This window comes from Scleropages formosus, chromosome 6 (assembly GCF_900964775.1).
Source record: "Scleropages formosus chromosome 6, fSclFor1.1, whole genome shotgun sequence".
Classification (NCBI taxonomy): domain Eukaryota; kingdom Metazoa; phylum Chordata; class Actinopteri; order Osteoglossiformes; family Osteoglossidae; genus Scleropages; species Scleropages formosus.
The window spans coordinates 4,798,118-4,853,508 of NC_041811.1; the positions used below are offsets into that span (position 1 = coordinate 4,798,118).

Sequence of the window (55,391 nt, forward strand, 5' to 3'; positions counted from 1 at the left end):
CTTTTCCCGTAGTAGAACAAAACTAGCTTTCATAAGCTGATGATCACAGTCAGTAAACACAAACCACAAACTGCAGTCTGCCTAACAACACTAAAAGAGTATGTTTAGTGGTTGAACCACACAGTTTAACATTGACACAGATGAATGCGCTTGAGCAGACATACATTAAACAGTAGGCTGTTGAATTGGTATAGTTTTCAAAGAAAGTAGACTTGTGACCAAAAGGTTGCATGCTGAGATCATGGAAATTGAACTGTTGCAGCTACCAGGCTTCAGAACCATAATAATTTCAGCAAAATATTTTCCTGTATAAAACAAACCATAAAATTTTCATAAAAAGTTCCTTTGCGTAAACATACTTGCTAAACAGATCCACAGTGTCATCATAGTGTAATTACCCAGGGTACACTGTAGGCAAAGGTTTAGGTTGGTCCTCAAAAGGATAGAATGTGCCTGTGCAGGAGCCACATTACCAAAGGTTTCATCTTGTGGCAGTGAAAGTAGGATAGGAAAAGGCAGGGTAATGATGCAAAATTCATGTGTAAGTGCTAATGAGGAGAAAGGAGGAGACTTTGCTTCATTCTCAGTCTCCTTGGAATCTGCCTGTCCATTGTCAGGCACAGGTTGTTATGGTGATGTTCTGGGAGTAACAGAGAAGCGAGGAACACTGCTGAAGGGAAAACATGAGGCGAGGATCTGCTGTTGGAATGGTCTGACTAACAGACCTCTTTACCTGCTGCTGCTGGAAGAGGAAATAAAAGGAGTTGGCTTTTCAAGACTAAGACATTGACCCTTCCATAGCTCAAGCTGAACAGTTCCTGGCACATCTCTCAGTCCCATTTCCACTGCAATTTCAATCTTCATTTGGAAATTTCCAGTTCTGTTTTAGAAGAGAGCTCACCTAGATGGAGACAGGAATTCCTTTCCTAGGTTTACTAGTATCTATACATACTGCATACCACACTGAGCCATTTACATTTTTTTATTTAGCAGAAACATTTCTCTGATACAACACACAACTCAGAGTAAACAAAACTGCATTTCATAAAAGACAAAAAGTTTTATAGGTATAGACATCTGACTGCTGAAGCACAGTTTGTCAAAGTCTATTGTTTTTACCAATGCACATTACACAAGTTGCTACTTATAGAACTGAAAGGAAATGCAAAGGTAATCATGACAGATGATGTGATGCAAGTTTGGAGATCAGATACAGTATGAGATTAGGAGAGAAGTTCGTTTGAAAGAGATACATTCTGAGACAAAAGGGGTTCAGCGGTTCTGTCGGAGAAAGGGAGCTCATTCTAAGTTCAGGTTCAAGTTTATTGTCATAGATACAAGTACCATGTACAATAACATGAAAATCTTCCTGAATGCTTCTCCACAGACTATGGGTAAGGACAGTAAAAATACTGCACAAACAAAACAATGACAAACAAAACAGTGTCAATGACAATAAATAACAATAGCAGCAATGACAGCAATAACAATAAATAATGGTAACAGTAGTAACAATAATGCCAGTTGACCATCAGAGAACTCAGAACAAGAGAATGAGAATGAGAATGCTTAAAGTGACAATGTAATTTACCAATGTGCTTGGGTGGAGCAGTCCAACTCTAGTTACTAAAGGTGGCACATTGGTTAGTGTTATATAGTCTTACTTACTTACTTACTTATGCCTACTACCCCTCCTGGGGCATAGGCCACCAACAAGGGCTCTCCAGGCATCTGTCTGAGATGTCTTGAGTACTTGTTGGCGTTTCTGTAGCGGTGTGGGTTTTTTACGGGATGGGGTCGCTAGCCCCATGCCCAACCCTCCTCCTTTATCCGGGCTTGGGATCGGCAGGGGACCCCGAAGGAATCCCTAGGCGGAGTTATAGTCTTACAGCAGTGGGGTAAAAGCTGTTCCTGTACCTAGTCGTGTGGGTTCGAATAGACCTTAGCCGTTTTGCAGATGGCAGGGAAGAGAAAAGTGCCCGTGCGGGGTGACTATGATCTCTCATGATGTGCATCGTCTTTCTGAGGCAGCGTGTGGTGTAGGTGTCCTCGACTGCTGGTAGCTGTGTGCCGATGATTTCTTGAGCTGTTTTGACTACCCTCTGTAGGGATTTATTGTCCTGTATGGAGCAGCTGCCACCCCAGGAAGTAATACACCCTGTGAGGACGGACTTCACAGCACACCTGTAGAAAGTGGTGAGGACTGTAGTGGACATCCTGGCTTTATTCAGACGCCTGAGGAAGTGGAGGCGTTGATGAGCCTTTTTGATGGTTGATGCTGTGTGCTCAGTCCACATGAGTTTGGCAGTGAGGGTGACCCCGAGGAATTTGAAGCTGTTGACCCTCTCTACCATGTCCCCTCCTATGTAGATGGGTGCCTGAACCGTATCCTGTTTCCTGAAGTCAATCACCAGCTCCTTAGTTTTACTGACATTTAGAGACAGGTTGTTGTCCTGGCACCACTCTGCCAGGAGCCTCACCTCCTCTCTGTAGGCCATCTCATCATTGTTGGTGATCAGACCCACAATGGTGGTATCGTCAGCAAACTTTATGATGGTGTTGGAGCTGTGACTGGCCACACAGTCATGTGTGAACAGGGATTATAGCACTGGGCTCAGGACACTTCCCTGTGGAGTGCCAGTGTTGAGGATCAGTGGGGAAGAGGTATTACTGCCAATCCGCACACGCTGGGGTCTGTTGGTGAGGAAATCCAGGATCCAGTTGCACAATGTGGCACTCAGTCCCAGTCCTAGTAGTTTGTGGATCAGCTTGGTTGGGATGACAGTGTTAAATGCTGAGCTATAGTCTACAAATAATAGCCTTGCATAGCAGTTTTTGTTATCCAGGTGAGACAGAATGGTGTGAAGTGTGTGTGATGTTGCATCTTCAGTGGATCTGTTGTGGCAGTAGGCAAACTGCAGTGGGTCCAGAGTGTCTGAGATGGTGTCCTTAATGTGTCCCAGTACCAGCCTCTCAAAGCATTTCATTGCAATGGGGGTCAGTGCCACTGGGCGATAGTCATTAAGGCAGCTCACTTTGTTCTTCTTAGGAATGGGGATTCCACCACTGTAGCTAAATTAAGCACCTACTGACTTTTGATTTTGGACCCCTTGGAGTTTCATTGCCAAGCGGCCAGAGGTGAAGGAGCACAGCACTCCTGCTAGGGTGTAGGGAGTGATCAGTGATCAAACCCTGTAGGTAACAGGGTGCAAGACATACTCAGTAACTACTGTAAAGTGCTGACCACTGGCAGCCACTTGGGATATCCTGGTTCACCCCAGATAGTAGTTCATATTATTATGTGCCACTAGACCTAAGACTTGATCTTGTGCTGCAGTCTTGATCATTTTTTCTTCATGCCAGAAAGCAACACTGATGATGGATACCAGTGTCTCCAATCCCAGGAGTTCCTGTCAAGTAATGCTAAAGCCAATTCAGGCCAATGAAGATCAACTACCCAGTCTGAACAGGTACCACCAGTGACTCTTCCAGATTTACAGGCTTCAGGTGTAATACATGGACATGCCACCCATTGTGAGGGGGAGCCAGGGAATTTTGCAAGGGTATGCTAAAATATATTAATGAAGCTGATTCTTGACTACTTACTGTTTCGTTCAGCTGGGCTGCAGGACAAGGGATTTTTCTTCGTCTCGTCAACAAGGTTGTTTACACTGGGTAAAATCCTGATTTTGATTAAATATGTTCCAGTTAATTCTACTGGGCAATCATTAATGGCTGGCAAATGCTTCTGAAAGGCCTTCTGAAGTTGTAGCTTTATGTGTCACACAGCAACCAATCTGAACTGGCTGATATTGCTTCTACTTAATCTATGATTTTAATGTTCCTGATTTTCTGAAAAGCTGAAGCCCAGTGTCACGTCCACGCCCACAACACAAGCAACAACACCTGACTCCGCACTAGCTCATGAGTAATCACTCACCCTATAAAGACCCTCTTCAGCTCCTGTACCATTGCGGAATCTCGTTTGGGACAACTGCCCTTCCTCGTGTTACTACACTCTTGCTCTGTCCACAATCTCCGGTTTTTTTGACTCCTTGCTTCGTTCCCCGACCACGTCCATGGATCCTCGTTCCTGTCCTGTTCGCCGATAGACCCTTCGCCTGTCCCTAGTTTTGAGACCTTGCCTCTTCCCTCAACGTCTAACAAACAACGCTGCACTTGGGTTCAGCCGTCTCAGCTCCCTGTGTTCCGCGTGACACCCAGGGGAGGGATGAGACTGAAAAAGTATGCATGCCTGTAAAAGTATGTTATGTTTTCTGGATCAATGCCAATCTGGCCAGAAGCAATCTTGAGTCCCTGTAGATTATTTCTTGGTGCTTTTCCAGTTCTCTAGTCCCCAATAAACAAGTTCTGGAAGCAGGGAAAGAGGAACCCATCTTTATGGTCCTTATCAGTTTCAATCCTTATGCCCCATGTTCAGACTCACTCAACAACTTCTTAAAGCTTATTTTTCTACTGTTTGGTCAGGTTATGAAATGTATCCAAGAGTAATAAGGAACCATAGAATAAGTGAGGTTCTCCCTTCACGGATAACTGGTAAGTCAACATGTCAATAATTCATCTCATGCGGCGTTTAATATATCAAACTTTGAATAATTCATCTTCCATGGCACAGTGAGAGTCATCCTTCTTCTTTAGTGTGGCTGTTCATACTTATTTCATTTATGCAGGGTAAGTATTAAATAATACAAAGCAATGCTTGCCATATTCCACATGGAAAGAATTTGAGTTCAAGGACGAATAACAATCACATTTAAATTTTAGAGCTCCCTGCCAGCGATCTCAATGGAACATTTTCACATCCAAGAAACTCAGAGACAATATCATGTGAGATGCCTTCTGTGTAAAAAGTGCAACAGGCTTCCTCTGAGTCCAGTACTAATGTAGATCTGTACAGATAAAGGAAAAAGACAATAATCACCAGGAAGTTTGGGTTTGTTTCAGAGGTGATAGATGACTCAAATGTTGATGCAGGAAATTACTTGGTTCTTGTCATGGAAGAACATGACAAGTTCCATTTGTCCATCCATCATCAATAACTGCTTAGCCAGTGCTAAGTCATGATGGCCCAGAGCCTGTCCTGGAAGCATAGGGCATAAGGAAGGGTACATCATGAATAATACAGCAGTACATCACTGGGCAACCATAAAAGTGTTGTTTTCCATAGTTGCCATTTTCCATGTGCATATATGAGAAAGTGGAATAGAAAAACTGTGACACAGGAGCCCTCATTTCTACCTGAATGGTAAATCTCTGTGAGGGGTGTGGTGGCGCAGTGGGTTGGCCCGGGTCCTACTCTTCAGTTGGTCTGGGGTTCGATTCCCGCTTGGGGTGCCTTGCGACGGACTGGCGTCCCGTCCTGGGTGTGTCCCCTCCCCCTCTGGCCTTACGCCCTGTGTTGCCGGGTTAGGCTCCGGTTCCCTGCAACCCCGTATGGGACAAGCGGTTCGGAAAGTGTGTGTGTGTGTGGTAAATCTCTCAAGTGTGATCTACTGGAAACAAGTTCAAATGTTCCTCTTAACTGAACATAGGTAACTAGATATGACCTGGCTACTTCCTTTATCAAAGCAATGATTTAGATAGCAAATAACCTCACATGGTTTTTCAACTGCAAAATGAACACTAAAATGTCTTCTAGAACCTGCAGAGATCTGACACTCAAGGAACAAAGCTGTGGGTACGTTTTCTGTCTGAACTCCTGTAGCTTTGACCTGCACCTCCCATTAGAGTACAACCTCGGTGAAAAATCAGACGGTTAAAATGCAGAAGTAGAACCCATAGAACATGGAGCTCAGCTTGTACAAGAGCAACCCCAACTTCCTGTCAGAGCAACAAACAACAGGGACAGCAGAGATCAGACACTTTTTCTGGTGAGAATTTGGGAAGAATGATGACTCAAGTCAAGTGGCTTTATTGTCATTTCAACCATATACAGCTGGTAGAGTATACACTGAAACGAAACAACGTTCCTCCAGGACCATGGTGCTACATTAAACAACACAAAGCTACCTACACAGGACTAATAAAGTGCACATGTGCAAACAACACAAGACAGTACAGCAATTAACAAAACAATAAACACAGTAAAAACAAAAAATATTATAATAATAAATACTACAGATTTAAATATACTAATTAGCAGCAAAAACTAGAGTTGGTTAGTATAGTATCGTGGAATGGTCTTCAGTATAGTATAGTGGAATGTGTTCAGTTGAGTATGGGTGTCTGTGTGTGTGTGTGTAGTGTATGATTCCATATTAAAGAGGAGATAAATATGTAGGGAGCAGCTGAGGGCCAGGAGTCTGAAAAAGGGAGGATTCGATTCATAGAATGGGAACCTGGAGGGGTTAGGGGGGTGGCATTGCTCCTCTTTGTCTCTTGACATAACTTCAGGAAGCCAACATCACCCTTCGCTCACAGGTGAGGTCACCCTTTGCTCTGGGGCTCAGTGGCTTCTTTCTGTGGGCCTCAGAAAAAAGTGTGGGGGACACCATCAGTCCCCTCAGTGCATCCATAGAGAAACAACTGTAAACAACAGGGCCTGTCTTGCAGTGCATTTCTGTCCTGTTGATAACCAGTGTGGCAGTGTGTAATTGTGGCTGCTGTGACCCATCATCACCACATGCCAATTGTCATATTGGAGAACTAAAGGGTGTATGTTTGTGTGTGTTGTGTGGAGGCACCTATATGTACCATGCAAAACACGGAGCGGGTGGGTGACCCCCCCTGGGTGACCCCCCCACCCCAAAGTACTGCCACAGACCACCTGAAAAGCATGAGGGAGCAAGGGGGGTGGGGCTATACTGACAAATGTAAGATGTGAACAGGCTTACAATGGTCTTAACTGTGAGAGCAGAGGTTTAACTGTCACCATCTAAACCTCGTGGTCTGTCTGGCTCAACCATGCACATTTACTTAGCGAGCATGCAGTAAATCCCAGCCAGGGTTGCTGCATATTGGAACAGGACCAGGAGCCACATGCATCAGCAGAGCCACTCTGCGGGAGGTCACAAGGTCAGGGGAGTGAGGTCAGATGGGGAAAGTCACATCCTTATTTTGGCAGATCAGTCAGAAGCTTTAACCCTAGTGTGTGAGCACATGAGATCATTTTACCATTAATGTTGCCGGGTAGGCTCCGGTTCCCCGCAACCCCGTATGGGACAAGCGGTTCAGAAAATGTGTGTGTGTGTTTGACTGTATGAGTGAAAGTCCTATGGATGACTGCTGTCCAGTCCAGAATATCTAGTGCCTTATTCTCACTGCTTCATAGTGGATTACTGTCATAAAATTGCAAAAGCAATTAATGAAAATGAAGTTATTGTATTAGAAAAAATAAACATGTACCTTTATTTTTTCTATTAAGTTCAATCCCCACCTTCGGATGTAGTACCCCTGAGCAAGGTACTTACATTAAAATTGCTCCAGTAACATATCCACTTGCATAATAACTGGGTAAATAATTAGAAGTACTTTAACACTGTAAGTTGCTTTGGAGAAAAGTGCCAGCTAAATGAATAAATGTAAATGTAAGTTATGTTTTTAAAAAAGAGCTAATGTTCTATCTAGCATGTACCTAGCTTTACACCCTGTCTTTCCCGGGATTGACTTCAGACCACTGCGCCTTTTAACTGAAGAAGTGCTTTCTGAAAATTGTTGGGTGAATGAATGAAAAGGCTCAGGGGCAGCAAGTGGTGTAGTGTTAAAAACCATCAATCTGCAAATGACAGGCTGTATTAATATTAGCATTTATTTGACACATTTATCCAAGATGACAAGTATGCATTTTGTTTACGTCTATTTAAAGAGCAAACTTTCCTTTACTCACACGCTAGAACTATGTCTCTTTCTCCTAATGCAATGCACAAATTGTATTCTCTGAGATGTACGTCACTTTGGAGAAAAGCATCTGCTAAATGAATAAATGTAAATGTAAAGAAGAACAAGTTAATACACAGAGATAAACCTTTGACCCTTTCTTCACTGCAAATTCTGGTGTTAGGATTGAACACTGAGCTACTAACACTGATTTACTCATTTATACAGCAGGGTTATTTTCTCCATATCAATTCTGGATCAAGGATCTGACCCTTTTCAAGAAATTATGCCTTCCAAATATATGTAGTTAGACAGACAGATAGTTATTGAAAGAAACTGCTCCACAAAGTAGCTCTGTTGTTGATATGTAAGGGGACTGTGTTGCGCTCTGCCCAACGATCATGATCCAGCGGTTGTTTCGGAGGAGCGGTTCCTTTAAGGACGCCACCCTCCAGTGCTTCGCGCAACACAGTGTCAGCTTTCCAGCCAAACTCCTCCTCTATATTCTAATAGAGCTGCATGCCCGCCTTCGGCTTCCACTCCATTCCACTTCATTTCCTGGCCACAGCGGCGTGCCACATTCCTCCCTCTGGGCGCACTCCCTTCTCCTTGTGTTTTCTTTTTCTGTACAACAGTCTTTTGAAACGCATCACCGGACATGTTCTGTTAATCGCGCAGTCCGAAACTTTCGGGAAATGCGACGTTCACCTTTTTTTGTCACACTTAATTCATGGAGAAACTAAGTGGCGGTAGTTGTTGTTCTTTTCTTTGACTTTTGGCATCCAGTTTTTTTTTTTTCTTCGTTTTGTTGTTTTTCTCTCATGTGGACAACTTTCATCGTGCGGCCTGTCTCGAGGGAGTCATGGCTTTGCTGGGGTGACTCCGGGCTTCCCTGGGTTTTTCGACCCCCATCCCCGGGGGCGCGCACAGTTTGGTTGGGGGTCTCGAGCAAGTGGCGCAACCCTTGAGGACTCGGGGACACGCGTTACGGTGGATCCTTGGAAAACTTAACATTTTTCTGCTCCTAATCAGTCCGAGCGGTTCGGGGGCGGCGGGCATCTCGCTCACAGACATGGCCCTCAGCGCTGTTGTTGGCGCGCGCATGGATATTTGAATGAAAGTGGGAAAAGTTGTGTTATTAAACTAAAACAGTAAAAGTGCTGGTTTTTGAAAACGTAACCGTGACAAGTATTTCATAATAAAGACGGAATCGAGAAGCCTGGGAGCGGAGATGCCGCAGCTAAACGGTGGTGGTGGTGGTGCCGGGGACGAGCTCGGGGCTAAAGACGAGCTCATCTCGTTCAAAGACGAGGGCGAGCAGGAGGAGAAGAGCGTGGGCAGCACGGCGGCGCGCACAGACCTGGACGAGGTCAAGTCGTCGCTCGTGAACGAGTCCGAGAACCATGGCTGCAGCAGCTCCTCCGACTCGGAGGTACCGGCGTGGCCGTGCGGAGGGACCGTGAGCGCCGCGTCTGTCACACCGGGCTCAGAGGGCACATTTATTTATTCACTTACAGATATTTAAATTCTGTTTTTGTCTTTACGGAGTAACGTGGCCCAAGCGATACAAACATATACTGGGAACACCGCTTCTTTGTCGAATCTGTGTGTTTCTCGTTACATGTGATTTCATCTGCTGTGTGTGTAGACAGACAGGCAGCCCCAGAACAGACCGGATTTGGAGAGCAGCGACAAGCACAGAGATCACTTCGCTGAAGGTAAAACGGGTTATTTGCAGTATTTCTGAGCACACTTCTGTTTTGTGTCTCTGGTGGTGTATTCTGTATTAAACACACACTTCTCCTGTACGCTGGCAGTGCGCGCGTCAGCCTACCAAACACACCTCACACTCTCTTCTTCTCCGCCTCTCTCTCCAGCGCTGAGGAGACAGCAGCCGGACGGTGGTCTTTTCAGAGCGCCCTCGTACCCGGCTGGGTACCCGTTCCTTGTACTCCCCGAGCTCGCGGGACCCTACCTGTCCAGCGGAGCGCTTTCCCCCACGGCTCGCACGGTAAGTGGCGCCGGTGGAGCGAGCGCGCCCGAGGTGGGTTAGTGAGACTGACTCCGTGTGGCGGCCGCGCTGTTTGGTGGTGGCAACGTGGGGGGGGGGCAAAAAGCACTTTTATCCGCTTGGCCGGCGTTTAAAACTTTGTGACAGTCTGCAGATGGTATTAAAGCACCTCTTTGTTCTTGCTACTGTAATTTAAGAGGTTTGAATGACAAATTTTCAAGCGAACTTGATCAACAGGCCCTGAGCTGTAGGAGACCTGCAAGAAATTACTGTTTCGCCATGTTTCCCTTTCTCAGCTGCCCTGTGTTTTCTCCCGTTTCTGTCCACCAGGCTATGACTTTTTTTTTTATTCAGGAAAATTGGATTACTCAAGAGTTTGAGAGCATGCATAGCACTTGATCTCACCACCTCCTAGCAAGTGCAAGTCCTCTTGAATGGTTAATGGGAAGGCAGGAGCGATACAAGCTTATCAGCCATCAATTAATAACACAACACGCCTGCTTCTATTGATTACGGACAGCCAGTATCGTAGTGGTTAGAGCTACTGGCTTTGGCTCCAGAGGTCGCAGGTTTGATCCCCACCTCCAGCTGTAGTGCCCTTGAGCAAGGTACTTATCCTGAGTTGCTCCAGTAATATTACCCAGCTGTATAAATGGGTATGTCATTGTAACCTTAACATTGTAAGCTGCTTTGAATAAAAGCATCAGCTAAATGAATAAATGTAAGTGGCTCAGGGATGTCACTGTTGGCTAATGAAAGTTATCCATATCTGTCAGGGTGCTGTGTTTTCTATCTAATGCCCTGACAGGCACTCAAGTCAGGTACAGTGACACACACTGGGTTAGTGGGCTTATCAGAGTGAGACCCCACAGCCTGGGTTCTGGTTGGGGTCTCTATGTCTGGACCCATTTCAGGGCCTGCAGTGGACAATTGACACTGCCTCTGCCATCCAGGCTAACAGGCTTTAATATGATAAATCAGATTAATTACCTCATCTGGATTTAATCTTATTTCTTAGTCATCTAGGTTATTTTGCAGTTTCATCAAATCCAAATTTTGAATTTTTTTGTTTTTCCAAATTACCTTTAAACTTGTATGAGTTTTCTATTATTACATTTTAGGCGACACTTATCGCCAAAGTGACTTAAAATGGATGGACTTAGTGCTACTCGGAATTGCTTACACATTTATACAGCTAGGCAGTTTCTTGGCTAAGTACCTGCTGAAGGGTATGGCAACAGGAGGTGTAATTTAAACCTTAGGCTGCAGTTCTAAGCACCTGCTGCCCCTGCCCCGTGTTATCAGTGACATATCATGGTCTTCTACTGAAGTGTTCTCTTCAACTTGAGGACAGATGTCAAACTGCTTTGAAAATTTGCATAAATATTTGTATTTCATTTAGCTGATGCTTCTCAAGTAATTTACAATGCAAGGTATGATTTACTAATTTTTATCCATTTTCCCACTGGAGTAAATTTTTAACTGATGAAATTTAGACTAAGTATCTTACTCTAGGAAACTACAACAGGAGGTGGGATTTGAACCTGCAACCTTCTGGTCCAATAGCAGCAGCTCTGACCACTGTACTATCAGCTACTTCTATCTTCCTTTCTGTTATTCATAGAAAGTTAAGTGAAATAGGTCACCGTTTCAGCCACTGTGGAGGACAGGAGAGGCCTCTGTTGGCTGTGTGTTTGTCCAAGAGATCAAGCTCCGTTTTATGTTGGAGTCCAGACCCTTTGAATGGGATTTGTGAACAGACGGGCCAGGGGGTCACTGGTCAGGCACACATGGGTGGAGTTGCAGGGTAATTCCTGAAAAGTATACCTTAATCAAGCAGGTGATATGCTTGAGTTCAGTTCCACAGCTTCCTCGTGCTAATCTGAACAGGTAAACATAACCTGTCCTGGTGTTTTCTTGCTTTGGGTGCCAAACTTGTGCCCTGGCATTTGTTTTATCCCTTCCTGAAGTTTTTTTGATTTGGCTCCCCAGAAGTTGGAATCCAATGAAACTGCTCTGCCCAGTGTGTTTTTGAGATGGCTGTGATTTCATGGCACTGGCCTCCAGCTCACTATCAGGACTGCATTACACAAACTGAATTAACCACTTTGGAAAGCGCAGATATTTTGAGACTTTTTTCCCCTCCCCAGTGCTGGTTGGTTTATTTTAAAATGCTAGTACTGTATTACTAAGTTGGTAACTGTCTGCGTGACTCTAATGTGCAGTACCTGCTCTACTCTGATACAAGTCACCTGTCACTTGTACTACTCAGTTCCCTATGGTAGAGCAACATGGGAACAGTTGTTAATCATTAATTGGCTGACACTTTTCTCATGGTGACTTGTTTTAAGTTTGTGTGTAATGCTGCTTAGAATGATTTACTAATTTATTCAGTATGCTACTTTTGTTAATTCTGGATTGAGTACCATATTCTAGGGTAGCAGCAGACGGCGGTGGGATTGGGTCTTTTCGGTGCAAGATGACCGCTCTAACCGCTATGCCACCTGCTGCTTCTGTGATGAATCTGTAATGAATCCAGGTGGACTGAGCATCAGTTAAAAAGGATAGTTGCTGGTATAGTGTGTGTGTATGCGTGCACAGGAGCATGTTTTTCCTCTATTATTTAAATTGGTAAAACTGTAAGCCAATTTGTATAATGGCATCTTCCAGGCAAATTAGTGGCATATTTATGCAAATAACCCAGGATGCTGGGTTTTATCAAAAAGGGAGTGGTGGAGTCACAAGAGGCCCCGTTTAGGAACATCGCTCCCACTGTCCCTTCCTAGGATCCTGTGAGCCTGCAGCAAACTCTGATGGCTCCCACACTGAGCTTGGCACAGTGGAGAGGCACAGGAGCAATACTATTACAAAAAGGAATATTTTTTGCCTCTTATCAGTAAGGGAAAAGAGTAACATTGTATTGGCTGTGGTCCCTTACATAATATTGTGGCTGGGTCGGTACAAGAACTTGTACACTGCTGTAAGTTTGGCTGAAAGAAAGAGATGTATCACAGAAAAATAAATGTTGAAACAAAATGCAAATAAGCAGTGAAGCAAATCGAGGAATATGCACCAAACAGTTAATAAACAACCATTTTGTTGCGCAGATCTTTCGTCACATATGCTCAGCGAGGAAGATTGCCAATGGATTTCTGCAGCGGAAAGGCTCGGAACACTTTCAGTTTAGACTCTGATATGGGGGGGTTGGGGACCTGAAATGTGTAAAGAATCCTTACAGTCCCTGGGGCAGATGTAAGCTCCATCTTCCCTGCCATTCAATAGTTCACATCAGTTTGCTTTTTTAATTTGGTTCAGTGTCCACAGTACCTGTCCACACAGTAAGCAGTGTAAATGTAACTTGGTGTTTACACACCTTGTGTTTTTTCTCTCCTCAGTTTCCAGCTGCTGAATGGGGCGAGGGCATTTTTTTTAATTTTTTTTAATTTTTAAACACATCTGTGGTTATGGTTGTCCTATGTTAGGAAAAGAACACCCACAAGGTTAATTGAAGTTGACATGTGAAAGTGATACTGTTGAAGGATTCAGCATTGCTGGGAATGCTGACCCTTAGTTGCTTGGAACAACGGCTTGGTTGCGTGTCTTGTTGTTGCTGTAAGATCGCTGGAGCCATAGTAACCAGGTTAATGGATGTGAACTTTAAAATTGCACAAACCAGCATGTCTGCACGGTTTTAGTTTAGTCTCCAATGTGGTGTAACAAGGGGAGCACGATGGCGCGACAGGTTTGACCGGTCCTGCTCTTGGCAGGTCTGGGGTTCAAGTCCCACTTAGGGTGCCTTGTGATGGACTGGCATCCCATCTTGGGTGTGTCCCCTCTCCCTCCAGCCTTACGCCCTGTGCTGCCGGGTTATGCTCCGGCTCGCCGCGACCCTGCATGGGACAAGCGGTTTCTGTGTGTGTGTGTGTGTGTGTGTGTGTGTGTGTGTGTGTGTGTGTGAGACAAACTTCCTCTGTCCTTCAGCACTGCTGAATTCATCCCAGCATTCAAGAAGGGTCTCAAATCCATTTTTCCCAGCAATCTCTCTCCTGATCTCCAGGCAGTTACATAAATTCCTCTAAAACAATCTGCTATGATTCTCTGTATTTGCTGTTTGAATGTTACTTCTATAGGCAGCTACTTGAGGGATGTAAACCAGCAAGATGCTGGTATCAGACCCAACAAGCTATGCATTGATGATCTTGTGTATAAAGTGCTGTCTTAATCTGTTGTTAAACTTTTGTTGACTCTAAGCTGCAGACTACTTTGGAGAAAAGCCATATGAGTAAGTGTAAGTGGACAGCAGTGGGTTAAAGAGCTTTGAGAGTCTCTATGTGGGCTAAAGGTTCCAGTCTGTGTCAGCAAAACGCCATCAGCATGACGGTAGTTATCTGTCATCATTACTATGTTTTTTTCCCAGGAGCTGAACGCTAACAGATGTTTTCTTGATATGTTTATGTATGTTGCCATTGTAGCCAGTATTGGAAAATGCCTTAAGTTGTTTGCAATTTGTACCTGAGCAGTGTCTGTCTGGCTATGGGTCTAATGACTAAAAAATGTCATGAGGCAGCTGGAGAACAGGACCTCTTGTCACTGAGTTAAGGGTCCGCGCATGGCCTGCATTCTGGCCCAATCTGTTGAGACTTCAGGGGAGCTCTTTGTGTTTCCGTGGCTCCTCCCAGCCAGCCCAAAGGTGTCAGTTCGAGTGCCTGTAAGCAGACACCCCCCCCCTCGCAGGCAGCTCTCCCCCTCATTCTTGGTCTAGGTAAGTCAAATAGCTGCACAAACCACATTTTACATGAGTGCCTAAAGACTGCATCTCCCTCAGTGCTGATGAGCTGCTTGGCAGCACTGTGGCAGTGGGGATTGGGGTGCAGGGGGATGGGCAGTTCGGTCCCAGTGCTGTTCCAACATGCTTAACTGCACCATACCTGGCTTCCTCTGTTATTTTGTTTTTTGTCTCCCCCCCCCCACCTTTCTTTCTTCCCCTGCTTGGTTTGGGTGTTTTATGAGTGCAAAAATGGTGTAAACAGCAGGACTGTTGCAGAAAATGAAGAGGAGTGCTAGGAGGGGGAGAGTCTGCCAGTCAGGCAGAGGCAAGACAAGGGCGGGGCCTGAATGCAGATGGGGCGGGGACAGTGACTGGCTAGACCCGGCCCACTGCCACAGAAGAGACATTGTCCAGGTTTTTGCTCTGCCAGCATTCCTCTAGCCCGTTCTCCAGGCTGTGAAAGAAACCCAGGGACCGCTCAGCAAGTGTTTTTAAGTGACTGTGTCAACACTGCTTTGGGCGTCTTCTCCAGGTTTAGGGTGTTAAGGGGTAACATTTGTATTTAAAGGCAAACCAAACAGCTGCTAATTAATTTGAAGGCTCCATCTTTTTCTTAAAATGTTTTTTCTGAGAACATTTGTGGAGTTAGCAGGCCAGAGATTGGTGAGCTATTGGGAAAATAAGACTTTGATAAGTTGTGATAACTCATTCCTTTGCCGTTGTGCAATGTCGTGTTGAGAAACTGGCAAGAAGGAGCAGAAATAACCGCTTGTGACGTGGGAAAGTGCCTGCAGAGCTGTGGACCTCGTCCTGCACTGAGACTCTGGTTTTAATGCTTGGATATTAAGGAAACTGCTCCTTGTTCCATTTTGTTCAGCTTGTTTACAAAAAGGGATGCCGGTTAACCAAGGTGCAGGGGGAAATTCTGTCTCATTCTGTTCCTTTGAAGTGAATGCTGGAAGAGCTTCTAGAGATTTCCCTGACTTGCTGAGGACACTGGTGACCTTGCCAACATTATCAATGCATGTCCCTTTATCAGCACTTGGGAGATGTGGTCATCTTTAACTGTTTACCTTCAGCGTTATGGAAGTTGGATGGTCTCGCTGAACCCGTTAGCCACCCGCTGAAAGGTCAGACCTTCTTTAAAACAAATAAATGAATAAGTCTGGTGTGTGAGTTTGGCATTGGAGGTGGTTTTGCGATGGCTGCAGGAAGCTGCCTGGAGGATGTGGAGGCACAAATCTCTTGCAGCCCTCTTTCCTGTTGATCTGTAGGGGAAGAGCAGAAGTGCTCCTTTGGTATGACCTGTGCTGACATGCTCTGGCAGCCCACCCCTTGCTTGATGTTGTGAACCTGTCACATTTTGCACACTCCGCAGTCTGGTCCTGTTCTGTCTAAAGCCTCCTGGGGCTGGCTTTTAAAGCTTCAATTGGGGGTGGTTAAAGTGTATGTAATCACCATGACGACAGAGCATGCCTCAATCCAGTGCATCACTTTCCACATGAAGGTAGTGCAGTCTTAACCCGAGTACCTGCCAGTGTGGCCACTTCTTGACTGTTGCGCTTTGGGTTAAGCACTTCACTCAAGAGTAACACTCCCTGGAAATCTATCCTTAAGCCCAGAGCACTCAGTACTATTCTTTCTCAGTTTTTGGTATGGAAAACAATACAAACACAAGGCAGGAGGCAGCGTAGTGGTCAGAGCTGCCGCCTTCACACTCTGAGGTTGCAGATTTTATTCACCTCCCCTGTTTTGGCACCCTTGATCAAGGTTCTCACTATAATTTGATCTAGTAAAAATGACCCTGCTATATAAATTGGTACATAGCAATACACTGAAAGTTGCTTTGGGGAAATGTCAGATGAATGGAAAAGATCTCTCTAGTGTTGCAGCATGTTTGCCAATGTCTGTTTATGCACACTTTGGGGCCGAGAGCCAAAGTCAGCGATGACATGTCAGGAGTCAGTGCTTGAACCTGTTTGCCGTTGCTTTGAAAGATGCCAGATGAGCTCCTGTAGTGTGTGGTTGGCTGTGTACATTGAAACAAAAGCAAAGCCTGGTGCATGTGTGCACGCGTGTTTGCGGCTCAACACCTTTAAGACCTTTAAGTTTCCCACCGGCTGATAGCAGTAATCTGCTTCTAGATAACCCTCACCTTCACAGTCTTGGAACCCTTATCTTTTCCCACTGATAAGGTCCTGTGTGGCTGGGGTGACCGGACCTCGAGGTTGAGTCGAATTGCCCCCAGGTCAGTTTGGACCCCTACAACCGGACACAGCCTCTGTGGCTGTCTCCGAGGTTGCAGTCATTGTGCCTGTGAGAGCTGGTTAATGAGCTCAGGTTTCATCATTCTGCTGCCCCACATCTGCTGTTCCCACTTCCTGTGGCTGGAGTGAATTCCTGGCTGTGATACCATCCAGCTTGTACCTGTTGCCTGTTGTGGCTCTGCACCAAAGGCGATGCCTGTTGCATGTCCACTGACCCCCCCCCCCCCCCCCCTTTCTGGTTTTTCCTCTGCAAGTTGGGGAGAAAGCTGCGAGTTGCTATTAGATCACAGAAATCAAGACTTTCTAGTACACTGAGGCTGAAGTGCTGCTCCCACCTGCACCCTCACCTGGGGAACAGGTGGCAGTGCCACTGGAACCTACTGGAGAAAGTTGGTTAAGTGATTGTGTTATTGTACGCCCAATGCAGAGACCTATAGGAAACGTAAGCTTGAGAGACCCAATGCAGCATAAATGTGTAAATTTTTTTTTTTTTTGTTCTTTTCCTTCCTGATGGAGTTGCTGCAATTCATTTAGCATTACTGAGCAGACTCAAATTTCTGCACGTGATACGTTTGCACACCTGTGGTGTATGAGGCCCATCACTGAGCTTAAGACAGTGTCCTCTCAACAAGCATCACAGTGGTTAGAGCAGTCTTTTTAGGCACTTTTAGGATTCATATTTGACTATAACTTCCAGCTGCAGTTCCCTTGATTGAGGTACTTACCCTGAATTGACACAGTAAAAATTACCTAGCTGTAATAAATGTGCAAATCATTTTAAGGAGCCCAGACTTGCCATTCTAGGGAGTTCATTTCAAGTCTCACATTTTTAAGTCACTTTAGAGAAAAGTGACAGACATGTGAATGAATATTTGCTGTAAATAAATCTTTTGAAGCACTGTGCTACATGCAGCTCTGCAGTTCCCAGAATTCAGTGCTGGTTTCTGACCATATGGGAAGCGGAGTGCGAGTGCTGCTGGGCAGAATGTCAGCTGTCTGTCAGTCTGCTAGCTCTGGCCCTGAAAACTCCACTGCTGATGGACTGATAACTGCACTTCTTTGTCTCTCTCTCTCAGCTTCAGGCTTTTCTCCACAGGTGCTTGGCCTGATCAGATAGCAATGTGTCCTGGTATCTGATGTTGTACACAACACAGCACGGGATGCAGGTGTGTCTGCTGGGTTCACTGCCATTGGCTTTTTGGGTCAGACTCACCAGTTTCTAGCTGCCCAGCATTGTCCATAGGAGCACAGCTGGACATTGCACCTAGAGTTGAGCTGCAATGAAATGAGTTTCCATTGCAGATGGAAACCGCAGATGCTGCACAGTCTCTTCTGTTCTGGATGTTTGGCAGCTTGATGTAAAAAAAAAAAAAAAAAAAAAAGGGTGCCACTTTAACATGGCAAGTGTGTTGAGTCATGGCATTGCAGGTGACGTGTTGTTTGCTCATTTGCACGTATGGATTTTATCAGCACTGCTTCATCCGTGTATCATGTTTTGTGTAATGGGTCATGCAAGAGCTGCTTATGAAGGACTCTTGTAGAGACTGAGGAACCCTGTCTTCAATTTCGTGGTCACATTGTTTTGGTTTGACAGTTGGACATGTTTGCTGTTAGGTGAACAGTTGGACCCTTTTCACAAGTACCAGTGTTATGCTTTTGATGACTGTACCATCTGCAAGAACAATTTTCAATATGACTGTTATACAGTAGATGGCAGAATGACATGTTTTTGAAGATGTGAGCATTTTTCCGCCTGATTACATTTTAATTCGTATTTTTTTTAAATTTGTGTGTACAGGAGTGAACATAACCTGTATTTAGCTGCTGAGCTTATAGGTGGCAGTAAATAGCACCCAAGCAGAACTGGGGTGTGAGACTGCCTTGATTTAGCTCTTTGAGTGTTTATAGCTTCTTTACAGTCTTTGAGTATTAGCTCACACCTTGCTGCAGATAATGGAAGCAAATGCTGTCATCAGAATAGCAGTCATTTGCCATAACTCAACTCAACTCCCCCCCTGTGGTGGAAGAGTGCGTTGTAGTGCTTTTCTTCTTTTGTCTCTTGTCTTGCAAGAGAGGACCATGCAGACACCTGGTTTGGACCCAGCCCTCAGGTCAGGGGTTGGGATCTGTTGGCGTGACTTGAGTCACAACACGCTAAGGGCTGAATTCCTGAATGTCTTTTCCTATGCCTCCATGCTAGGCCTGTTAGATGGGTGAGGAAACGGTGTCACACCCCAGTGCGATTGCCTGTTGGTGTGGCCTGAGGTTGTCATGGTGATGTGATTTGTCTGTCAAAGCAGATGTCCCCTTTCTGAGTGCTGTCTGGCCAAGCAACTCCCTTTAACTCTCCTTCTGTTGTTGTTATGGTTGCTACCTTGGACTTGAAGGAAGTGGGTTTGAATTCCACCTCCTGCTGCAATACCCTTGGTCAAGTATACATACCATGAACTGATAGTAAAAAAAAAATTACCTGGCTATATAAGTGGGTAAATCATTGTAAGGCACCTTGGATAAAAGCATCAGCTAAAAGAATAAATGGTAAGTAATATAATAATATCCAGGCCTGCTAACGACCCAACCCCCCCAGTCAGCAGTGGAATTTAAACACGGCGAGGAGCCGCAGCACTCCATGTGCAGCTGCTAGGTTTAATCTGGATCCCATTAGCTCATGCACTGCGATTTAGAAATTGTTTCTCAGGCCGTAAATCCCTACTGCAATTGCGCAGCCCCCTCCATCTACCCCCGCAGACAGACACGCGCAAATGGCAGCACACATACATAGACATTCACAGAACCTGTGTAATTGTTTGCAGAAATGTTTGTTTGGAATCGGGGCTGTGTGTTTGCTGATGGGATGGTATGGGGACACCAAGCAGCCTATGGCAGACACCCTCTCCACTCCACTTCACATCCTAATCCAAGCATGCTGTTTTAGTGGACACCTGGGCCAGTGAGGTGCTTATTAGCTTCCATTGTCAAGTGCTCAAGGCATCTAGGTTTATTGCTTGGAACTGAGCGATCCCACATGGGGTTCTGCTGTTGGATCCTGTGTCTATGTGTGAGTTGTGTGTGATTCAACTGCTGTGAATGGGTACATGCCAGGGGGCATCATGTTCCTTGTCTCTCTGTTAAGAGGTTGTCTGCAGCACATGTTCATCACACCCTTCCTTTAACACCCTGGGGCCCCCCATAGAATGACAGTCCAGCTTGTCCAAACTACTCCCTACACCCCCCCACCCTGTTCTACACAGTAGAGCTTGTTGCAGTGCAGTAAGTGGTGTGCTTTGGTCCTCAGTTTCTTAGTTTCTTCTGAGGTTTATTCTCTCAGACTTGCTTCTATTGTGCTCTTTCTCCGAGATTCTTTCGAAGCCAAGGATTGAAACCTACAACCTTCTGCCTGTCTCCAGGTGGCACAGTGCCTTCTATTGTCTTGTCTGTTTGGCTCCTTAGACATTAGGCTTCTGGTACAGCTTGGAGTCTGAACCAGATCTGTACAGTGTGTTCTGAACCATGTGTGGATGGTAGGCAGAGTCAACTTAAAGTTGGGTGAGTGCTGTGGAAGGTGGCGCTTGGGGAGGTGTCTTATTCATGGTTCCGCCTCACACACGAGTATGCAAGAGATGTCTGTGCAGATATGGCTTGGCTGGTGGAGCCTTAAGAAGGGTGTGTTTGTGGGTGTGTGGACAGACGGAGTGTGAGTGTGAGCACAGTGCTTGGGGCTGCAGGATGAACACAATCGCCACTCTGTTCTCGTTGTACCACTGGTGGGGTGTGTCTGTGAACAGTGCCCATTTGTACATTTCTGTGAAGTTATCTTGTACACCCATACACACCTGCTTACAATCTTCTCTGCATCACACATACATAAACACCTTTTTATTGTAAACATACCACGTCTTAATGTCACCCTTCTTAACTGAGGTACCGCAATTTGGAGAACATGCCTCTCTACCACCCTCAGCCTCACCTTATTCCTTTTAAAACACACCTTACATTACATACATTTATTTAGCAGATGCTTTTCTCCAAAGCAACTTCCAGTGAACTCTATGTCGTTTTATCAGCCCACACACCTCATTCAACAAGGTGACTTACACTGCTAGATTCACTACTTACAATTGGTCACTTATCCATACAGCAGTGAACACACTCTCTCTGTTGCTCACACACTATAGGTGAACCATGGCTTTGGACTGAGGAAACCCACACAGACACAGGAAAAACATGCAAACTCCATGCAGACTGAGTGGGGATCGAACCCATGTTCTCTTGCACCACCCAGGCTCTGTGAGACAGCAGTGCTGTTTGCTGTGCCACCATGCTGCCCGGTGGTGCGCACACACACAGATATAAGACCTGTATCAGCAAACTGCTCTTCTGGTGACAATAGTCATGCAATTTGGAATTTGAGAGCCATAGGGAACAAACTGTGGCTGGAATGGTGCAACTATGATTGGTGTTGACTTTTACAGGCCCTTCCCTCAATAATGTAGCCACACCCCCCAGGCACTGAAACACACAAGTTGTGGTAATGGACTGGAGGAGGGAGAGATCCACCGATTCTTTCCAGATGTCTCCTGTGCTTCTCATTACGTGTCTGATTTTATTTGATCCGCTTCATCGTGGTAAAACAATAGCTCATTTATCCTCCAATTTGTTACCCTCCAGAGAGAGAGAGAGAGAGAACCACAGACCCCTAAAAGTAAAGCTCAAATGTGTTATTTCAGAATTTTTCCTCCTGCATATTTGCTGTGTTTATTCCTGTGATTTAATAACTTCAGGAACAGGTGGTCAAACTTAATGTTGTTACTGTTATTCATTTATTGACTCTCTCAGGTCAGGATTGTGCTGGTGCAGAGCTTATGCAGGAAGCACAGGGCACCAGGCTAAGCACAGTACACCCTGGATGGGACACTTGCCCATTAGATTAATGTGTTTTATCATCAAACATTATCTGAAACTTTTCCGTAAAGCAATTTAGTGTGAGGTTTGTACAGTAGTGACTTAAACTGATTTACCCATTTATACACTAGGTTTTTTACTCTATCAGTTCAGGGTAAGTACCTTGAACAAGGGCACTGCAGTGGCAGTGGAAGGGTGAGCTCTAGGGTGAAGGGTTCGTTGTGTGGAAGGCAGCAGCTCTAACCCCTGCACCACTGGCTGGTCCTCACCGCTTCCTGCCAGGTGAGGAGCCGTAGGGGTCCAGATGGAGAGTGTGTCATTGTGGGCGAGGTTAGAGGCCGTGGTCCCGTGTCCTCAAAACCCATCTCTCCGTCTTGGAGCTCTTTGCCACTGATGGGCCCTTTTTACTGGAGAGACTGAGAAGGAGCCCTTATGGCCCCTGCTGGGCTTCTAAGTTACTGTGAAAACCCTTGCGACCTTTAACCCAGTTCTTTCGAAACAGTTTTTAGGGGTTTCAGCAGGAGGACATTGTGGCTGGGCAGGTCACGATAGAAGGCTGTAGCGCTGAGGGAGGTTTTGTGTATGTGCGTGTGTGCGTGCGCGCGCGCGCCTGCCTGCCTTCGGGAGAAGGTTAACCCTGTTGCAGTCACTTAGCCTTTCTACAGTGTGTGCCATCAGGCTCTCAGACCCTAACAGAGGGGGCCTGCTGTTTCTGCCAGGCTTCTCCCAGCACAGCAGTCTCCGCCTAGCAGGACTCCAGTTGAACTCCGTTGTTCTTTTGACATGTCACTCCCTCCTCTGCTCCACCCAGAGCACAGGAACCAAAGCATGTATTTTATTCTTAATGATTGATTGATCTAATTGATGTTTGTCAATCCATAAAAGTATGAAGTGCAGGATGTGGCATGCTGGTTAGCGCTGATACTTTGCACGCAAAGGAGCTGGATTTGCAGTAGTTTATATTGCAGTAATCTAAAGATGTCTGGATTGAATCCCACTCCTGCAGTAGTATCCTTTTGCAGCAAAAGTCCATGTTACTACTGGCAGTCCTCGGATTACAAACAAGTTCTGTTCCTAAATCTAAGTTAAATTTGTAAGTAAGTCGGAGAAGTTTGGTACGGTTTGTATCTAACGTCAGTTAGTCAAATGTTTGTTTGAAGTATATAGAGTACCTTTCTACGCATAAAAACGTGAAAGAAATGCTTCCAGATACAGTAATAAAAATAGATATTTTAGTGTATTATTGTTAAAGATGAATGTTACTACAGTATGTATAGAGGGAGAGAGGAGAGAGAGTGTGGGTGTGGGTATAAAAAACATTAAAGAAACACTACTAAACAGTTTAGACCGACTGTAACCTAACGCTTAAACGCTTGTTGACGTTTCGCATTTTGCCGATCGATTTATTATTTCCCCTTTAGTTTAAATCGTGATCATTTTCCTTTTTCTTGCATCACCATCACTTGTTCATGCTTTGGTGCCATGGTTACAAGGGTAAAAAAAAAAAAAAAAAGCCACATACAGTAACACATGAGACACTTAACAGCAATGTAGTTTGACTGAGAACAACAGTCTTTGTTCTACTTCGGGCTCACAAGCCAATGAACCACTGTAGATGCGCAACATTTTGATGCGTGTCGCAAAGTAGCGCCCGTTTGTTATTACGAACCATCGTATGTAACTTGAACTTTTAATATAATAGGCTTTACCGGGGTTGGTTCATGACTACGGGTGTACGTAAGTCAGACATTTGTAACCTGGGGACTTCCTGTAGTTTATTATCATGCGAGTCCTTTGTCAAAGGTGATTTGTTCATTAAACTGCACTGGTTTCTCCATTTATACAGTAGGGTAACTTATACTGCATTAATCCAGTATGTGTATGTTGATCAAGGCTTCTGCAGCCAGAAGTGGGATTAGACCCGGGGACCTTTAAATTGCAAGGCTCCAACCGCTGTGCCACCTGCAGTCCTCATCTTTGTAATTTAAAAAAGAGCTTGAAGTGAACTTCTTTGCAAATGGACGTGTTATGAAAATATTGAAAGTAATGCCATAGTGTTGTCATATCTGCACTGTGGGGAGACAATATGTGATGAACATGTCAGCCTTTAACAGTGCAGATGTCCAAGAAGGCTCCTTATCAGTCACACATTCCAGTGTGTCTAGCCATTCAGTGGAGTCATTTATTCTTGTGTTGTTTACACACATGTGACTTGCTGGCACCCTCCAGCCTCAGGGAGGCAGTTTATCATATTGTTGGCTCTAGAGCATCTCTGCTGGATCTGCACTCCAAGGGTCTCTGTCTAGCTCTGGGGATCTGTTCTGGAAATGTTGGGTGTGAGAGAGGTCCCATCTTGGATGGGACACCACTCCATCACAGGGCAATCAGATACACAAAATACACAGTTTTGAGTAACCAGTGCGCTTGAAACACGTGTGTTGAGCTTGTGAGAGAAAACCAGAGCATTCGGGAAACTCACATGGACATGGAGAGAATGTACAAATTCCACACAGACTGAGCTGGATTCAAATCCTGAGCCAAAGAGCCCTGTGGCACTAGTGCTGCCCACTGTGCCACCCTAATGACTACAGTTCTTTTTACACTGTATAATCTTCCTGAATAAATTTCCCATATGTTACTCAGTATTTCACAGGTGTGATCATGTAGCACTAATAAGTAATAAAAGGGTGACCAAACATTGCAGAATTGGTCAATCATCATTCAGCTCATTTAAGTTTTGTAGTGGAAGAAACACACTTGAGTTGACTGCTGTTTATGAAGATGTAGACCATAGTTATAACACACATGTTCCTGCAGAGTATGTGCCAGTAATGAGAATTTGGGCTGCTGTTTAAAAGCCATATAGTCTGACCTTCCTAAAAACCTGGTTAATTACAGTCTACGTTTGGTTTTTGTGGGTTGCATGTTACTCTTGAAGAGTATGGATTCAAATCCCTGTTCCTGCTCTAGTGTCCTTGTGACAGATATTCACCCTTGATTGATACAGTAAAAAATTATGCTGCTATGTAAATACTATGTAAATCAGTATAAGCAGGTCAGAGTCCAGTGCTCACCCAGGATACCATGTGCCTCCATCCACAGCATTTGGTGCTGTTGTCATGCAATGGCCCAGTCTGCCCCCTGGGGGTGCTGTGGTCAGAGGAGCTACTGCTGATATTTGTCTTAAAGTGGCCTTTAAAAGATCTGGGAGAGTAAAGCTCAGATAATAATGACAGGAATGAGGCTCCAATCCCACTGTCTGTGACTGCGCCTGTGGAGCAAGGGCCCCTGGGGTAATAAGGGTCTTCATTAGGGGCAAATTCTGTGTCTATGGTGGATGTGTGGCCCAAAGGTTGCTTTGGGAGAACAGTTCCTCCTGAAATCCCTCCAAGTAGCACAGTGCTGGAGGAAAACAAACACATTCTTTAAGAATTTATTTTGTGTGTGTTTGCTCTGAAGAGACTCAGAAAAGCAAAGTCTGATTTAGGGGGAAGTGCAACATAAAAAAAAAAAAAAGCAAAAACTCGTGAAAGAATGTATTCGTTTTCTCGGAAGTAGTATTTTTTTAATGTGTTGGTTTTATGAGCTCAGTCGTTGGGTTTGGCTCCCTATCCTGCTGCTTGCTTGCTGTTCTCCATGCTCGTTCAGTTCTTGTGGATGTTTGCTGTTATTGTCATTGCTCTATCTGCTTACTATGTGGATTATTTATTAATGGTGTGGTTTGGTCCAGGTGAGGTATCATTGTGGGGGTTTTTGTGTAGTTGTTTTGTAAATATTAGCAGGTTTTTTTGCCTCTGCTTTTGTGCAGCTGGTCAGTTATAGGCCTCTCAAGTATCCAACAACATGATGCCCCCAGTGGTTGGAGGAGCAGATGATGTGCTGTTGAAGGACATGAACCTGAGACGGAAAGGGTGTCCATGTTCTTTTGTCTCACAACCACGTAAATCAGTATGTGTGTGAACACAGAGTATGATTAGGGACTGTGGTGTGAGGACTGGGCCCTGTGGAGAACTGACCAGCGTCTGGCCCTGAGGCTACTGTGGGGGGGCTAGGGAGCTCGCAGTCTCTGACTATCCAGGACCATGTGGCCTGCTGATGGTAGGACTTTATATTTGGGAGGCAGGGTCTTTTGTTTTGCATGTGGCCTGCTTATCTGACCTCCAGAGCAACTTAGCATTGAGCTATTTACACTGATTTATACAGATGGGTAATTTTTACTGCACCAGTTCAGAGTAAATACCCCTTGATCAAGGGGATTATTACAGGAGATAGTCTGGGATCTTCTGCAAGGCCACTGCCACACTGATACCAACATTGTGTTCACATATTGTGTTCTTAACCTCATATCCAATGTGGGGCATGTTCAGCTGTTGCAGCACTATTGATATCAGTGCTTTTGTGTAAATATGTCTGTTTGCCTGGTTGCTCCTCATGGCAGAAATGATTCCTGCTGCCACTGGAATTAACCTCTTCTGTCTAGTCTGCGGGATATCAGCTTAATAGGACCAATCCTGTTGCTCCCCTCTGCCTACAGTATGGATTTGAGTTCTCGCAGCACAAGGTCAGGCTTCTCTGTATGTCTTTAATGAGTTGGGGAGGGCAGGAAACTTCTAGACAGAGAACAGTTTTGCTTTATTCATATTGGAAGATAAAGCTGTGATGCCCAGCTTTGTGTTTTCATTGACCCATCATGTTGCTGATGGTGCTGTGGGCTGTAGTCCTACAAGAAAATGAAGCGAAGCACAGCACTCCTCAGCACCCCTCTGCCACACGTGCGCACGCAGTCTTTCTAAGCTTCTCTGCTCTGTAATGTTTTTTTCATTTTTAACAGTCAGCCTTATTCAGCAAACAGTGATGAAGTTTTAAGAAAAAGTCTTCACTTAACCCTTTTGTAAACCATTGATTAGCATAAACTTGGTTTTTATTCAGTTTATCTAAGGAGACTTAGACATTGACTTAGTTTTACATCATTGTAGCTTTTTCCTCTATTAGTTCAAGGTAAGTACAGCTGCAGAGATCTGAGCCTATGTCATTTGATTAGAAGAGGACAGTGTAAAGGTGATGCAGTGAGAGTGCCTGCTTGCAAATGAGGTCCAGGCTTTAACTTCAGTTCCACTAAAGAGGTGTGTGTAGGAATGTTGCAAAACTGCTGTCGCCTGTGGCTGTGGGCTCTAAGTTGATGTCCAAACCAGATGGCCAATAGTGGTTGAGGACCTTGTTGTGCTGACAGGAGGAATGCAGTCACTCAGAAAAGCTGCAGTGGGACTAATGTCAACTGTCATGAGCTAGCACTGAAACACGCATACATACTCTCTCACTCACTCTGTTGTGACTGCTGTTGATAACGTCTCCTGTGAACTTGGGGTGGAGAAAAGGCCTTATTTGTTTGGCCCCATTCAGAAGACTAATATAATTCACCAGGGGGCCATTAACCGGACCTTGTCTCACTATGCCCTCTGCCTTTGCCTTGTCCCACCATGGCCTGTGACTTCCTTCCAGCTGCAACCCTGCCCCCAGGGTTCTGCATGTTCACCCAGCTGTTTTTAGCTGCCCTGCTTTCCCAGGCACAAGCAGACAGTGCTTCTGCCAACAGGGTGCTGTACTGGGTGTGTAGCTAGAGGGTGCAGAAGCTCTTCCATCTTGCTACAAGACCATTCCTCCTAATGAGCTGTTTCTGGCCCCTGATGCTTTGGAGCCAGATGGGGATCTGTTTACAGAAAAGCTGTAATGAATTTATTAATAGTATTTTTTTAAAGATATTTACAGATGTAAGTGCAGTTAATAACCTCTCAGTGGTCCAGTGGTAACCCCCCCCCCCCCCCACCACCTTTAGTTTTTCCTTGCTCTCCATGTGAGTTTTTCCTCTCCCCGCAGTACCTCCAGATGAAGTGGCCCCTCCTGGATGTCCCGAGTACAGCGGCCCTCAAAGATGCCAGACTACCTTCTCCGGGGCCCCTGGTGAGAAGTGTGTGTGTGTGTGTGTGTGTGTGTGTGTGTGTGTGTGTGTGTGTGTGTGTGTGTGTGTGTGTGTGTGTGTCTTGGCATCTGTTAATACTTTGCCAAACTGCCAGAGACATGTTAGCTGTATACCTTTAGACTTCAGCCAGAATGCCTTTATCATCTAGGAAGTGAAAGTGGCCCCACCTACTTGACCCCATCACTTAGTAGGGTACCTTGCTCTTCAGTCAGGGTAAGATTTAAATTCCACCTAGGGCTTCTTACTGCTCTTAGAGCTGTCACTGGTACTGAGGGCAGCCCAGGGACCCTGTGTTTCACAGCCCTCTTGTCCTGTGACCTGGCTCTTGACTTATGACATTGTGGCAGTAACCTCTAGGATGCTCGTTCTGGAATGGGTACTAATCCACCGTGCAGATTGTGAGGGGGGAGGGGCTGTTTGTTGCACTCCAAGGAAAGTGACAGAATTGGAGTCATGAGGCCTTGAAGTGATCACCTGTGAGTCATGTCAGTGTAATGGCAGCAGGAGGGGCCACTGTGGGGCATTGAGAGTCAGGGAGACTCCAAGTGAATTACAGCACCATGAATGGCTTATTGAGTACCATGTATGAACATGGTTTGTGACCTGGCTCCACATGCTTCCTCAGTGGTGGGGTCAATGCCCAGCGCATGGGCACCTCTATTTCCAAGCAGGAGGGTTCTTTAACAGACCTGTGGTCAGGTGTTCACAGGAGAGCTAGTTAAGGAGTTGGTGGCAGCGGCATCTTAACAGGACCATATCATAGAAGGTCTCTGTGCAGCTTTGAATCAAAAACCTTGAGGTTGAGTTTAGTGTAGCCATATTACTGAGGCTGTTGTTGTTGTTGTTGTTGTTGTTGTTGTTTGCTCACTGTGTTTCCTCTGTAGTGTGGCACTATCATCAGGCAGGATTCCTGTGCACAGAGCCCTTAATCACCTCAATGTGACTATAAATGCACAGAGGTCATAAAATTGCAGACTAAGCGGATTAGCATTGTGGTATGTTAAATACGCATTGGGTCATTTCCCATGATGGCGGAGTGAAGCTTAATGAGGCCCAAGATAGATGTCTGTCAAGCGCCCCCTCGTGCAGTATCATTGGTTTTCATGGTGTCAGTCACTGGTGGGGCGGGATGCCATATGGGAGTCTCCACTTGGCCCTCTGAAACAGCGCAAGGGTCACCTTTTGTGTCTTGTGTAAAATTGCTTTCGTTCTGTTCCTTCTGCTGGTGTATTGTTTGCCTGCACAGAGCGCCCTCTGGTGGGCCTTTGCAAGCCTGTGAGGATGTGTTGAAGGTCCCTTCCCCTCAGTTTAAGACCACTAGTTGGATCCCAGCTGTTTAATCTGTACATCATCTGGCTTTTAAACAGTGATAACACGCAAGGAACACTGGACCCTTCCACTCAAAGCACTTGGGTTCCAATCCCACTTCCTACTGTAGTGCCCTTGATCAAGGTATTTACTTTGTACTGATGCAGTAAAAAAATTACCCAGCTGTAAAAAAGGGTATGTTACTGTAAGTAGCTCCATATACAAACCTCACATTGTAAATCCATTTGAACAAAGGTGCCAGATAAATGAAGATAATGGTATTAACAATAATGATGATGGTTCCAGTGCAGCTGCTTCTGTATGAATAATTGCACAGTGTGGGGAAGGAGGACAGGAAACGAGTTGTTTTATCGGTGTCCCTCCTGTTGGGTTCCATTACACAGGAAATGACATCAGCTTAGCTCATGTCAGATTCTCAATGTAAACACATGGGCCCTGGTCCACTGGTCCCCAGTTGTACGTCTTGCACAAGTGCGTACATGTGGTATCTTCCAAGTGCAGCAAAATGGCATGCACAGCGGAGTGGGCGGATTTCACTGGCTAACTGTGTCCTGGCTGCACTGACTTTTTTTCTTTTTACTTTCCTGTCTTCCTGAGGGTGCTCATGCTTAATATTCACCCTCCTGGGAATCCTGGGACATGCAGGCATGCGAATGGTACAGCCCATTTCCTGCTTGGCACGCGGTCCGGCAAACATGACGAAAGAATGCACCCTCCCTCAATGTGCCCATTGTCTGAGTCTGGCATTGCACAATAAGGCCCAGTCAGCACTTGTCGGGCCTCCGGAAGTGCCTCTGGGGGGGCTTGTCCCTTTCGATTACCCAGCATTCCTTTCTGTTCTCTGTATGGCACCAGCCAAAGTGTGGGGCTCCCAACTGCCCAGCTGTGCTTTGGGACACATGCCAAATTGTAGGTCTGGGCATTGGAGTCTCATAATTTAATATTTTTTGTTTGTTCATAATTCAAATTATTTACTGATTGACACTTTTTCCGAAAGGAATTAAAATGTCAGCTTTGTGCAGTACATGACTTGTGCTGATTCAACTGAGTACGACTGAGTAATTTTTACTGTACCAGCTCAGGGGCACTACAGTAGGAGATGGAATTTCAACCTGGGTTTTCTGATTGAAAGGTGATGAATAAAGGTGTATGTATTTGCACAGGAGCTGCCCTCCTGTGACAGACAAATGACTGGATAAAGATTAAAAACTATGGATCCTCAAGGAAACTGCATGAGACCGCAGCAGCGTGGATGCACAGGGGCGCGTGCGCACACACACACAAACAAACAAACAAACAATGCACTGGAATGAATAAATACTGTCAGACTGGTACTTTTGGGACAGGTGGAGCTCAGTCACTCCTTGATAGTGAGGGAAACTCATTAAATACAACTGGAGCAGTTGATCACTGAGCACTCAGATTCCACCTCTTAATATATGGGACAGCTGATAGTCTAGTGGTTAAAGCTGCTATCTTTGGACCCAAGGGTCATAGGTTTGATTCCCACCTCTGACTGTAGTACCCTTGAGCAAGGTACATACTCTAAATTGCTCCAATAAAAAAAAATTACTCAGGTGTATAATTGTAAGCATGTACCTTAACAGTGTAAGTTGCTTTGGAGAAAAGTGTCAGCCAAATGAATAAATTTAAATGTAATATTCACAAATACCTGGTATGTTCTCAGTCATGTGGCACTGGGGATTTCTTGGTGTGTTTTTCGCTTTGAGGTGACACAGCCGAGTGTCTCACCGGTTTGGCATCGGAACCCTTGTTCATGGGTTCAGTAAATGAACTAGCTATTTCAAGTGCCCCTGTGTCTGTTTTGATTTAGCGTTCATCCACAACCACGATGGGACTTCCTGCACTAGACGTCACTATGGCTCCGAGCACCTCCCATTTCCCTGTCTATATAGTGCCTCTCAGAAGATGTTTCTTTCAGTGCAGGAACATCCCCCGCTGCGGTCACTATCAGCAGTGCAGTTTGGGGGGAATTAAACTGTGTGAAAGCAGTTGAAGCAGTATAGCCATTTTCCTTTCCCCCCAACCCCATTTCACAGTCCAACAAGATTCCAGTCGTGCAGCATCCCCACCACATGCACCCGCTGACTCCGCTCATCACCTACAGCAACGAACATTTTTCCCCAGGGACGTCACCTGCTCACCTCTCCCCGGAGATCCTTGACTCCAAGACAGGTCGGTTGATGCCCCATCCCTGAATCCCACACACACCAAGTGTCATGCCTCATATTTCTTACCTTCCTGCCTTCTCTGAATAGGCATTCCACGGACAGCCCACCCCTCAGAGTTGTCACCATACTACCCCCTCTCACCTGGAGCAGTGGGGCAGATCCCTCATCCCTTGAGCTGGCTGGTACCACAGTAAGTCCCCCTTCTTGCATGATGCACATGTGTCTTGGTATTGTTTTATGTGCCTACTCGAACGATGAACCTCGATGCAGCAAGTGGTAGGTAACAAACTAGGTTTGCTTGAGACTTCCATGTCTGCAGCTGTCTCCTTCTCTTAAGGTAATGTATAAATTGTACTTTTGGTGAGATGTACGTCGCTTTGAACAGAAGCGTCTGCTAAATGAATAAATGTAAATATTTGCTGCTACGATATAGCTCCTTAACACGACGTTGTCCTGAGTTATCAGGGTTCAATGGATCTTGGCACCTGAGTCTTGTGACTTGCTTCACTCTTTCATCCAGACCCGAAAAGATGGGCCGGTGGAAAAAAAAAGCACAGAGTTTGGGCTTAATGTTTTGCAGAAATGGTACAAACATTCAGCTCTCTGAAAATGTTTACAGTGGATGCATTTACAGTGAGATTGCTCAGTGCTGGGGCTGCTAGCAGCTTTGTAAGGCCTCAGGGCATCTGCTTGGCAAACATACTCAGCAGTGTCATATTTGTGCCCAGTCTTATGGTCCACCTCGCTGGTTCTCCGTGTACAGAGTAAGCTGAAATGAAGACATCTCCGACATCAGTGTTTCTCCAGGCTGCCGCTTTTGGCAATGCTCCACTTACCACATGTGAGAACAGTTAAAACAGGCCACCAGAGGAATCATGTTCAATGCTCTTCTTCTGCCAGACTCTTGTTGACTCCATTGCTATGGCACAACTAAGCCATTGCTGATGCAGTGTGAGCGCCTCTGCAGTAGTCATCCAAAGTAGGTTGACAGCTGCTTTTTTTTTTTTTTAATAATTTAATATGTTAATTTATTGATTTAGTACATCCTTTTCATCCAAGCTGACACATAGTTCAGAGTAAACAAAAGTGTATCAACAAAAGAAAAAAGCTTCAGACCCAGGTACAGCATTATTGACGCACAGCTCATCTGTCTCATACCGCCATGTTGGTGGTTCACATCCCTTAAGTAGCTGCCTATGGCGGTGACATTGCAATAGCAAATACTCATTTTGTAGCCATCAGGAGAGAAATGGCTCTGAAAGAGATAGGTGAGACCCTTCTTTAATGCTGGGAAGTGTTCAGCAGCTCTGCAGAACAGAGGTAGCTGGTTCTTCCACATTTGGCTAAAACCTACAGTAAGCAGGCTGTTGTTTGTTTGACCTCTTGCAAGTGGGACCACCAAGCAGCCTGGGGTGGAAGGGCACAATGCACTCGGAAGTCTATAGAAGAATGATCAAGGGCTGTAGGTACAGTATTAGGGTACAGATCCTTCAACTATCTTGTAGGCTGTAACCAGCTATATTTAACTTAAATACCTCATTCTCAGGAGGTTACCAAAAGCTACCCATGCTGATGTTTGACTTAATTCCTTGATGGCCACAGGTCCAGGTCTTTCAAGGCTTCTTCCCTTCTGCCCTGATGTTGTTGGTGATATGGTTCTGAACCTCTCCTTATGGTGTTTCCACAGACAAGGCCAGCCCATGTACTCCATCCCTGCTGGTGGATTCAGGCACCCCTACCAGACACTTGCCATGAACGCATCCATGTCCAGGTGGGGTACTCCCTCAAAACCTTGTCTGCTCACTGTAGTCTCTCAGGGTAGATTTTGTTTTCTAACATGTATTTACAAACACAATAGGGACCTAAATTTACTTTGAATGTAACTCCAAAGTTGACTTTAACCACAGAGTTAGTTAATAAAAGCTTAACACAGATGTAAATTTTTTAACTAGATATGTTCTGAAAAATGTTGCATATAGCTATAATAAACAAAAATCATTTGTAAGGCTTTTACTGCTTTTATCTGAGCTTTATTAACAGCATGGCTAACATTAAATGTCAGTGAAAATATGGTCTCTTCACAAATTCCTAATTGAAGCTGATTGTTGACAGATTCTTTTTCTATAAACATGTCCAGTGGTCCTCATCTTGTTACTGATCAACAGTACTTTGAACAACAGACACGTAACACTGGAAGTGATCCGTTGCACACGTATGACAAAATTTCTGCTCAGCCCCTGATGTTACCCAGACACCACAGCATCAGGGCCATCATATTAGCATCCTGCTTCATGCAGCTACTTGTGTGATGTACATTGGTTTATATGGCAGAAAATAACAAACTAACTGTACTTTAGAATCACGCATCTAAGTTTCTCCTGCTAATCTAATGCACATATTGTATTTACGCTAAATGTGTAAATGTGTGAGTTGAATTAAGGCAATGCAGCGCTTCTGTTCTCCTTGCTTGCTCTATACTGCCATCTGTTGCCTGTCAGCCTAAACACAAGTCAGACTTTCTCTGCAATAAACAGAAATTCTATGAAATATGTAAGTGTAGGAAAAAAATCAATAAAACATTTTATCTGAATGAATTTTTGAGTTATTGTTGCAATCATTTACATCAAGGATCCAGTGTATATTAATTGCTACATAATAGAAGAAATACAGTACATTGACCTTTCACTTATGGTTTGGCTCTAAGTGCTGTGCCGAAAGAGGAACTGCAGTTCTGTGCAGCTGAAGCATGTTGTGTTGAAAATGGTCTTTATGTGACTGGCAACATTTTGGTACCTCATCTCCTCAGCCTGGTGTCCAGCCGCTTCTCCCCTCACGTAGTGCCCCACCCTGCCCATGGCCTGCAGCATACAGGCATCCCTCACCCAGCCATCGTATCACCCTCCATAAAGCAGGAGCCAGGCACTGAGAGCGCTGGCACAAGCCCTGTTGTGCAGCCGTGAGTACCGCTTTGGAGTCTGCAGTGTAAAGCAGTCAAGTATTCCATTTGTGCTTTGACCCCATTTTTTTTATGCTCCACTGCTGCAGAAAGTCTCCAGGGCCTTTGAAGAAGGAAGAGGAAAAGAAGCCCCATATCAAGAAGCCTCTAAATGCCTTCATGCTATACATGAAGGAGATGAGAGCCAAAGTAGTGGCTGAGTGCACGCTAAAGGAAAGTGCTGCAATCAACCAGATCCTGGGCAGGAAGGTGTGTGTGCGCGCGCTTGTGTGTGTGTGGCGCGAGAGAGAGACACTTTTCTGACAGTTATCCCTCTCTGTTTCTGTCCTTCAGTGGCATTCCCTGTCACGGGAGGAACAGGCCAAGTACTATGAGCTGGCCAGGAAGGAGAGGCAGTTGCACTCTCAGTTATACCCGGGCTGGTCTGCACGTGACAACTACGTGAGTATCTACTGCAGGGACTCCAGAGTTTGTTAAATGGGTCTATCGATTGTTAATTTTCGTAAGAAAGAAAAAGTGATAAACACTTGGGTCAATCACAAATTTATAGAGGGAGACCTTCAAGTACATCTAGTTGCTGACATTATTGTAAGACAAATTACTCTATATTTTTTGTAGAATTTGGCAAGAAAACTATCAGGCTCTGGAGCTTTTCCTAAAGGCATTCATAGGATAGTTTCCTGGGTCTCCTCGGAAGTGAAAGGAGCATTTGAAGTCTGGTTCTCCATGCCAGGCCTCTGACTGCTGTGTGCTCCATCCCTGCAGGGAAAGCGCAAGAAGAGGAAGCGAGATAACAAGCAGGCCGACTCAACCTTGAGAGGTGAGCTGAGATTTCACCTGATCCTACTCGAGCAACAATGGGCATGGGAGAGTGGTGGTCAGTTTTACCATGATTTACCTATTTAGACAGTTAAGTGTTCTGTCTGTAATAAATCCTCGCTGTGGTGTTCTACAGCTGGAGGAAACTGGGATCTTCAAATTAGTGCTCTTTCGATTTAGAGGCATACCATATTCATGCCTGCACTCTTCAATGGGTCTAAACAGACATTTATATTTACATATGTTCATTTAGCAGATGCTTTTCTCCAAAGGGGTGTACATCTCATAGAAAATACACGTGCATTACGTTAGCAGGAGAGAGTAGTCCAGATGGGATGTCGCCATGGCCCGGACAAGTAGTTGCTCAGTTTGTTGTGATAAAGGACGGATCCTGCAGATGTTATGCAAGATGTATCTGCAGGTCTGGGTTGTGGTTTTGATGTTGCTGGGAGAAAAAAAGACTTGAGTCCATCACTCCCAGACTGTTAACCGAGGAGGTAGGCAAAATGAATGAGTTGTCCAGTTTGAGAGATCATGATAGGAAGATAGGCCAGCTGGAAGGTGTAGGATCTTGGTTTTGGAGAGGCTGAGTTGGAGGTGGTGACCAGACATCCATGCAGAGATGTCTGATAGCCAGGCAGCGATGCTCGTGGAAATGTCTGATGCTCCAGGTGGAAATGAGGGGAAAAGCCGAGTATCATCGGCATAGTAGGGATAGTTTAATCCATGAGAGGCGATGACAGGGTCGAGGGAGGAAGTGTAAATTGAGAAGAGCAGAGGACCCAGTACCATGCTCTGTGGGACACTGGTTGAGAGAGGCAGGAGAGAAGAATGGGAGCCCTGCCAGACCACTCGATAGGATCTGTCAGATGGCTAGGACTCAACATCTTAGTGTTGTTCCTTTGACCCCAACCTGAGTAAGAGAGGAGAGTAGAATCTGGTGGTTGACAGTGTTGAATGCTGCAGGCAGGTTGAGGATGATGAGGACCAAGGGGAGAGACATGGCTCTAGCTGACTGGAGAGCATCAGACACTGCCAGGGGCGCTGCCTCGGTGGAGTGACCAACTTTGAATCCAGATTAATATCCATTGAGGAGATGGTTCCAGGTGAGGAATTCAGATAGTTGATCACAGGCTGCCCATTCTGATGTTTAGGGAGATGGCCCTGTAGTTTTGAACCGAGTTAGGATCCAGATAGGGTTTCTTTATCATAGGTGAAATGAGAGCAGTTTTGAAAGCAGATGAGAAGGAGCCAAAGGCGAGCGAGGAGTTGATAATCTTGTAGATGAAGGTGGAGAGTTGCGGAGAGATGTAGGTGTGTCGATGGAATTGGCTCTAGCAAGCAGATGGTGGCTCTGTGTGATATCAGGAGCCTGGAGATTTCAGTTTCTGACAGTGAATTGAATTCGGAGAGTGTAACTCCAGCACGGACAGGGCAGGCTGATACTGAGAAGTTTGTCTATGATTAAAAAACAAAGCAAAGTCATCAGCAGTGAGACAAGAAGAACGAGGGAGTGGCCGAGGACACAGTAGAGATGAGAAAGTGAAGTCTTTTTTTTTTTTTTCTTTTTTTTTCTTTTTTCAGTTGCAGACTCTCTCTTGTTATGAAAGAAGGTTGTTTTAGCTGAGGAGACAGCAGAGTGAAAAGTAGCTGAGTTGTTTGTAGACATCCAGGTCCAGACGAGGCTTGGATTTTCGTCTCTCTCTGCAGCCCGGAGTTTGCTCCTGTTTGTACTTAATTTATCAGTAAGCCATGGGGTGGCACTGGGGCATGGTGGTCTGGAAATTAGTGGACAGAGGGAGTCAAGAGATGAAGATAGGGCAGAGAGGAAAATGTATCAACAGACAATGCCACTAACATCTGAGAACTGTGCAGCAGAAGGGAGAGCGGACAGAGTGGTAGAGGCAATGCAGGAAGGCAAGAGAGTAATTTATGGCGGAAAGTGACAATGGGTGCAGAAGGAGGAGAGGGGTTAGTGGTGAGGCATGGTTGGAAGGAGATGAAGAAATGATCGGAGATATGCAGCGGAGTAACAGAGGACAGGAGAGCTACAGTTACAGGAGAAGACAAGGTCAAGGCGATTGCTAGCTTTTGTGAGTAGCAAAAAATTAACAGGGATGTAAGTAAATTGCAAGATTGTTGAGAAATTCCAGTAATAAAGATACTGCCTGAAAACAACCCTTCCAGGTTATTTTTGACCCAGGGATGCTAAGAACCTTAACCACTGTGCTAAGAGGGTGTAATTGTTTGCTACACTTAAGACACACCTGCAAGAACAAACTTCACAAGTGCTGAGGCCACATTTGTTCACTGTCAGTTGCTCTGGGTGGCACATCATTGAGATGCCCCTGTATATTGTACCCCATAAACACATGTATGCAGTAAATGCCAGATAACTCTACGATTGCTCTGGTTTTAGGCTTGTAAATCAAGGATACAAATCCCATTTAACAGTAGTGTCTCTTGTGTCCTGCATATCAATGTCATGTTATCCTCTTTCCACAGACAACATCCTGTCCCAGAGCAAGAAGCCCTGCATACCTTACTTGCCCCCTGAGAAGACATGTGACAGCCCTTCATCGTCCCATGGCAGCATGCTGGACTCCCCGGCCACGCCCTCCACTGCCCTGGCCTCTCCAGCTGCACCTGCTGCCACCCATTCTGAGCAGGCCCAGCCCCTGTCACTTACCACAAAGCCCACCCACTGCTCCCTTCCAGTAAAGACTTCTGGCTTCTCTACCTCTGGCCCATCTTCAAGCCCTGCCTCCTCCCAGCCCGGTGTCTCTCTCCCAATTAGTTCCCCAGGCACCCAGACCACACCCCATATTTCCCGGCCAATTTCCTTCACCTCTCTTCCCCCTTCAGTGCTGTCTTTCCCTGCTTCTTTCCAAAAAGCAGCGATTCATTCGCATCATGCAATACTTCAGTCCCAGCCCCTGTCTTTGGTTACAAAATCAGCTGAGTAATTTTTTTCTACAGTTCTGAACAATGCTTTCTACTTTTTTTTAAAAAAAAAAATAGATATTAGATCACATTTTTTAATAAAAAAAAAAAGGAAAAAGATTATTGGTCAATATTTGACCTCTGCTTCCTTTTTTGCTTTTCTCTGAAACAAAATTGTATTTTTTGTAAAATTTGTTGTTTTTCCAGTTTTCTACTTGTACAAAATATATGTATAAAACATTACTTTTTTTAGAAAGAAAACAAAAAAACTTGTCTTTATAGGTAAAACCTCACTGATGTTAGTTTGCAGTTGAACTTTTGTTACCAGCTCTGTTGTCTTTGACATTACTTCATCCCTCAGTTTGTCATGCTGTGACCTTCCTCATATGATAAAATAAACCTTGATTCATTTTTTTTTCCTGAAAGCACTTGGTGCACTTGTTTCTGGATGAGCTCCTGGAGGACCTGGTCAAATCTTTTAATCTGTAAATGAAATGCTTGCAGGTAGAACGTGTATGACAGTATGCCTGGTGAAATGTGGGAGGAGTCAAGGTAGGAGGCAGCCCACAATGTTTGGAGTCATGACATGGCACAAGCCTGATCATAAGAGTAGTAAAAAGGTGTCAGGTCAAGTGACCTTAAGCCAATTAGATGAGAGTGGTGCCAGTTTGAAGATGCTGATAAGATGCTCTAGGCAACAGGAAAGGGTGTTGTGGGCAGGAAGCTCTAAACTGACAGCTGTTGACATTGCATTCTCCTCTGTGCCAAACCTGTTAGGGTATACTTTGTGTGACCATGCACCTAGGACCCAGGGTATAAGGAAATAACTGAACATCACAACGGCAGTATAGGACAGCAAGTGAGGAGGAAAAAGTGGTTCTGGTTAAGGGATTCTTAGGAATAGACATTATGCAGAGTGACACAAGAGAGGATGGAAAGAAGGCAAGAAAGCATTCAGCTTTTCTAGTACATCCATTGGGGTTCGTGAAATGGCTGCTGGGGCAGAAATGCAGTGAGCAAGTGGCTCTGATCCAGAGTGGAAATGATCCACCTCTAAACCCAATGTGGGGGGTGCGGAGGTGCAGCGGGCGTGGCCGGGTCCTGCTCTCTGGCAGGTCTGGGGTTCAACCCCTGCTTGGGGTGCCTTGTGATGGACTGGCGTCTTGTCCCGGGTGTCCCCTCCCCCATCCTTATGCCTTGTGTTCCCAGGTTAGACTCTGGCTTGCTGCAACCCCTTCAGTCAGTATGTGTGTGTATGTGTGAACCCAATGCAGTGATTCTGTCAGAGACAATGAGCTGCAACAGTGCAGGGCTTTGATAGGGTCACAAAATCCACTGGTCTACCTTGAACAAGAAGCAACTGGCGTAGATCGGGGTGCAACAGGTAGTAAAGAAGATAACAGCAAGCTCAGCACCAGGCCTAAGAGTACCCTATAAGGTCTACGTGCTTTTTCTGAAGCTGGTGCACAGGATCTACTAGACCCTGAGGGTCATGTGGAGATGGGGCACAGCTGAAGAGCAGTGGAGGTATGCTGAGGAGGTCTTAGTCATCTTCATCCCAGCTGGGACATAAGGCTGAGGCTATTTGCTTTCATCCGATCCTGTCTTTGGCAACATGTTGTGCCTTGGATCATCTTCTTTAGTGCAGGTGTCATTTTCCTCTGCCATATTGTTTCTGGGCATCCTTGTTTCCTCTTTCCAGGTGGAGTCCATCTGAAAGTTACTTTTGGGATATGATCTTGGTCCATTCTTAACATATGCTTTAGCTATTGAAAGCACCTGCATTTCGCATACCACTCTGGAATTTTGTCTTCATGTAGACCCCATCATTTGAAACCTTTTCAAGCCAGAATATCCCACAGATTGTTTTCAGACATCCATTTTGGAAGACATCAAGTGATCTCATGTCACTTTGTGTTACTTGCCAGCATTCTGCATTGTACAGCAAAACAGATTTCATGTTGCTGTTAGTCATATTTTGGTTTGTAGGCTGTACTACTACTACTGCATATGGGCTGAAGTCTAGCAAAGGCACTGCAAGCTTTTCCTTATCTCATCATTACTGGTGATGCTTCCCAGATAAGCAAATTCCCTTACATTCATAACAGGCACACCATTTACTGTGACTGGTGTTTGAGTCGTTGGATTGATGCACATCACTTTAATTTTGGGAGGGCTGATGTTCAGGCCAGTTTGCTATATTTGTTCAGTCTGTCCATCTTCTACTGTAGATGGACATGTTTAGAGGAGAGTACAGCAAGGTCATCGGCAAAGTCAAGGTCTTCTTATTGGGAAAGTAAGGGCCACTGAATGCCTCTGGATTTCTCTGACATGGTATTTTGCATGATCCAGTCAATAGTAACTAGGAAGAGGATACGGGAGATGACACAGCCTTGTTGCACACTTGACTCAACTAAGAACCACTCTGTTAAGTTGCCATCAAGAATGATACTGCATTCATATGTAGCCATACTGCATATCATGTAGCTTGGTCTAACTGTCAAAAAAAAACTTTTTAACTCTAGATCCGAATACTACACAAAGTTAATTGATGAAAATTGGAACAACCCTCATTTCTTATTTAATACCGTTGCTTATTTAACTGGTAAACACCAAGATAAACAATGTATTTCTGCTTCTATTACTAATGATGAATTTATGTTGTTTTTCAATAATAAATTAAAGAATATCCGGGCATCCATTATGCCTTCTACTTTGATCCAGGTCAGCGTAAGTGGCTCTGGTGATGATAATATTAGATGCTGTCTGCACCGTTTCAGTAGCTTTGACTTAATTACTATAGAGGAAATTACCATTCTAATTTGCTCAATGAAATGAAACCTGTCCTTTAAACCCAATCCCCACTAAATTACTTAAAGCCGCAGTTTCCGTTCTCACAGAACCTATTGTTAATATGTCATTACTTAATGGCTGTGTTCCAAACGCTTTTAAAGTCGCTGTTATTGGACCCCTACAAAAGAAATCGGATCTTGATTGTAATAACCTAAGTAATTATAGACCTATCTCTAATCTACCATCTTAATACAAAATTTTAGAAAAGATTGTAGCTTCCCAAATTGTAAAATATCTTAATCATAATATATTACAAAAATTTCACTCTGGTTTCCACCCTGGTTACAGCACTGAAACGGCACTCACGTGTTGTCAATGATATTTTTATCTCCTCTGAGGCTGGTAATATCTCTGTTTACATTTATTTATTTAGCAGATGCTTTTCTCCAAAGCAACTCCCAACGAAACTCTATGTAGCGTTTTTAGCCCACACACCTTATTCACCAAGGTGACTTACACTGCTAATACACTACTTACAATGGGTCACTCATCCATACATCAATGGAAAACAATTTCTCTCATTAACACACAGTGTTATGTTATTGTACTTGAGTGTTGCATTTGATACTGAGTAGACTTGAAATACTGGTTGGACCAAGGGATACTGTTCTGAAGTAGTTCTATTCATATTTAGTTAAGCTTAAAGAATTTGTACTGAAATCTGATGACTGTGCCCTTTCCTTCTTGTCCATGGTTCAATATAGTGTGCCTCAGGGCTATGTGTTGGGTCCACTGTTGTTCTCACTCTATAGTTACCATTGGGTGATATTATTAGCAAACAATGTATGTAAATTTCCACTCGTAAGCCACTCGTGTCATTTAAGTCTTATGACCCTTCACATGTGATGTCAGCAAATTGTTGTAGCAGTATGAAACCATGGATGAGTAATAATTTTTATCTCTAAATGCCACTAAAACAGAAATACTTATGGTGGATGGTGGTGCCAAAACTCTTGACATAATCACACCAATCTTTACCACAAATGGTATAAGCTTCAAGTGTATAGATTGTGTTAAGGACTTGGGTGTCTTGTTGGATGGAAAACTGTCGTTTGTGTCTCATGTTAATACATTGACTAAGTCATGCTTCCTTCAGTTGAAAAACATAGTAAATTAAGGCAATTCCTATGTAGGCAAGATACTGAAAAACTGGTTTATTGTAGTGGGGGTGCAGTGGCGCAGTGGGTTGGACCGGGTTCTGCTCTCCAGTGGGTTTGGGGTTTGAGTCCTGCTTGGGGTGCCTTGCGATGGACTGGCGTCCCGTCCTGGGTGTGTCCCCCTCCGTGCTTCTGTTTCAAGTAGGCTGGACTAATGTAATGGTTTATTACTGGGCTGTCTGTACCAGACTGTTTCCAGCTGGTACAAAATGCTGCTGCAAGGATTGTTACTAGAACTAGGAAGTACAACCATATAACACCAGTACTGAAATTGCTGCATTGGCTCCCGGTTACACTTAGAGTTGATTATAAAACCCTACTTTTTTCAATTCAATTCAATTTATTTTTGTAGAGCGCTGTTCTCACACAGTGACACAGAGTGCTTTAACACAGGCATAAGGCAAGCAAAACAAATGCATCAGATAAAGAAACAAAGAAGACAGTTGACTATGGAGTATCATAATATAATGCTTTTATAGAGGTATAAGTATGCCTACTGGCCACGGAGAAAATTAACAAAACTCCCAAGCGAAAATTGAGGGGGGGAAAACTTCTGGGGGTACAAGGGCCAGTAGTTGCCCACCCTTCCTGGGCATTCTAGATTAAGTAACACTTCTAAGCCAGTTTACAAGTAATAATGATATTGTTGCTGTATGGTAGCTTGAATTCCCAGCTCAGCATGGTATGTCTCGTCCATCATGGCAGTTGGTCATCGTCTTCAGTCGGCATGGGGGTGCGTCTGTGACCGCCAGCTGGCCTGGAGACAATGCTAAACAAGAAGAAATAGTTAGTAATTTGTAACTTAAGTAAATTTAATTTGCATTGGTATAGAGGTGGGAAAAACAAACACAGCCGAGTGGAATTACATTTCCAGGTGGAATGCCTAAGTAAACATGTAAATCCTTAGTCTGGATTTGAAGACTGAAGCAGACGGGGCATTTCTGACAGTAACTGGTAAGTATTCTACAGTTTAGGTGCTCTATAACTAAAGGCGCAACCTCCTACTGAGGTCTTATTGATCACAGGTACTTTAAGGCAACCTGCATCCAATGAAGATATTGTCCTAAGATATAAGAATCAATAATCTCACAAAGGTAAGATGGAGCAATGCCATGTATTGCCTCATAGGTCAAAAGTAGGATTTTATAATCAACTCTAAACCAATTTTTCAACATCCTGTCTACTTAGGAATCACCTTAATTTCAATATGTTTCTTAACTGAAAGAAGTATGACTTAATCAAAGCATTTACTTGAGATACAAATGACAGCTTTCCACCCAACAGGACACCCAAATCCTTGATACAATCTGTAAACTTGAAGCTAATACCATTTGTGATACAGATTGGTGTGATTGTGTCAAGATCTTTGTCATCACCACCCACCACACATACCTCTGTTTAATTGACATTTAGATAAAAAATATTTACTCATCCATAATTTTATATTTGTAAAACAAATAGCTAAAGAAGCTACGTATGATGGACCATCAGGCTTAAACGAAACATACAGCTGTGTGCCATTACTACTTACTATTTATTTAGCAGCTGCTTTTGTCCAAAGCAACTTCCAATGAACTCTATGTTGTGTTATCAGCCCACACATCCATCATCGCAAAATGAAAAGGTCCAGAGGAGGCATAAGATGATTCACGAGGAGGTGCACATGGCAATGCAGTTAAAAACGGATAGCTAGGATGACTGAGATGCAGCAGAAGGGAATATTAATCTTCTTGGTTCAATTTTGCAATGTGCTGCCCACTCTGGATGCCCATTATGGTCGAGGAGACCATCATTGGGTCTATAGCCCACCCACTCAATTGATTTCTTCTGTTCTTGGATTGTCTTACCGTACCTCGCAAAATCCCATTGCATGGGAGGTGAATTGGTGGTGTCTACGAAAATATAAATTTGGGATGCGTGTACTGTTGCTTTCCAATCTGAGGTGTATAATCTTGCTAGGGTGAGGAGAGGCCCAGTTTGTGTAGTGCAAAGGTATGGTACCGTCTTGTTGGTGCGCTTGTTGAAGCTCATTTGTCCACTATGAGGAAATACTCTGTTGGTACTCACTGTTCCGTGTGATTCAGGAAACAGTCAGTGACCTGTCATCACATTCTCTCTCTACAGCAAGGGCAGGCCGATGGAGAATTCTGTCGGCGCTCTGTCCGCGGTCCTGTCATGCTGGGGCTCTGACAAACCATAGCAAATCCCAGGCACCTCCACTGCCACCACTAGGGTCGCAGCTCGGAAAATGCAGCGCAATGGTGTCTTCAACACACACGCTCAATTGCTCCTCCTCCATTTAAGCTAATCGAAGCTAACTGACCACCGCATGCCCAGTGTCTATTTCGCTCAAGTAGCTTAGTGAAGTATCCGAGCGAGAACGAACCCAAACACGGCTCGCTCTCCTTGAGTTCTTCTCTTTCCCAGAGTTACTTTCTACTCTCCTAGCCCGGTCTTTTAAATTAATAAAACCTCAGTCCTCTTCACATGTTCTCTAGCCTTCTTCCTCTCACTCAGTCTCAATCTTTCCTGAACTCCACTCCCTGGAAGATTGTGAGCATTTTCCCAAATTAGCACTGATGGGGTAATCTTTTAAATGACACTTTCCTGTCAAATAAACACCAAAAAACTTGCAATACAAGAGCAAAAAGACATCAGCTTACAAAACCATAACCATCTCCATATTAATACAGAACTATTTTACACCAATAAGGGGGTGTGGTGATGCAGGGGGTTGGACCAGGTCCTGCTCTCTGGTGGGTCTGGGATTACTGGTATTCTGGGTACTGCTGTTAGCAGGCTAATGTTTGACCTTTTAGAGGTGGACATTGGGTTTGTGGCTAAATCAGCTACATCGCGCCTGGTGGAATTTGGTGTTAGAGGCTACTTGCTAAGGTTGGCAAAAAAGAGCTGTCTGAAGCTGCTAAGAAGGCTAATCAGTAGCTATGAATAGATGAGAGCAGGATAGTTGGGATTACAGGTCGAAGGGTAGTTTGTAATGTTTTAGAAAAGTTGGTGGCAGGTGTGGGGGTGCGGTGGCGCAGTGGGTTGGTCCACAGTCCTGCTCTCTAGTGGGTCTGGGGTTCAAATCCCGCTTGGGGTGCCTTGCGGCGGACTGGCGTCCCGTCCTGGGTGTGTCCCCTTCCCCCTCCGGCCTTACGCCCTGTGTTACCGGGTAGGCTCCGGTTCCTCGTGACCCTGTATGGGACAAGCGGTTCTGAAAATGTGTGTGTGTGTGGTGGCAGGTGGCTTGCAGTCGGGGGCAGCTTTTTGGTAATACATACAGTGGTATGGTGTTCGGGATGGTTTGAGTTTGCCCACTTGATAAGCTCAATGAAATACCCATGTTGGCACCCTGAGACTCAAAGTGGTGGTTGGGAAGGAGATTAAGTCACTTGGTCCTGAGTCATTTACATTCACATTTATTTATTTAGCAGATGCTTTTCTCCAAAGCGACTTCCAATGAACTCTCTGTAGTGTTATCATGGAGATGTATGATGGCATTGCCTGATGTTTTCTCAGGGGCTTCATGTGCAAGGTGTTTGAGGTCAGTTGAATTAGATCTTGTTTACAACCGTTCATATATTATATGTGCACGGGATTTGACATCTTATCCTATGTTGGCTATTGACCAAATGATAAAAAGTCAGATAATGGAGACAATTGCAAATGGGAGAAAAAGCAGAATGATTACAGATTACTATCAATAGAAGGAATTTAGAGGAAACAAATGTTTAAATCCAGCTACAGTCATAAAAATTAAATAAAGCAAACATCTAATTCCTCCTGGAGAGTGGGTTCCCCAAACAGCTTCAGAAATAGATCAGAAATCCCCACCCACTATTTCATTTTTTTAAGATGTAATGATTACACAGATAGATAAGTGATTAAGAGGAAGAGTCATTGTCCTTTATCGACAGGACCTTGTTTAGTGTTCCTTTCTGTGTCATTTCCTCCAGAGCATCTAATCAAGCTCCCAGAACTGGCCCACCCTTCCTCATTAGCTTATTCAGACTACTGGCATCACCTGTAGAAATGCCATTGGCTCAGCATACAACAGAAGAGTGCACCTGCTACAGCAGACTGATAGAACACCAGCAGCAATGACCTGCATACTCCAAAACACCTGAGCATCCTCAGAAAAGTTAAGGTGCCTCTGTCCTTTGTTGTACAGCGCTTCAGTGTTAGGCCACTCCAACCTGCTGTTCAAGTGCACCTCTAAGTACTTCCCCACCACCTCTACTTCCTCTCCACTAGTGGTCACTGAACTCAGTGGACCCTTGGATCTCCTGAAATCCATCACTATGTCTAATCTTTCTGATTTTGAGCATAAGATGATTCCTTTTGCATGACTTAACACTCACTCATGTCCTTTAGCAAACCTCTGTATTCATCCTCCTGACCATCCTCAATACACCCATCACTGTGTCATCTGAGAACTTCTGCAGATGACATGACTGCATATTGTACCTAAAGGCTGAGGTGCAGAGTTTGAACATGAAAGGAGTCAGAACTGTCCTTTTCACAATGACCAAAACTTCCCCTCATCAATAGCCCAGGCTGTATATTGAACACAATTGAGATTTAAAATTCATAATCCTCAAAGTGCTGCTTGCTTTGTCCAAGAGGGAATAGGCTTTGTTCGGCAGTTGGAGGAGAGCATTGTCCACTACAGTGTGGTCCTAGTAGGCAAACTGGAGAGGGTCCAGACCGGTGTTGAAAAGGGATTTAAGTTCTGTCAAGAGCGACCTTTCAAGGGTTTTCTTAGTCAATGCAACAAGTACCATGTACAAGTATCATGAGATTCTTCCTGAATGCTTCTCCATAGACTATGGACAAAGACTGAGACAATAGAAATACTGCACAAACAAAACAATGACAATGACAGTGAGTAGTGCAACAGCAATAGCAATAAATAATGATAACAGTAATAACAATAATACCAGTTGACAGCCAGAGAACTCAAAACGAGAGAATGAGAATGCTTAAAGTGGCAGTGGAATTTACCAATGTGCTTGGGCGGAGCAGTCTAACTCTAGTTACTAATAGTGGCACATTGGTTAGTGTTATATACTCTTAGAGGAGTGGGGTAAAAGCTGTTCCTGTACCTAGCCGTGCGGGTTCAAATAGACCTGAGCCGCTTTGCAGATGGCAGAGAAGAGAAAAGTGCCCGTGCGGGGTGACTATGATCTTTCATGATGTACATTGTCTTTCTGAGGCAGCGTGTGGTGTAGATGTCCTCGGCTGCTGGTAGCTGTGTGCCCATGATTTCCTGAGTTGTTTTGACCACCCTCTGTAGGGCTTTCTTGTCCTGTATGGAGCAGCTGCCACCCCAGGATGTAATACACCCTGTGAGGATGGACTCCACAGCACACCTGTAGAAAGTGGTGAGGACTGTAGTGGACTTCAGGGCTTTCTTCAGACGCCTGAGGAAGTGGAGGCGTTGATGGGCCTTTTTGATGGTTGATGCTGTGTGCTCAGTCCATGTGAGTTTGGCAGTGAGGGTGGCCCTTAGGAATCTGAAGCTGTTGACCCTCTCTACCATGTCCCCTCCTATATAGATGGGTGCATGAACCATATCCTGTCTCCTGAAGTCAATCACCAGCTCCTTAGTTTTACTGACACTGAGAGACAGGTTGTTGTCCTGGCACCATTCTCCCAGGAGCCTCACCTCCTCTCTGTAAGCTGTCTCATCGTTGTTGGTGATCAGACCCACAATGGTGGTATCGTCAGCAAACTTTATGATGGAGCTGTGACTGGCTACACAGTCATGTGTGAACAAGGAGTATAGCACTGGGCTCAGGACACTTCCCTGTGGAGTGCCAGTCTTGAGAATCAGTGGGGAGGAGGTATTACTGCCAGTCTGCACATGCTGGGGTCTTTTGGTGAGGAAATCCAGGATCCAGTTGCACAATGTGGCACTCAATCCCACCCCTAGTAGTCTGTGGATCAGCTTGGTTGGGATGACAGTGTTGAATGCTGAGCTATAATCCACAAATAATAGCCTTGCATAGCAGTTTTTTTATTATCCAGGTGAGACAGAATGGTGTGAAGTGTGTGTGATATTGCGTCTTCAGTGGATCTGTTGTGGTGGTAGTGGGTATTGTAATTTTGTAACTTTGTATTGTAATTGTAAATTATCAAGTGTTGTATATGATGTAGAAGAGTATTAGATGAGGGGCATCACTTATGTGTATAGATGGGGCAAACTGTTGTGAGTTTGAGTGGATTATTGGTTACAAAACTGCAGTGGGTCCAAAGTGTCGGGGATGGTGTCCTTTATGTGTCCCAGCCCCAGCCTCTCAAAGCATTTCATTGCAATGGGGATCAGTGCCACTGGGCAATAGTCATGAAGGCAGCTCACTTTGTTTTTCTTAGGAAAGGGATAATCGTGGTGTTTTTGAAACAGGTGGGTACAGTTGAGCTTTTTAAGGAGGTGTTAAATATGTTAAATACAGTTATGTTATGTCAAATACAAACAGCAGAAAGGCTTGGCCTGGGCTTTGGTCCTTGCAATTTAGGATATATGCATGGAGGAAGAAACTTTCAGAATGAACCTCTTTGCTGTGTGGATAATGTTCTACTATTTTTTTTTTTAGCTTCTACAGAATGTACAGGAATCACACACTTTCTCATTTTTAACTTTGAAAAATAAAATAAACATGAAAGAGAAATTATGACTTTCAACACAAAATGCAAGGATGGAAATGAGGTTCCCAGGGTGGTGGGTCTCACACTGTGTGACAGGCTGAGGAGCTCAGTGAATTTAATGCAGTTATTAAAAACTTACAAAATATACATCACCACTTTTTCTCATTTCTCAATAAAATCAAGATGCCAGACCATAACAATGAATTCCCCTCATCATCACATCCATAAAATGATCCTCCATAAAATTAAAAAATTTAAATTTGAAATCCAAATAAAATTTCCTTATTTCACCAAAGAAACGTGCCATGTATCACATACAACAATTAACAGCTATTATAATTAACATCACACCAACATCTGAAAAACAACCTTCAAAGGTTTTGTACATCATTTACACATAACTACTGTTACAATCAGGGGGTGCGGTGGTGCAACGGGCTTGGCTGGGTCCTGCTCTCCGGTGGGTCTGGGGTTCAAGTCCTGCTTGGAGTGCCTTGTGACGGACTGGTGACCTGTCCTGGGTGTGTCCCTCCCCCTCCAGCCTTGCGCCCTGTGTTGTTGGATTAGACTCCGGCTCACTGCGACCCTGCTTGGGATAAGTGGTTTCAGAAAGTGTGTGTCTGTGTACTATTACAATCCAGTCTACACTCAACATCTTAATCAATAACAATAAACATGTAAGTCTTCTTCTACGACAATAAAATTTACAATTACAATCCAAACTCATAAACATTTCAGTGAGTGACAAACATCCAAAACTCCAAAACATCGCATACAACAGGGAACCATCATCATAATCCACTCAAACTCACAATTTGCCCCATCTATACACACAAGTGACACCCCTCATCTAATACTCTTCTACATCATATACAGCACTTGATAATTTACAGTTACAATGATAGACAAATTTCTTGCCAAATGATAACAATCATCATTTATCCACCCATACACAATTAAGACCTACATCCCCATTACACAAAATAAACTTATCATAATTACAACCAAAATACAAAACTATTCAGCACACATCAACATCATACAAGCATCCTAACAACAGCACTGCAAGTATTACTCTCAGTTACATCACAAAACCCAACTTTATACATTTTTAGACAATTACTTCTTATACGGGGGGTGAGGTGGTGCAGTGGGTTGGACCGGGTTCTGCTCTCCGGTGGGTCTGGGGTTCGAGTCCTGCTTGGGGTGCCTTGCGATGGACTGGTGTCCTGTCCTGGGTGTGTCCCCCTCCGTGCTTTTGTTTCAAGTAGGCTGGACTAATGTAATGGTTTATTACTGGGCTGTCTGTACCAGACTGTTTCCACAGCAACATGTTAGACTTACTGCCCCAGCTAACCTGGACCAGCACGAGGTGGAATGGGTAGAAGCCGTCCTGAGGGATGTGAAGGAGCCCGCAAATTCTTGCTGCTCCCTGGAGGATGTCGCTGATGAAGAGACTGAGGGAGAAGTTGTGCGCCAAGTTGAGGCACGCCCCCGCACCAACAGCACCTACCATCTGCTGGCATTGTCAGAAATGAGGTCACCAGGCACATCACTACAGGGAGTCTGCCCCCACCTCATCTCAGGGAAACAGCAGAGGGGTGATGCTGTGAGGGGAGGGTTTCACCCTGTGACTCCACTCCCTCTCGGGGCATACCCTCCTTCCCAGTGGAATGTCTAGGGAAGCTCCGCTGCCTCCAGCTACCCTGTCTAATAGAGGGCGTGCCCTGCGAAGCCCTCCTGGACATGGGGTCTACGATCTCAATTGTCTGCACCAGGTTGCTGCCTAGAACTGCACGCTGTTCCTTCGAAGGATGGACCGAGATGTCGGCGAGCCTGCACACAGTCACGGGAGAGACTGTGGCAATGTCGGGGAGAAAGCACTTGCACATGGCTGTGGGCAGCCAGCAGCTGGAGCACGAGTTCTGGCTGGCAGAGATCCAGGATCTGTGCATTGTGGGGATGGACCTCTTAGCCAAGATGGGGGCGGGACTGGACCTGGGCAGTGTTCGCTCCAGCTTACAGGTGAGACCATCATCCTCACTCACCACTGGCGGTGACGGCGGCGGAAAATCCTCAAGGTACAGGCCCTCCTACCCAGTTTGCAAGCGGAGGAAACCGGGGATGGGTGCAAAACAGCAGTGGAGGGAGAGAACCGTGTCCCACAGTGACTCACAAAGCGGTATGGGTGCTGTGGCAGCTCAGCAGGGCATGGCTAGGAGAAAGTCAGTGAGAACAGTTTAGAGAATTCCTGGACGCTTTTGTGGACATGTTCACTGCCAGGGATGAGGACTGCACCTAGAAGGACCTGGTGCAGCACCGCATTGAGACTGTATCACCTGGTACTGGTGAAGAGGCAAATCGCGGAGGAAAAAGTTAAGGAGATGGCAGCAGCGGGCATCATCGAGCTCCCCAGTAGCCCCTGGTCAGTGCTGCCAGTCCTAGTGTAGAAAAAGGATGGCACTTGGCGGTTCTGCGTAGTTTATTGTCACCTAAACGTGGTGACCAATCACTGGCAGGGGATACGAGACCAAGCAGGACTCCTATCCTCTGCCATGCATTGATTAGGAGGCCTAGGGCACCTCTCACACTGCAAACAACAGGGGGTCTAATAGCTGGTCCCAGTGCATGGGATCTTCAGCAACGAATTTTGAAAACAAGTTCTTTAAAGTCCTATTGAACTGCTCCACCAAGCAGTTCGGGGGTGAAAAACTCTGGTGCGAATGGGCAGAACTCCCAACAATTTGTACAAGTTCATGAGTGCATGTAACATGAATGTGGTACCCTGATCCGTGAAAATTTCCTTTGGGACGCCCACCCTTGTGAATATTTTAAATAGTGCTTCTGCCATATTTTGCAGGGGAACCGCCCCTAGGTACTGCGTGGCATAATCGACCACCATCAGCACAAAGCAAAAACCCCGCGCGCTCTGCACCAAGGGGCCAACGAGCTCCATCCCCACCCTATCGAACAGGACTTCCACAATGGGAAGTGGATGCAGCGCTGCATGTAGGACAGCCAGTGGATTCACCCACTGATACTCTGGGCATGTGGCACACCAGCGATGGACATCCCCGCGAATACCCGCTCAAGAAAATCGTGCCTGGAGCCGCCATAGTGTTTTATCTTGCCCGAGGGTTTGAATAGGCCATGTGGAACAACATTTCCCAGCGGTCGTGGGAAAATAACAGCTGGAGGCTGTCCTCCATAGCATCTGGGTCGCATGTACATGGTAATACCGGTTGTTTAATACACAAAAATACGGGTAGGCGAGTGGCTGTCTGGGGCAGACCAACACCCAATTTTAGGAACCTGCTTGTGTCCATACCGAAGACTGTTGTCTCGCAACTACTCAAGGGGAAAATCACTTACCTCTGCAAACCATGCGGTGCCTGCCATGGCCAGGAGGCAACAGACCGCCACTCCTATGCCATTCCCCTTCGCTTCCGCCTACGCGAGACCCCTGTTGAAACCCCCCAGTCGGTCCCCAATATTAGCGGATAAGGTGGTCGCGGCATGACCGCGGCCTGCACAGTATTGGTTCAGCCCCTCAACCGGAAAATAATCCTCGCAGTGGGATAATGGTATACATCCTCATGAACACACCGAACCTTCACCGTGCAATGCATACGCCATGCCCCCGGTGGTACTAGGCTTTGATGGACCATCGTTTGCTGGCACCTGGAGTCCAACAAAGCCCAACAGATACCCCCCTCGGAACCTTACCAGGACTCGGTATGGTTCAGGGCCTCTGCCATGCCAACATCCATAATGGGACAGTGCCGTTGAAGGTGGCCCTGGCCTTCACACTGCCAGCACTCCAGTCCCTGCATTCTGGCTGCCCTAGGGGCCACCCGGGGAGATGAAAAGAAGGGGCTAAAGGAAAGGGGGGGGCCCCTTCCATGACAGAGGGGGGCCGATTAGGGTGGGGCGGGCAATGGCAGCAGAAGGACGTATTGCGATAGGGGCGGCAAGGGGATAGGGAAGGGTGGTGGGCTGGGACTTGAGTGTCCTCAGGCCATGGGGAGGGGCCGTTATGGAAGGAGAGGAGGGGTCCTCATGGGTCATGGCCAGGCGGATGGCGTTGGCAAGGGTCTCCGGCCGGTGGCACTGGAGCCAGTCTGCGGTGGAGGCCAGCATGGTCACCATGAACTGCTCCAGGGCCACCTGCTCCATGATCTGCTCCGGGTCTTGCTGGTTGGGCTGCAACCATCTCCAGGCGGAATCCAGAACCTGCTAAGCAAAGAGAAAAGGCCAGGCTGACTTGCCACCACAAGTCCCGCAGGCATTGGCGGTGTCCCTCCGGCATCAGACCAACCCCTTCCATAACAGCCTCCCAGAGGGCTCCGTAATCCGTGGCCACCGCAGCCGGGACTTGCTGAGCCTCCACCAGTGCCTCGCCTGTGAGGAGAGGGGTGAGCTGCTGTGCCCACTCTTCCAGTGTCCACCGGCAGAAAAGTCTCCAGATCATCCTCTGGGGCCATATTTGGCAGGTAGATGGGAGCGATCGCTGTCTGGGCGAGGCAGTCCGCAAGGATGGCCAGGGCTTCGACTAAGGCCTGGCGCTCTGCCAGCTGGACCGCCATCAGTGCGTCCAGCGATTCCTGCTGCATTCATGTGCTGCATTCGCTGGAGGATGCGCACATCGCCTGACCCACACCTGTCCCTGACTACTGCTTTTGTCTCGAGCTTTGGATTTGTTGCTCGTTAAACAGAACCCGTGTTTGGGTCCCACTCACCTTTGTTCTGGCCTCCCATGTTCCGGCATGACAGAAGGTTCTGCTTCATCATGGAACCCAGCGGTTCTGGAGTAGCTGCAGATGGCAGTCGCTGCAGAACCAGACCCTGAAACAGCACTCTGAAACCCTACAGGAACTCCTCCTGGCACTCCAAGTAAAAGGCATTGTGGAAGCGGTAAGTGAGGAAGCCACCTCTGCCCCGCCCCCTGAAGCCCCGGTTCCTGTGTCCGCTCCGCTGGTGCACATCATGGACTCACGGCTGGCCACGCCCGACAAGTATGATGGGAAATCAGACGTCTGCTAAGGCTTTCTGCTCCAGTGCAAGTTGGTATTTGCTAGCCTGCCACATACGTATCAGACTGATAATAGCAAAATTACCTACCTTCTTTCCCTGCTGACTGGTCCGGCGCTGAAATGGGCCATAGCTGTCTGGCGGAACCAGGTTCAAATGACACTTCAAAGCCGTGTTTGACCTTCAATTCACGGCACAGAGTGCATGTGACCAGCTGATGTGGCTCAAACAGGGCAACCGCTTGGTTTGGGCATACTCCCTGGAGTTCCATACCCTTGTGGAGGAGAGTGGGTGGAACGAGGCGTTGCTCATGACCAGCTAACGCTTGTCTAGTTCTCCCTTGCCGGGCCACCTCCATCGAGATGGCCAGGCTGGTGGTGATCCTGCAAGACTATAAAGACCTCTCAGAGGTCTTCAACAAAAGCAAGGCTGTAGCATTGCCCCCTCACTGGCCCTGGGATTGCGCCATAGATCTTTTACTGGACACCTCGCCCCCTAGGGTATATCCTTTGTCCCTGCCTGAGCAGCAGGCAATGCAGGAATGCGTAACCTAGGCGTTGGCCTTGGGGATCATTCGGCCATCTACATCACCCGCCACAGTAGGGTTCTTCTTTATTTGGAAAAAATATGGGGGCTTACGCCCTTGTATCAATTATCGAGATCTGAACGCCGTTACAGTCAAGTATCCCCATCCTTTGCCACTAATTACAGCTGCTCTGGAACAGGTCCACGAGACCCAGGTATTCATGAAGCTGGACCTGCGGAGTGGGTATAACCTCATCTGGATCAGAGAGAGTGATGAATGGAAGACGGCATTCAGGACTGCCCTAGGGCACTATGAGTACATGGTCGCTCCATTCGGTCTGCTGAATGTGCCGTTGGTTTTTCAGGTCTTTGTGAATCATGTACTGGGAGACCTGGTTAATCGCTGTGTTCTGGTCTACCTTGATGATGCCCAAACCCTTGCCAGGCCAGGTAGGTGTTGTTTTTACCCGTTTTAGGTTTACTGTATCCTACAGGCCAGGAACCAAGAACACCAAAGCCGATGCCCTGTCACGCATACCCGAAAAGGACTAGAAGAACTACTTGGTCCAGGCCCTTCTGGACTCCTGGTGGCGATAAGGTAGCTTACAGTACCTGGTGGAGTGGGAGGGCAACGGCCCAGAAGAATGGTGTCAGGTACCCACTCGGGACGGTCTAGACCCAGGGTTAATCTTTGATTTTCACAGGGACCATAAAGACCGGCCCACTCCCTTGCTGCCGGGCTGTCCCAGAGGGGTGCGTGGAGTGGCTGGAGCAGGCCATGGGGTGGGGTGGGGGTACTGTCACATGCACTCAGCCCGCACCTGCCCCTGCCCCTCATCAAGGCGGCAGGGGTTAAAAGAACCAGGAGTCCACTTCTGATTGTGGAACCTCTTACGTGTAACTGCAGCCTCAGTCTCTCCAGCGATTCCTGTCCATTCTATGTTCTGCTCTCCTAGCTTCTGACCTTGTTTTGTTTCATCGACTACGTTCCTCGTCTGTCCTCAAAACCCCAAATGCACATCACCCTGACCAACGCCTGTTCCTGACTACTGCTTTTGTCTCATGCTTTGGATTTGTTGCTCGTTAAACAGAACCTGCATCTGGGTCCCACTCACCTTCACTCCCGCATCTCTTGTTCTGGCATGACATCTAGATGATGATTCAAGCAAAGATT

General features: G+C 45.7%; 1 protein-coding gene across 2 annotated transcripts; it reads left to right on the plus strand.

The window, feature by feature from the left end:
* Window positions 1–8,371: 8,371 nt before the first annotated feature.
* On the plus strand, window positions 8,372–38,053 carry tcf7l1a (transcription factor 7 like 1a). Of its 2 annotated transcripts, none has more exons than XM_018734449.2 (12): window positions 8,372–9,295; window positions 9,485–9,554; window positions 9,714–9,847; window positions 27,659–27,742; window positions 31,151–31,286; window positions 31,370–31,472; window positions 32,970–33,053; window positions 34,089–34,238; window positions 34,328–34,487; window positions 34,572–34,679; window positions 35,004–35,058; window positions 37,563–38,053. In XM_018734449.2, exons 1-12 carry the CDS (start codon window positions 9,068–9,070, stop codon window positions 38,021–38,023), a joined length of 1,773 nt encoding a protein of 590 aa, XP_018589965.2. In that variant the 5' UTR covers window positions 8,372–9,067; the 3' UTR covers window positions 38,024–38,053. The 2 variants fall into 2 exon arrangements, with proteins under 2 accessions (XP_018589965.2, XP_018589966.2); XM_018734450.2 differs by having other exon boundaries at window positions 9,068–9,268; window positions 37,563–38,023.
* Window positions 38,054–55,391: the final 17,338 nt, after the last annotated feature.

Coding starts and splice junctions, on each gene's coding strand:
- tcf7l1a (XM_018734449.2), top strand. CDS start 9,068: ATGCCGCAGCTAAACGGTGGTGGTGGTGGTGCCGGGGACGAGCTCGGG. Junction 9,555..9,713: donor CAGAGATCACTTCGCTGAAG/GTAAAACGGGTT, acceptor CTCTCTCTCCAG/CGCTGAGGAGACAGCAGCCG. Junction 31,287..31,369: donor GATCCTTGACTCCAAGACAG/GTCGGTTGATGC, acceptor TTCTCTGAATAG/GCATTCCACGGACAGCCCAC.